Source organism: Haematobia irritans, chromosome 4 (assembly GCF_050003625.1).
Source record: "Haematobia irritans isolate KBUSLIRL chromosome 4, ASM5000362v1, whole genome shotgun sequence".
Lineage (NCBI taxonomy): Eukaryota > Metazoa > Arthropoda > Insecta > Diptera > Muscidae > Haematobia > Haematobia irritans.
In genome coordinates, this window is record NC_134400.1 from 216,326,957 (window position 1) to 216,399,045 (window position 72,089).

Genomic DNA, 72,089 nt, shown 5'->3' on the forward strand with positions numbered 1-72,089 from the left:
TCTTTATAGAAAATTTTGTCAAAATTTTATCACTATAGAAAATTTTTGTCAAAATGTAATCTCTATAGAAAATTTTGTCAAAATTTTATCTTTATAGAAAATTTTGTCAAAATTTTATCTTTATAGAAAATTTTGTCAAAATTTTATCTTTATAGAAAATTTTGTCAAAATTTTATCTCTATAGAAAATTTTGTCCAAATTTTATCTCTATAGAAAATTTTGTCCAAATTTAATCTCTATAGAAAATTTTGTCAAAATTTAATCTCTATAGAAAATTTTGTCAAAATTTTATATCTATAGAAAATTTTGTCAAAATTTTATATCTATAGAAAATTTTGTCAAAATTTTATATCTATAGAAAATTTTGTTAAAATTTTATATCTATAGAAAATTTTGTTAAAATTTAATCTCTATAGAAAATTTCGTAAAAAATTATCTCTATAGAAAATGTTGTCAAAATTTTATTTCTATAGAAAATGTTGTCAGAATTTTATCTCTATAGAAAATGTGGTCAAAATTTTATCTCTATTGAAAATTTTGTGAAATTGTTATCTCTATTAAAAATTTAGATTAAGATTTTATCTCTAAAGAAATTTTTATCAATATTTTATTTTTAGAGGAAATTTGTAAAGTACTTCTTGTTGGGGAGGAATATTTTGCAAAATCTACGAAAACATCAAGAATCCTACTTATCTGCTATCTACCATTGTTGGTAGAAGTCTACCAGTTGTGGCAACCGTGATTGCCATACCATTCTTGGCTGGCGCGTGATGAGTGCAATGATACTGAGACCTTTTAGAATGGTAGCCACCGTGGTGCAATGGTTAGCATGCCCGCCTTGCATACACAAGGTCGTGGGTTCGATTCCTGCTTCGACTGAACATCAAAAAGTTTTTCAGCGGTGGATTATCCCACCCCAGTAATGCTGGTGACAATTCTGAGGGTTTCAAAGCTTCTCTAAGTGGTTTCACTGCAATGTGGAACGCCGTTCGGACTCGGCTATAAAAAGGAGGTCCCTTATCATTGAGCTTAACATGGAATCGAGCAGCACTCAGTGATAAGATAGAAGTTCACCAATGTGGTATCCCAATGGACTGAATAGTCTAAGTGAGCCTGATACATCGGGCTGCCACCTAACCTAACCTAACCTTAGAATGTTCATCGTCTGCGGCCGAAATGTTTGTCGGTCCAGGGCTCCAATACTACCTTCAGGACATTTTGCCGATAATATTCCGTATTTATTTTAACTCCAAGGTCGATGAATATGAGCGGGGAGCGACCATCAGCCGTTACCGTGGCCATCACCCTAAAACGAATGTTTGTGGAACAACATTCAAAGTTGCTGGGTTTGTTACATATATCAAATCAATATCTATCTCTTTCTCTCTTTGTCTCTCATCAAAGGCACTGGTTCACTGCTAAGGGAATATGACCGCTAAACTAGGCTGCAACCTATGACCCTATATATGCAAGACGGGTAAATCGGCATCACGCTGACTCTCAATAAATAGATGGACACTCTGACCACATTTCCTGCATAATAGCTTGGGCTAGTCCTAATTAAGCACTCTATGGAAACTAACTCCCAATGTCACCTATTGCAATAGAACCCAAGTATTTTTTATATGAGACATACTTTGTTTATGACATTTATAAGAAAAATATTTACTTTAGAACTTTAGCATCAGCTTTTAATCTTCCATACATCAAATCATAGAATAATTAATAAGTAACCGAAAAAATGGCACGACAAAGCACATCATCATTACCACAAACGATGAGTGCTTAATAGTGGCGATGAAGACCGAATGTATTCCCACCTGTTGGTGGAGGAATGAGTATAAGAAACATTCTACAATCTCAACGATCTTCAGTTAACTAACAACGTTTGGGGCGTAAAAGACATAAAACGAAAAATTTTTGCACAAGCAAACGTGAAACTGTGTAACCGAATACGATAGTGAAGATCAGCTAAATACAACAACAGCAACTATTACTCGAAAAGAAATTTGAAACTATTTTCATTGTGAACCAAAAAAAGAAGGCAACATTAAAATGTTGAAACTAGTTTATTTTACATTGATCTTGGCCGTGATTTCGGTTATTACTATTGGTAAGTGTCATAGGATTTTCCTAATGATTTCTTCAATTTCGCGTTATATTAAATTTTTTGTCAAAAACAATAGTGTGCATAAGGTGTGAAAATAATAGATGAGACCTTTACACCATCAAAAAAAAATAAGTGAACACATCCAGTTTTAAACTATAAAAATTTGAAAACAATAGAAAAATATTGTTTTTAATAAATTACTTTCAATTCGATTAAAATCAGTAAACTTATTTGTTTCATGTTGCAATTAATAATATATTTTGATACAAAGTTTTGTAAAATAAACCTACACATAAAACAGTGAACCCTCTATTTCACTAAAGACAATTTAACTTTATTTTAGTTCATGGAATTCTTATATTTCGAGAAAGTTTGCTTTACTCTAATAATTTTTTGCGTGCCGTAGTTAAATTAACTAAAAAACTGGGAAAAAAATATACACAAATGAAGCAAAAAAAAAATACTAATTTACTAAATTCGTACATCTCACAAAATAGTTCATTATTTTTTATTATTATTTAAATTTTTAAATTCTACCACAAATGCTCCTATTTTGAACGTCGTATGACACTAAAAACATTCTTGCAAGTATTAACTCCAATTTTTTTTTTGCTTCAAACTACAAAATTTTCTTTAATAAGCGAAAAAAAATTATAATGTCTAATATATTTTCTTTAATTTGTTCAAAAATATTTACTTATTCTTGTGATATTGGCGTTTGTAATACTGTTAAGATAAATTTTTCTAAAAATAATCTAAATTTTCTAAAATTAACCAACATTTTTCTTCCCACCAGGAAAAAATTACTGTTTTTATACCCTCAACCATAGGATGGGGGGTATATTAACTTTGTCATTCCGTTTGTAACACATCGAAATATTGCTCTAAGACCCCATAAAGTATATATATTCTGGGTCGTGGTGAAATTCTGAGTCGATCTGAGCATGTCCGTCCGTCTGTTGAAATCACGCTAACTTCCGAACGAAACAAGCTATCGACTTGAAACTTGGCACAAGTACTTGTTATTGATGTAGGTCGGACGGTATTGCAAATGGGCCATATCGGTCCACTTTTACGTATAGCCCCCATATAAACCGAACCCCCGATTTGGCTTTCGGAGCCTCTAAGAGAAGCAAATTTCATCCGCTCCGGCTGAAATTTGGTACATTGTGTTAGTATATGGTCTTTAACAACCATGCAAAAAATTGGTCCACATCGGTCCATGATTATATATAGCCCCCATATAAACCGATCCCCCGATTTGGCTTGCGGAGCCTCTAAGAGAAGCAAATTTTATCCGATCCGGCTGAAATTTGGAACATGGTGTTAGTATGTGGCCTCAAACACCCATGCAAAAATTGGTTGAAATCGATGCATAATTATATATAGCCCCCATATAAACCGATCCCCAGATTTGACCTCCTGTGCCTTTTGGAGAAGCAAATTCATCCGATCTGATTGAAATTTGGTACGCGGTTTTACTATATGATATTTAACAACCATGCCAAAAGTGGTACATATCAGTCCATAATCATATATAGCCCCCACATAAACCGATCCCGAGATTTGGTTTTGGAACCTCTTGGATGGGCAAATTTCATCCGAGTCAGTTGAAATTTGGTACATTGTGCTAGTATATGGCCGTTAACAACCATGCCTAACGAGGTCCATATCGGTCTATAGTTATATATAGCCCTCAGATAAATCGATCCCCAATCACACAAAAATTGGTCCATATCAAGTTCATAATTGTTTATGGCCCCCATATAAGCGTCACCCATATTTCTATTCTGGCTCCCTACGTACCGTGCAAAAGTCCATATCGATTCGTAATTATTTGTAGACTTACATACATTTTTGTCTAATATATACCACGTGTGGACTAACTCACAATTTAGAAAACGATTTAAGATACCACAACCCAAGTAATTCGATTGTGTATAACAGTCTTTCGTAGAAGTTTCTACGCAATCCATGGTGGAGGGTACATAAGATTCGGCCTGGCCGAACTTACGGCCATTTATACTTGTTTGAGTGTACATTTTTTTTCATGATAGATTCACTTTTTGTCGGTATAAGATTTCTTTTTGTGTTAATTCTGTTTTTTTTTTAACAAATAAAAAAGATTAAAAGCAATCGTTGCATAGTCTATCATAACTTCAAATTTATTTGCTTTACTTTAAATTTCTTTATAACAAATAAGAATTTTGTCTAAAAATTCTCATTTGTTATAAAGAAATTCGTTCCCTAGAAAAGAATTTTTCTTTGTGTGCAGTGCCGTAAATGCAAAATTTGCTATGATTCCCCACTTGCCTTTGATGTTTTCTTAAAATCAATGAACAATTTGTAGTAGCCAGCTAATGTTTGACCCCACTTTAGACAATCATGTCATGAGTTCATTTTTGTAGACCTGAAACTGGTTTTGTTGGCTAAAGCATCTTCATTCATTGTTGGTTCTAGGCAGTAGCTATAACCACAACTCAACACAAATCCAACCAAGTAACTGATGATGACAGCAAAAGTGAAGTTATAACTGATAATGTGATGAGTAAACCTGTTCGAAGTAATTACATGGCACCACCAACATCCGGTCATTAACCCTTTCACTACCGAAATAAAACTAATGTTAAAAACTTTAATTTTTCTTCTGTTTTTACTTGTAAAGGGTGATTCTTTTGAGGTTAGGATTTTCATGCATTAGTATTTGACAGATCACGTGGGATTTCAGACATGGTGTCAAAGAGAAAGATGCTCAGTATGCTTTGACATTTCATCATGAATAGACTTACTAACGAGCCACAACGTCGAATTTTCAGTGAATGGGCCCTAGAAAAGTTGGCAGAAAATCCGCTTTTTTATCGACAAATTTTGTTCAGCGATGAGGCTCATTTCTGGTTGAATGGCTACGTAAATAAGCAAAATTGCCGCATTTGGAGTGAAGAGCAACCAGAAGCCGTTCAAGAACTGCCCATGCATCCCGAAAAATGCACTGTTTGGTGTGGTTTGTACGCTGGTGGAATCATTGGACCGTATTTTTTCAAAGATGCTGTTGGACGCAACGTTACGGTGAATGGCGATCGCTATCGTTCGATGCTAACAAACTTTTTGTTGCCAAAAATGGAAGAACTGACCTTGGTTGACATGTGGTTTCAACAAGATGGCGCTACATGCCACACAGCTCGCGATTCTATGGCCATTTTGAGTGAAAACTTCGGAGAACAATTCATCTCAAGAAATGGACCGGTAAGTTGGCCACCAAGATCATGCGATTTGACGCCTTTAGACTATTTTTTGTGGGGCTACGTCAAGTCTAAAGTCTACAGAAATAAGCCAGCAACTATTCCAGCTTTGGAAGACAACATTTCCGAAGAAATTCGGGCTATTCCGGCCGAAATGCTCGAAAAAGTTGCCCAAAATTGGACTTTCCGAATGGACCACCTAAGACGCAGCCGCGGTCAACATTTAAATGAAATTATCTTCAAAAAGTAAATGTCATGGACCAATCTAACGTTTCAAATAAAGAACCGATGAGATTTTGCAAATTTTATGCGTTTTTTTTAAAAAAAAGTTATCAAGCTCTTAACAAATCACCCTTTACTAACAGCATGTAGAACAAAATTGTCATTTTGAACACCTATCTCAACTACTTCAAGAGCTATATGAGCTTGTTTTGAAAACTTGATTCTTGAATTGTGACCAAATGGCCTTACGAAAATAAGCGCTATTTGGCCTATAATGTCCTTTAAAGTGTGAGCAAAAATACAAAAAAGAACCCGAAAAAATGTCAGCCATAGTTTTCGTATGAATGTCCATTTACTAGAAACATACATTAGAAAAATTGTCTCAAATTTTCGGCCCGAAGAAATTCGGGCTATTCCGGCCGAAATGCTCGAAAAAGTTGCCCAAAATTGGACTTTCCGAATGGACCACCTAAGACGCAGCCGCGGTCAACATTTAAATGAAATTATCTTCAAAAAGTAAATGTCATGGACCAATCTAACGTTTCAAATAAAGAACCGATGAGATTTTGCAAATTTTATGCGTTTTTTTTAAAAAAAAGTTATCAAGCTCTTAACAAATCACCCTTTACTAACAGCATGTAGAACAAAATTGTCATTTTGAACACCTATCTCAACTACTTCAAGAGCTATATGAGCTTGTTTTGAAAACTTGATTCTTGAATTGTGACCAAATGGCCTTACGAAAATAAGCGCTATTTGGCCTATAATGTCCTTTAAAGTGTGAGCAAAAATACAAAAAAGAACCCGAAAAAATGTCAGCCATAGTTTTCGTATGAATGTCCATTTACTAGAAACATACATTAGAAAAATTGTCTCAAATTTTCGTATTTTTCGTTTATTTCTAAAGAAGTTTACAAAAATGTATTTTAGACCTCACCAATATGGAAAATATTTATAGCTTATTTAGATTAAAGTCTCTACTTTAAAATAACATCGAGAAATAAATCGAAACTAAGTGGAAAAATAGAATTTGGGGTCTTTTTCGAATGTCCTTCAAAGTGGACATCGGTAGTGGGTTAAATACCGGGAAGTTTTTTTTTTTATAGCCAACACTATAGAATGGGGGTATACTAAGTTAGTCATTCCATTTGTAACATCTTGAAATGTCTATTGCTGGCAATATATAAAGCATTTACTAAATATTCTTGATCAGAGTGAAATTATAAGATGATCGAACGATGTCGGTCTATCGTGCGGAATTTTTAATTGATTTTTTATTCCAAGCAGGTTATGCCAAAATGGGCATAACTGCATATAAATTCCATATAGGCCGATCTTTCGAATTCTATGAACATGGAAATCGCAATGTTTATCCAATTTGCTTGAAATTTTAAATCTGATATTTTAAATGGGAGTCACCGTGTTGCAATGCTTAGCATACCCGCCTTACATGCAAAAGGTCGTAAGTTCAACCCCAGTTTCGACCGAACTAGTGTTCGATGGATTATCCCATATCAGTAATGCTGGTGACATTTCTGATTGATTCAAAGCTACTTTAAGTGGTTTCACAACAAGGTGATTCGCCGTTCGGACTCGGCTATAAAGAGTAGGTCCCTTGTCATTTATTTAAAAATAAAATCGGGCAGAACTCAGTGATAAAAGAGAAGTTCACCATTGCGGTATCACAATGGAATGTGAATAGTCTAAGTGGGCCTGAAATATCGGACTGCCGCTATACCTAACCTAAATCTTTAAATAGGTATTTTGTTATTTTTTATTTTATTAAAATCTTTATTTTAATTACAAATTATAATAAATGTGTAACAAATGGCACTCTCTGCTAAGGCTATCGGCTATGAGTTATTTTAAATCCATAAAGAGCTCTGGCATATATAGCCCCTATATATATACCGATCTTCCGCTTTGTCTTTTTGGGGGCATGGAAGCCGCAATTTTCATTCAATTCTTTTTATACCCTCCACCATAGTATGGGGGTATATTAACTTTGTCATTCGAAATATTGCTCTAAGACCCCATAAAGTATATATATTCTGGGTCGTGGTGAAATTCTGAGTCGATCTGAGCATGTCCGTCCGTCTATTGAAATCACGCTAACTTCCGAACGAAACAAGCTATCGACCTGAAACTTGGCACAAGTAGTTGTTATTAATGTAGGTCAGATGGTATTGCAAATGGGCCATATCGGTCCACTTTTACATATAGCCCCCCATATAACTCGACCCCCAGATTTGGCTTGCGGAGACTCTTAGAGAAGCAAATTTCATACGATCCGGTTGAAATTTGGTACATGGTGTTGGTATATGGTCTATAACAACCACGCAGGAATTGGTTCACATCGGTCCATAATTATATATAGCCCCCATATAAACCGATCCCCAGATTTGAACTCAGAAGCCCCTTAGAGAAGCAAATTTCATCCGATCTTGCTGAAATTTGGTACATGGTGTTGGTATATGGTCTCTAACAACCATGCAAAAATTGGTCCACATCGGTCCATAATTATATATAGCCCCCATATAAACCGATCCCAGATTTGGCCTGCGGAACCTCAAAAAGAAGCAAATTTCATCCGATCCGGCTGAAATTTGGTATATGATGTTGCTATATGGTCTGTATCAACCATGCAAAAATTGGTCCACAAAGGTCCATAATTATATATAGCCCCCATATAAACCGATCCCCAGATTTGGCCTGCGGAGCCTCAAAGAGAAGCAAATTTCATCCGATCTTGCTGAAATTTGGTACATGGTGTTGGTATATGGTCTCTATCAACCATGCAAAAATTGGTCCACATCGGTCCATAATTATATATAGCCCCCATATAAACCGATCCCCAGATTTGGCTTCCGAAACCTCAAAGAGAAGCAAATTTCATCCGATCTTGCTGAAATTTGGTAAATGGTGTTAGTATATGGTCTCTAACAAGCATGCAAATTTATATATTATATATTATAAACCGTTCTCCAAATTTGACCTCCGGAGCCTCTTGGAGAAGCAAAATTCATCCGATCCGGTTCAAATTTGGAACGTGGTGTTAGTATATGGCCGCTAAAAACCATACCAAAATTGGTCCATATCGGTCTATAGTTATATATAGCCGATCTCCAAGCACACAAAAATTGGCCCATATCGGTTCATAATCATGGTTGCCACCCGATCCAAAAATAATCTCCCAAAATTTTGTTTCTATAGAATATTTTTTCAAAAATTTTATTTCTATAGGAAATTTTGTCAAAATTTTATTTCTATAGAAAATTTTGTTAAAATTTTATTCGGTTCATAATCATGGTTGCCACTCGAGCCAAAAGTAATCTACCAAAACTTTATTTCTATAGAAAATTTTGTCAAAATTTTATTTCTATAGGAAATTTTGTCAAAATTTTGTTTCCATAGAAAATTTTGCTAAAATTTTATTTCTATAGAAAATTGTTGTTAAAATTTTATTTCTGTAGAAAATTTGTCAAAATTTTATTTCTAAAGAAAATTTTTTCAAAATTTTATTTCTATAAAAAATTTTTGAAGATTTTATTTCTATAGAAAATTTTGTTAAAATTTTATTTCTGTAGAAAATTTTGTCAACAAAAAATTTTTGAAGATTTTATGTCTATAGAAAATTTTTGTCAAACTGAATTTGATTTAATATATATGGACTTACATACAATTTAGAAGACGGTGTTAGGAAGTTTTAAGATACCTTGCCATCGACAAGCGTTACCGCAACTTAAGTAATTCGATTGTAATTCGATTATGCTGATTTTGATATTGATCCATGTATCTCTCTCCCAATTTGTCATGTGGAAAGTCTACAACCCGGAATTTCTATACGAATTGGCTGACATTTTAAATTTATATAGACCAAAATGTAGAGCCAAATGTACTTTAAAAAGGTTAATGTTTCCATATAATTTTCATATAGACCAATCTCCCGATTTGGCTTCTTAGACGCACCAATTTTCACCTAGCACAGATTTGATTTTAGACCTACATTGTTAATCTTCGTGTTTATTTTGATATAACCCGCATATAGACCGATTGACCTTCAACAGAAACTAGTTCTTGAACTATGTAAAGCCGATATTTTCAGATAAAATTTAAAGATAAAAACGCTTCAAATATAGGCTATGACTTATTTTGAGGATTTTGCATGTTTGGTTTAAAGTTCTTTTGGAATTAAGAAAACCTTTTTTACTTTGAAGGATTCGCTATAATTTGGATTTTTAAACTGGCATTCGTTTACACGTGAATAGCTTTATTGATTTATCGGAAAAAGGGAATAAAAATTTAATAAATGAGGTATGTATTCTAATTTTAATTTCATTGATCCTAGATTTAATGCCAGCTAGGTCCCTAAAAATATATTTATTATAGAGAATTCGTATCTTTGGCTCGGAATCAATACCAAAATCCCTAAAGGAAGGTCAAAATCTTTGGATCCAAGAAAACTTTTTTTAGGGTATAAGTCTAAAATCGAATGTTTTAAATTTCAAATGTTACATCGGAACCATTTGAAGCGGATTTAATATTTGGTCCGAACGCTTGTTTATCTTAAACTGTCTACTGACAGCCACATATAACAAAAACGAAACTTAAATATAATTAATGAATACCTTTTTGAAGCAAATCAGCTTACCATCGTCTGTGTTTCTTAGCAAATTATGTGAAAATTTAATTAAAAATAGAAATTCCATTAAAATTAATGTTTATAAAAAACGATTAATATATTTTCTAAACAAATACACTTTTACAGAATTTCACCGAATTTGGACATTTTAGTAAAAATTTTGCAGAGCAGTTTATTTCCCATAAAAATCACACATCAGATGCAATATTGGCTGTGGAAGATTGTGTTAGAAGTGAATGTTTACGTTTATAACATCCGTGAGGTACACTGAAAAAAATATTGTCGTGAGACCAAAGATGTCATGTCCTTAAAATACGAATACATTTTTTGCTTAGCATAGAAGACGCATTTCTCTCATATAAAGTTTTTTTTTCCTTGTCCGAAAGACGATGAACTTTTCTATAAAGCCGTTTTTTCCTTATAATTAAGTGATTGAAATTAAAACTGGGTATCTTAAAATGAAAGAAAATCTTATTTGACTAAAGTCAACTTTAATAATTGTGAAAAATTATTCAAAATTAAAGAAATTTAAATTTAAATTTGTTATCTTTTTACATCTTGACAACAAAGCAAAAAAAGCGTTTAAAAATAGGAGACGTTTTTCAACACTTTATTATATCCACCACCATAGAATGGTGACGGGGGTATAATAAGTTTGTCATTCCGTTTGTAACACATCGAAATATCGATTTCCGACTATATAAAGTATATATATTCTTGGAGAAGTTCTAAGACGATATAACGATGTCCGTCTGTCCGTCTGTCTGTCTGTTGTAATCACGCTACAGTCTTCAATAATGAAGCAATCGTGCTGAAATTTTGCACAAACTCGTCTTTTGTCTGCAAGCAGGTCAAGTTTGAATATGGGCTATATCGGTCCAGGTTATGATATAGTCCCCATATATCTAGAGTTTTTTTTGACCATAAAGAGGTGTGCCTAAAATGGTGAGTATCGGTCCATGTTTTGGTATAGCCCCCATATAGACCGATCTCCCGATTTTACTTCTTGGGCTTATAGAAACCGCAGTTTTTATTCAATTTACCTGAAATTGGAAATCTAGAGGTATTGTAGGACCACAAATACGTGTGCCAAAAATTGTGAGTATCGGTTCATGGTGTGCCGAAAATGGTGAGTATCGGTCCATATTTTGGTATAGCCTCCATATAGACCGATTTCCCGATTTTACTTCTTGGGCTTCTAGAATCCGAAGTTTTTATCCTATTTGCCTGAAATTGGAAATCTAAAGGTATTTTCGGGTCATAAAGAGGTGTGCCGAAAACGGTGAGTATCGGTCCATATTTTAGTATAGCCCCCACAAGAACGATCTCCCGATTTAACTCCTTAGATTTCTAGAAACCTTAGTTTTTATCTGATTTGCCCGAAATTGTAAATATTCTGGTATTTTAGGCTCACAAAAACGTGTATTGGATTAAGTTTTTATCGGTCCATTTGGTAATGCCTCCATATAGACCGACTTCACTTCTTAAGGGTGTAGAAGGCGCACTGATCATGAAAATTGCTTAAAGCTCAATATAAAATTTCCAGATTTTACTTCTACAGATTTAAGATTTCAAATCAAGAAGTTATTTTATAATTTTCTTGCACACTTACAAGAGATGTTAATGATTCCTCTACAACTCAAACAAAAATGGTTCTTATAAATCCAGAATCTAATACAGTCCTCATAGGTGAAATCTTTAAATTTATCTTCGGGAAGTGTACTCAAGTCCTCAAGCGCTCCTGAAATTTCAAAGGAAACCCTAATATTTGGTTCATGCACACAAAAAAATAACTGGAAATAAATATTAACAACTTTATTTGTATGTAAAATCTGCTGATGCTCAACAAATTTGTCTATTGAATATCAGGCATTTGTTGTTGAAATGTGTTTGTAGATGCTTGACAGAGGAAATAATAGAAATATTCTGAATTTTCAACAAATTATTTTGTTGCGAAAATAGTTGACTGCTATCGATATGAAAACACAAATACAAGACTGGTTACGCGCACATCGAGAACATGTACGAAAGCTAAAAGAAGTATGCGAAGAATACCGTTAGAACAAAATGAGTATGAGCACATGCACGTGTATGATACACGCAAAGAAAAAAAACGTTTGGAAAACGTGTACCGAAAACGTTTTTCTTTTGTTAGAGTTTTTTGAATTGCTTCGAAAAGTATACACTTTTATCACCAAAAAAATTCGTTTGTTACAAAATGTTAATTTTTTTAATAAAAAAGTTATTTTTGAACCAAAAACACAGTCCATTTCGTTTATATCAAACACTGTTCTTTTCTGACTTTAGGTCTTTAATAAGACACATTTTACAGTTCAAAATTTAATATACTACAATGTAATGTTGAACATTTTTTCGGAATCTTCCTAACATAGAATAGAATATATGTAAAAAAAAAAAAAAAACTTTGGTCGAAGCAGGGATCGAACCCACGACCCTTGGCATGCAAGTCAGACGTAGCAACCACTGCTCCATGGTGCCCAACTAAATGTATTTTTCTGTGAAATAAACTTTGTTTAATCGGCTCGTGGGCGCCGCAAGCTATGCTATATAAATATAACTTATATGGGTAATTGTCTATTGATGACAATAACGGCTACATAGCTCAGTGGGTAGTGTGTTGGCTTACAAATTGCATGGTCCGCGGTTCGATTCTCCGTCCAGGCGAAAGGTAAAAAAAAATTTAAATTTATAAAATCGTATAATTTCTTCTACATTGTTTGTATTACAGAAAAAGGTGCTAAAGAACTAAAAAACTTCGTGGAAGTGAGAAAGAGGTGAGGGAAAATGCAATTAGCCAGAAAAAAATTTTTTCAGTTAGTTTTTATGAAATTGTTTTTACATCCTGGAAAAGAATAAACGTTTATCACAAAAAGTATATACTTTCCTTCCAAATACACTTCCTTTCAACGAAAAGCAAATGAGAAACGAACTTTGTTTGTCTAAAATTTCGTTTGGGAGGAAAGAATTATTTTTTTGCGTGTAGCAAGCAAAGAGCTCATTCATCAGAGAATACAGAAAAGCATTTATAAATGTCTGTGAAAAATTTATATTTTTCAATTTGGTAGTTTCTTAAATGTGTTTGTTGTATGAGATAATTAATAAAACCATATTAATATCGGGATTAGAGTTATTGCAATTCTAATTAACTAGAATATATATATCACTGGGCAAAAAGTTGTCAAAATTCTTGCTATACCCTGGACTACTCAAATTTAAAATCGTCATACATTTACGAAACTGAGTATAGGATTTTCGACACAACAATGTTACATGTTCCCCGTCCAAAAATATAATTTTGGTCATATTCCTTCTCTGTGTGTACTTAACAAAATATCTCCAAAATTGTTCCGGCCATTTTGGCCAATAATTCTGTCAATTTCAATTTAATTTTTTGTTAATACAGTTGTAGACGGCTCAATTTTCTTTAATTTGAGTAGCACTAGGATCAAATAGGTCAAATAAGACGAAAGATATGCTCAAAATTGTAAGTATACCTCCAAAAATTAAAAAAAAAAGTTCAAAAATTTGTATCTCGAAAACCAATCGACAGAAAATTTTTTAAAACTCATTTTCGTGTTTAGTAGGTCAAAATCAATGGGAAAAAGTATGCTAGAAACAAATAACAGAGAAGTATTTGTTATTTGTGACCTAGTGTCATTGATAGACTTCAACAAACCACATACAAATTTTTTCATTCAAATTCAAAAATATTTGTTTAGGATTAAACGTAACGTTCAACAACAAATATTTTGTACTGTTGGATGCTCAACAAATTACTTACAAATTATGTTACTGAGAATACAAATTATTTGTTGCCTTCTGATGGTAACGATTGCTAACAACTTTTTTGTAATAATGGTTATTAAAAGTACAAATTAGTCTGTTGCAGGAAAATTAACAAATTTTGTTATTGGTTTTCCAACAAAAGTTATTGGTTCTCAAACTTATTTTTATCTGTGTGGTGGTGGGTATTTAAGATTCGGCCCGGCCGAACTTAGTACTGTATATACTTGTTTTAAAGATGATTTTTACTTGAGACATAGCATAATTTCTACTTGAAGTCGAGTCTGAATTTTAAAATTTAAGTTGTAGTTAAAAAAGGAATAAATTAAAATTTGCTGCCTAGAATCATGTACGCAAAACTTAATCTTTAACTGCACGCTCACAAAAAATCGCTTCTGTAACATATACTCCCAAACATATTTTGCTTCAAGCATATACATTTTTGGGTATTGCCCAAACATTTATATGTTTGATCTCTTCCAATATATAATATGTTTGGTCTAAACAATATATGTTTGTGTAGTCTAAGTTCCAAACATTTTGTATTTTTGCATCCAAATTCAATAATGTTGTCTTCCAAAAAACAATATGTTATTATGTGACCATATAATATGTTTGGAAGCATTTTGCACCCAAAAATATTATATGCTTAAAAAAATTCTCCCAAAATTGTGCTCAAAATTTTATTTATTTATTTATATACTTACAATCATAATTAATTATGAAAATAAACAGGTAATATAGGTGCTAACAACATAGGTTTTCGACCTGAATGCTCAAAATTTTGTTTCTGCCCAATTGTATATTCCCCGACATCTTTCTCACTTCCACAAGATTTTTTAGTTCTTAGCACCTTTTTCTGTAATACAAACATTGGAGAAGAAATTATTATTTTATGATTTTTTTTTATTCGAACAGCGGACCACACAGTTTGTAAGGATCAAAGAAGTAGCTGATCAATTGCCCAAGGAAAAATAAAATGTTAATTTTGTAATAACAAGCAACAACCACCAACTTAATTCAATATCGCTCCCTGTTAAATAGCGCTCCAAGCTACTAAACGCATATATGTTTATAGGCTATTTCTAAATTAATATATGTTTGCATTCAAGCATATTATATTTACAAACATTTTATGTCCCAAACATAATATGTTCTAACATATTAACATATATGTCCCAAACATGTTATGCTAGTTTATGAACATTATATGCTTGCACTCAAAAATATTGTGTTTAAAAATTTGTGTTCCAAACATATAATGTTTATAGCCAAACATATGAAAAACAGTCTTTTTCAACCGTGTGGGTACGTGGTGGTAAAATTTACCACCTCGAACACTCGTTTACATATATTTTAAAAAAGACGTGTGAAATAAAGTATATGTTAATCATTGAAAGAACATATAATATTTCGAAATATTGTTTTATTTTCGTTAAATACAATGTTTACTAATCAACAAATATAATAATGATACAAAAAAAACATTTTTTTACAGAAAAAATATTAATGTAAAAGAGGGGGTAAAATTTACCACACGTCGCAAATTACGCAAAAAAATTTCACCTCACCGGTTAAAGGTTAAATTTAAAAGACAATTCTGTCTTAAAAGTATCCTTACTTCCATTCTCCGCTTCTTTGGCTCGGAATCAATACCAAAATCATTAGTGTAAAGACAAAATCTGTGGAACCGGGCATGCTTTTTTTCAGTGTAGTGTTTATGTCTTTAAATGTCCTTAAAAAATTCCTACAAAATTTTTATATTCGCAACGCATGCTGACAAACTTTCTTTTATCCCTAAATGAACCGCAATCAATATTGTGATTTTCGAAATGCTCAACTATTTCCTGTGTACAATTATTATCCTTATTGATATGCCTTGAAGGTACTAAAGGGAAATTTAAATGAAATCTTGCATACAGTCAAACCTTCAAGGTTTTTATTGGTTGTTCACAAATATGCGGCCGAATTCCAATAACGAATGATTAAATAGCCTTGATTGTCTGCCAATTTTCTCCCCAATGGCATTGTTATATTTCCAACTCATATGCAATCAAATCGAAAAATGTCAAATAACACAAATGCTCTCCAATTATAGCCAGTAAACTTTCTTCGAAACTTAACTCCATACAAGAGCGGTAATATTGGATAACTTGATATAATAGAAGGGGTAATAGTGTATTGTATGTGAAAGTCAGGATGTATGTTATGAACTTTGTTGTCTGCATGCGAGATTATTTATGAATAACTTTACTTCAATATTACAATAATTTGTTGCAATCGCTGTTGTGGCCCAACTTAATGTTCCTTTATTTCAGCCTTTTAGTCTATAAAAGTACATTGCTTGTGTTTATTCCTAATCTCAATCTGAAAAATAAATTTGTATGCCATAAATCCTTTACGTTTCAATTACGAAATATTTTTATGAATTGTTGAGGGGGTATTCACAGATGAATGAATACACTTACAAATATGTACACTCACCGCCGCTACAATAGGGTAATTAGAAATATTCCTCATAATTCAGTTCGAATTACCCAGTAAAAAAACGTAGCCAAAACAGCATTTGGATCCGGAAGAGGCGCAAAATTAACTTGAAACAATGAATTTTAAATGGACTTATCACGGGGTGGAAAAACTAATTTTGTAGCATCTGTGGCATTGATTTCGCATTGGTTCTTCAGATGTAATTCAATTTCAGTATTTGGGATTTGATTTTAAAACAGTTAAGGAAAAAAATTGTCTTTTCGAAGTTTATCTCTACACAAAGACGTTTTGAATAATACTAGGAAGTATTTTATCGAAAATTCCATATCTGTCGATAAATTGATCGATACACTTTTTAAATAATTTTTGGAAATTTCCATTATTGTATTTCTCCTAACTGTGTTTTATACACAGTAAAATGCAGAAAATTTAAGTTTATTGTGAAAACTGCGTAATGCAAATGATATTTATGTATTACCTCGAAAGAACTTCGGATGTAAATTTTCTGGGTAGCCAATGAGTCCCCAATTAATGGAACCCCAACGTCGAGACATCGCCAAAGACAAATGGCCAATTTTCATCTGAAGACCGGCTTCTACACTCAAAAAAAGTGAACTCTCTATTTTACTAAAGCCAATTTAACTTTCGTTTAGTTCATGGAATTATTATGTTTGGAGAAAGTTTCCTCTACTCTAATTATTTTTTGTGTACGTTAGTTAAATTAACTAAAACCGAGAAAAACCAAGTAAGTAAAGTCTAAAGTCGGTCGGGGCCGACTATATTATACCCTTCACCACTATGTAGACCAACATTTGTGTTACCATCCGAAGTACGTCAAATCTGCTGGGAGCTATATAAAGGTTTGCATTTCCAGATACAAATACCTATTATGGAGACAATTTTTTGTACTTCTCCAAAATCTCTAGAATTAAAATTGAAATCGGCTAACGCCCTGGAATGAAACACAATGCTAGTAAAAAATATGGGAAATATGAAGCGAGAGAAATGTTAATGCAATTGTACAAAAGAGCATTTATGATTTATCACGCGATACTTATGTATTCGAGATATAGGACATTTTGAGTAGCATTTACAATTTTTTGCTACTCAGCAGTGACGATTTTACAAGGATATTGGTTAGATCTTGCCAAGATATGTGGTCAAGTGTGGGTTGTGATATATTATTTGGTCAAGTCGGGCGACTTGGAGCCTTATTTAAAACTAAACCGTTCTGTGGAAAGTCTGGCATTGCAGTGTGTACACTCTTAGAAAAATATGTTTTTCATATGTTCCGATATAAACAAAATGTGTTTCGGGCACAATTTTTAAACACAATATATTTAAGTGCAAACATATAATGTTCCTAAACTAACACTAACTGTTTGGGACACATATGTTAGAATATATTATGTTTGGCGCATGAATGTTTCATAAAAATAATATGTGTGAATGTAAACATATATAAATTTACAAATTTCGAGTAAACATGTATATGTTGTGATATTTTATTCAGAGAGCGACAGAGAGAGAGAGAGAGTATAGAGAAAGAAATAGAGATGGAAACCGGGAATGTTGACGAAAGATATCAACATAACACAGCGAGAGAATCAAAAGAGAGCAATTTCTGTGAAACCACTTGTATGTTGTGTGGACATGTGTTTTGTTTATCATTTTGGCATTATGGGCGCAATTTTTTTCTTGGTTCGTTAAAAGAAATCGGAACGTACGGGGAGTAAGTCAAAATATTCAGACAAAGGAAATTAAAAAAAACAAGTATATACGGCCGTAAGTTCGGCCAGGCCGAATCTTATGTACCCTCCACCATGGATTGCGTAGGAACTTCTACTAAAGGCTGTCATCCACAATCGAATTACTTGGGTTGCGATAAAACTTTCCGATGGCAAGGTATCGTAAAACTTTTTAACACTGTCTTCTAAATTGTAAGTTAGCCCATACGGGGTATATATTAAACAAAAAAAGGCCGATTAAATACGTATATAATCTAGTTTGACAAAATTTTCTATAGAAATAAAATTTTGACAAAATTTTCTATAGAAATAAAAATTTGACAAAATTTTCTATAGAAATAAAAACTTGACAAAATTTTCTATAGAAATAAAATGTTGACAAAATTTTCTATGGAAGTAAAATGTTGACAAAATTTTCTATAGCAATACAATTTTGACAAAAATTTCTATAGAAATAAAATGTTGACAAAATTTTGTATAGAAATAAAATGTTGACAAAATTTTCTACAGAAATAAATTTTTTACAAAATTTTCTATAGAAATAAAATTTTGACAAACATTTCTATAGAAATAAACTTTTGACAAAACTTTCTATAGAAATGAAATTTTAACAAAACTTTCTATAGTAATAAAATTTGACAAAATTTTCTATGGAAATAAAGTTTTGGTAGATTACAAAATTTTCTATCGAAATAAAATTTTGACAAAATTTTCTACGGAAATAAAATTTTGACAAACATTTGTATAGAAATAAACTTTTGACAAAACTTTCTATAGAAATAAAATTTTGACAAAACTTTCTATAGTAATAAAATTTGACAAAATTTTCTCTGGAAATAAAGTTTTGGTAGATTATTTTTGGCGATATGGACCAATTTTTGTGTAATAAGTCATCGGCTATATATAACTAAAGACCGATATGGACCAATTTTTACATGGCTGTTAGAGGCCATATATTGACAAAATGTACCACATTTCAACCGTATCGGATGACTTTTGCTCCTCCAAGAGGTTCCGGACGTCAAATCTGGGGATGGTTTATATGGGAACTATATATAATTATGGACCGATATGGACCAATTTTTGCATGGTTGTTAGAAACCATATACTAACACCATGTACCAAATTTCAACTGGATCGGATGAATTTTGCTCTTCCAAGAGGCTCCGGAGGTCAAATCTGGGGATCGGTTTATATGGGGGCTATATATAATTATGGACCGATATGGACCAATTTTTGCATGGTTGTTAAAAACCGTATACTAAGACCACGTACTAAATTTCAACCGGATCGGATGAATTTTGCTCCTCCAAGAGGCTCCGGAGGTCAAATCTGGGGATCGGTTTATATGGGAGCTATATATAATTATGGACCGATATGGACCAATTTTTGCATGGTTGTTAGAGGCCGTATACTAACATCAGGTACCAAATTTCAACCGGATCAGATGAATTTTGCCCCTCCAAAAGTCTCCGGAGGTCAAATCTGGGGATCGGTTTATATGGGGGCTATATATAATTATGGACCGATATGGACCAATTTTTGCATGGTTGTTAGAGACCATATACTAACATCAGGTACCAAATTTCAATCGGATCGGATGAATTTTGCCCCTCCAAGAGGCTCCGGAGGTCAAATCTGGGGATCGGTTTATATGGGGGCTATATATAATTATGGACCGATATGGACCAATTTTTGCATGGTTGTTAGTGATCGTATACTAAGACCACGTACCAAATTTCAACCGGATCGGATGAAGTTTGCTGCTCCGAGAGGCTCCCCAAGCCAAATTTGGGGATCGGTTTATATGGGGGCTATACGTAAACGTGGTCCGATATAGCCCATTTTCAATACCATCCGACCTACATCAATAGCAACTACTTGTACCAAGTTTCAAGTCGATAGCTTATTTCGTTCGGAAGTTAGCGTGATTTCCACAGACGGACGGACAGCCGGACAGACGGACAGACGGACGGATGGACGGACATGCTTAGATCGACTCAGAATTTCACCACGACCCAGAATATATATACTTTATGGGGTCTTAGAGCAATATTTCGATGTGTTACAAACGGAATGACAAAGTTAATATACCCCCATCCTATGGTGGAGGGTATAAAAACGGGCATTAAGTTCGAGTTTTGCAGCTAAAACAATTATAAAAGTTTAATATATTATAAATATAAATGTGTAAATTAAAAAAAAATTGGTGTTCGGTCGGAACAGGGATTGAACCCACGACCCTTGGCATGCAAGGCAGACATGCTAACCACTGCTCCATGTGGCCAGCAAATGTATGTTTCGGTTAAATAATGTTATGTTTGCATGGACTCGTGGGCGCTGCAAACTATGCTATATAAATGTAACTTATAACGATAATTGTCTACTGGTAACTAAACACATATAACAGCTACGTAGCCCAGTGGATAGTGTGTTGGCTTACAAACTGTATGGTCCTCGGTTCGGTTCTCCGTCCAGGCGAAAGGTAAAATTTATAAAATTGGATAATTTCTTCAACATTATTTGTATTACAGAAAAAGCTGCCAAGAACTAAAAAATATCGTGGAAGTGAAAATTATGTGAGGGAATGAGCGCAATCTTCTTTGGGGAAAATACTTCCAAGCATATAATATTTGTGGGCTCAAAATGCTTCCAAACATATATTATATGTTTCACATAAAACAAACATATTAATGTTTCGGCAGTATTCAATAATATATGTGCTTCCTGCAAAATATGTTTGGAACATATGTTAGAGAAGCGATTTTTTTTACGGTGTAGGATATGACCGAGATATAGGGAAATCATCACAGAATTTTGTGTAAAGTGTTTTGGCCTTATTTGTATAAACCGGAAGAACGAATATATGGAGGCTTTATCTAACACTGAACCAAATTAGAACCAAGTTGACGCACTTAAATACTATATAAATATATTCTCTGTATTAAATATATTCTCTGTGGAAACTATCCAGTCAATTGTAGGAAAATCCCATTGAAAATGGGTCTAAAATGTGTAACAGTCTACCTTATTTCCCCAACTCTGGTGTACGTATATATGGGAGCTATATATAATCTGAACCGATTTTGACTAAATTTGACATGTGTTGTTAGAATAATAATTCTGCTATCTACACCCAGAGAAGGAATATGATCACCTCAACCATGTTTCAAGAGCAAAATGTTATTTTTGAATGGTGACCATGTAACATGTTTGTCGCAACTGTTATTTTCTCGGAGATTATGTGTCTGATTTCGGCAAGCATATTATTTTTGGCGAGAAAAGAACATTTTTGCCATAAACATGTTACATGGTCACCATCCAAAAATAACATTTTGCTCTTGAAACATGGTTGAGGTGATCATATTCCTTCTCTGCGTGTATGCGAAATTTCACGTAAATGGGAGTATAACTTTGGCCCCCCTGGTCATATAAGTGCAAATCGGAGGGAAGATATAAATATATGGGGGCCATATCTAAATCTGAACCGATTTCAACCAAATTTGGCACAATTACCGATACTACTAAACGTACTCCTTGTGCGAAATTTGAAGCAAATCACGGCAAAACCCTGGATTTTGAGGCCATATAAGTTCAAATCGGATGAAAGATATATATGGGAGCTATATCTAAATCTGAATCGATTTTGATCATATTGGGCACATACAATAGTATCGTTAAAAGTACCGCTTCTCCAAATTTGAAGTAAGTCAGGGAAAACTCTGGCTTTTGAGACCATATACGTCCAAATCGGGCGAAAGATATATATGTGAGCTATATCTAAACCTGAACCGATTTTAACAAAATTTGACACACTTAACGATACTATTAAACGTACCCCTTGTGCAAAATTTGAAGCAAATCACGGCAAAACTCTGGCTTTTGTGGCCATATAAGTTCAAATCGGACGAAAGATATATATGGGAGCTATATCTAAATTCCAACCGATTTCAATCAAATTAACTAAGCATTGGTAGAATGTCAATTCTACCCTCTGTGCAAAATTTCACGAAGATCGGTAGTAAACTTTGGCCTCTGTGGTCATATGAGGCTAAATCGGACGAAAGATATATATGGGAGCTATATCTAAATCTTCAAGAAAATACCGTTCAAGAAAATGATAAACGCGCTAACTATGACCAAATCGGGGATAAATATATATGGCAGCTATATATAAATCTGAACCGATTTGTTCCAAAACCAACCAAAACCAGAATTTAATTCTAAGCCGATCGGTATACTAAAAGATGGGTCTATGACCACTATTTCTTGGCGTTACATACAAATGCACAAACTTATTATACCCTGTACCACGGTAGTGGTGAAGGGTATAATTATTAGAGTAAAGAAAACTTTCTCCAAACATAATAATTCCATGAACTAAAATAAAGTTAAATTGGCTTTAGTGAAATAGAGAGTTCACTTTTTTTTTGAGTGTATGGAAATAACATTTCCCGCCCAAATAGCAAAAAATTAAATAATCTCCCGCCCAAAAAGCAAAAAATTAAATAAATAGCACCATAAAAAATTGGCTACACTCAAAAAAAAGTATACTTATTTTAGCGACCTATCTGGCTTTAAATCTAGGATCAATAAAATTAAAATTGAGATATAGATCTCATTTAACTAATTTTCATTCGTCAGTTTTAAAATCCAAATTATAACGGATATTTCAAAGTAAAAACTAATACTTCAAAGTAAAAACTTAATTCCAAAAAAATGTAAACCAAAGGTGCTAAATCCAAAATTTAAACCAAAGGTGCTAAATCAACAAGTATTAGCCTATATTTGTAGTGTTTTTATCTTAAATCTAAAGTTTCAATACTTCAGTTAGTTTTAGGACAATTTCTTTAAATCAAAAATGTGTTTCATTACTTTAAGGAAAATTTGTCTTAGTTCAAAGACATGCGCAAATTTACAAAATGTATGTCCTAAATTTAATGCAGTTTTTTTTAAGATTATAAACTTTATTTTAACTAAAATTTCATTATATTAAAGAAATTATCCTTAATATTCTGTAAATTGCACATCCTAAAATGTAAGTTGCGTAATCTTTAATCTACAGTATTCAATAATAAAGCAATCGTGCTGAAATTTCGCACAAACTCGTCTTTTGTCTGCAGGCAGGTCAAGTTCGAAGATGGGCTATATCGGTCCATGTTTTGATATAGTCCCCATATAAATCGACCTCCCGATTTGGGGTCTTGGGCATATAAAAACCTTAGTTTCTATCCAATTTGCCTGAAATTGGAAATCTAGAGGTATTTTAGCACCATAAAGAGGTGTGCCAAAAATGGTGACTATCGGTTGATGTTTAGGTATAGCCCCCATATAGACCGATTTCCCGATTTTACTTCTGGGGCTTCTAGAATCCGTAGTTATTATCCAATTTGATTGAAATTTGTAATTTAGAGGTATTTTAGGACCATAAAGTGGTGTGCTAAAAATAGTGAGTATCGGTCTAGGTTTTGGTATATCCCCCATACAGACCGATCTAACGATTTGGGGTTTTGGGCTTATAGAATCCTTAGTTTTTATCCAATTTGCCTGAAATTGGAAATCTAGGGGTATTTTAGAACAATAAAGAGGTGCGCTAAAAATGATGAGTATGGGACCATGTTTTTATATAGCCCCCATATAGACCGATTTCCAGATTTTATTCTCGGGCTTATAGAAACCGTAGTTTTTATCCAACTTGCCTCAAATTTTTTGTTTTATTTTAGGACCATAAAAAGGTATGCCGAAAATGGTGAGTATAGGTCTATGTTTTGATGTAGCCATCAGATAGACCGATCTCCCGATATTACTTTTTGGGGTTCTAGAAACCGTAATTGTTGTCCACTTTGCCTGAAATCGAAAATCTGGAGATTTTTAGGAATACAAATAGGTGTGCAAGAAATTATTTTATTTTTTAGGCTTCTAGAATCCGTAGTCGTTATCCACTTTGCCTGAAATGAATCTACAGGTATTTTAGAACCTTAAATATGAGAGCCGAAAATGGCGTTTTACTTCTTGGGCTTTTAGAAACCAAAGTTTTTTATCAAATTTGCATTAAATTTTAAATCTAGAAGTATTTTAGGAACATAAAGAGGTGTGCCGAAAATGGTGAATATCGGTCCATGGGCACTGATAATGAAAATTGCTTGAAACTGAATTATAGTTTCCAGATTTTACTTCTGGTAATCATTTAAAAAATGGGGGGTAAAAATTTACAGATGTTAGATTTTAAATCAAGGCGTTATTTCATTTTCTTGCACACTTGCACACGATGTTTATGATTCCTCTAAAACTCAAACAAATATGGTTCTTATAAATCCACAATCTGATCTAGTCTTCATAGGTAAAATCTTTGAATTTATCTTCGGGAGGTGTACTGGTTGAACTGATCTGCTTGTCACCAAATCCCCCTGAAATTTTCACAGGAAACTATAATATTTGATTCATGGTGGTGGGTATTTAAAATTCGGCCCGGCCGAACTTACTGCTTTATATACTTGTTTCTACCAGTGCAGGACAAATTTCTTTAAAAGCAGAATTTTAATTGAAATAAAGTTTATGTTAATGTTTTTTTTTAATTTAGAACTCGAATATTTGAAATTTGCGTCCCTCTGTTGAACCTCTATAGATCCAATATAAATTTATGTGTACTGTATTCAAGTGACGTACAGTGTTAACTTTATAAAACATGTATGTATGTTGTGTGTTTATATTTGAACTAACATCTACATACATATACATACCTAGGTATATTTATAAATATTTTCTTATTTATTTTGCATGATGTTCATGGCTTTGTTGTTACTTATGTTATGTATGTTTCTCCAGAGTTAGTCACACAAAGAATAAGCAAACCCTAAGGCCATTATTTTATTGTTCCATCTCTTCCTCAATAGGTACTTTTGTACCCTACAAATGAATAGGTATTAATAGAATAAATCCAGCGATGACATTTTCAATTAAATGGTAAAGATAATGAGCTTAATCCGATCCATCCACCACACTGTTAGAAAAATATGTTTTTCATATGTTCCGATATAAACAAAATGTGTTTCGGGCACAATTTTTAAAAATAAAAATAATATGTGTGAATGTAAACATATATAAATTTACAAATTTCGAGTAAACATATATATGTTGTGATACTTTATTCAGAGAGCGACAGAGAGAGATGGACTGCTTAGTATAGAGAAAGAAATAGAGATGGAAACCGGGAGGGTTGATTAAAAAGTATCAACATAACACAGCGAGAGAATGAAATGAGAGCAATTTCTGTGAAACCGATTGTATGTTGTTTCGGAAAACTGTTTCATGATAAGGCCAAACATTTAATATGCTTAAGTCTAAATATTATTTAATTTGAATGTTAGAAGGAGTATTCGGAATAAAGATAATACACATTCGGAACCAAGAGAATAGACATTTGAAAAAAACCGACATATTTGTATTACAGAAAAAGATGCGAAGAACTAAAAAATTTCGTGGAAGTGAAAATTATGTGAGGGAATGAACACAATCTTCTTTGGGGAATTCTTCCAAGCATATGCTATTTTTGGACTCAAAATGCTTCCAAACATATAATATGCTCACAGAAAACAAACATATTAATGTTTCGGCGGTATCCAATAATATATGTGCTTCCTGCAAAATATGTTTGGAACATATGTTAGAGAAGCGATTTTTTTGAGGGTGCAGTGTCAACCCTTATGTGCACCTATAGGGTCATATTTGTCACTTTTCCCAAGGGATAATATGTTTTACTAGAATATCATTGTGCAACTAAATGCCATTTTTTGCAACCGATAAAGATTAGGGATACATAGAAAAAAATATTTTTGGTTTCAATCATAATCTGAATTGATCCAATTAAATGTTAATCGAAACTGCTTCAATCACTGACATAATACTATCGATCACCGACGCCAATTCAAAGAACTATTGCCCCAATTAAAAAATTTATTTATTTTATTTATCAGTTATATTTTGTGATTAGTTTTAATTTTGATCAAAAACTTAATAAAATGAATTAATTGTTTAGTTTAATATTATTGTAAAATAAAACTAATTTAATTGGAAAAAATATATGTAATATTTTTTCTGTATAGGGTCCGTACCATAAAGAATAAATGTTCGCCAGAGCTCTAAATAAAAAATGAAAAAATAAATATGACAGCGATTATATTTTCATCCAATCTTTTCAAACTTTGGAGGAAAAAGGTTTAAACATTGATTGTATACAATTACATCTCTTAAAATTAATTGATTCAAAAAAGTAACCGTAGAAAAAAACTGCTTTTCGTATTAAAAATATGAACAGTTTTCTCCATTGGCATATCGGCCTAAAAGTATGCAACAAATTTCATGGAGCCGGAGTCGGAGTCGGAGTCTTGGAGTCGGAGTCTGGAGATTTTGCTGGAGTCGGAGTCGTAAAAATTTTGCTCGACTCCGACTCCGGCTAAATCAAATTTTTTTAAAACACTTCACATTTTTGTAACTAAGCAAGTTTTTACGCAAATTAGTTTCCAATGCGTTATTCATTCGATCAATGTACAGCATGATTGTAAATGAAAATCAACTTCCAATGGCGGCTATCTCTTTATGCTTCCTAGAATGTTAGACTAGCAGATGGGCTGGATCGATCCATTTTGATGCCCATATCAATTTATTTGAAATATTTCGAACAATCGAAATTATTTTTTTTATATTTTATTTTAAGGAATATTGACAGAAAATTTTTTCAAAGTTGTTTTTTATAGAAAATCTTGTCAAAATGTTATTTCTATAAAAAGTTTTGTCAAAATTTTATTTCTATAGCAAATTTTGTAAAAATTTTATTTCTACAAAATTTATTCAAAATTTTATTACTATAGAAATATTTTTTTTTTCTATAGAAAATTTAGTCAAAATTTTATTTCTATTGAAAATTGAGTCAAAATTTTGTTTCTATAGAATATTTTGCAAAATTTTATTTCTATTGATAATTTTATTTCTATAAAAATTTAAGTCAAAATTGTATTTTTATAGACAATTTTGCCAAAATTTTATAGTAATAGATTTTTTTATTAGAAAATTTGATGAAATTTTTATTTCTATAGAAAATTTTGCTAAAATTTTATAGTAATAGATTTTTTTATTAGAAAATTTGGTAAAAATTTTATTTCTATAGAAAATTTAGTAAAAATTTTGTTTTTGTAGAATATTTTGAAGAATTATATTTACTACACAAAAATTTTTCTAAAATTGTATTTTTATTGATAATTTTTTCAAAATTTTTTATCTCTAAAAACAAAAATTTCAAATTTTATTTCTATAGCAAATTTTCTCAAAATTTTTTTTCTTACTGATACTCACTTCTATAAAAAATGTATTCAAAATTTTACTACTATAGAAATATTTTTTTCTATATAAAATTTAGTCAAAATTTTATTTCTATAGAAAATTTAGTCAAAATTTTGTTTCTATAGAATATTTTGCAAAATTTTATTTCTATAGAAAATTTTTCAAAATTTTGTTTGCCACACAATTTTTTTTTTAATTATATTTCTATTGATAATTTTTTCAAACTTTTATTTCTATAAAAAATTTTGCCAAATTTTATTTCTATAAAAATTTTATTCAAAAATTTATTTCTATATATTTGGTCAAAATTTGATTTCTATAGAAAATTTTGCCAAAATTTTATTTCTATAGAAAATTTAGTCAAAATTATGTTTCTGTAGAAATAAAATTTTGCAAAATTTTATTTACTAGACAAAAATTTTTCCAAAATTGTATGCTCACTGATACTCACTGCTAAGTCGAAAACTTGTAGAAATGACTCAAATTTTAAAATTTTTAATGAATGAAAAATAAATGCATTTTTGCGAAATTGTCTAAACAATTATAAATATTTCCCAAATATTGCCCGAGATTTTGTAGAAGTCTGATTTGCGATTTGATCAAAATGTAGATCTAAATACAAAGTTGTGCAGAGTATTTTATAATCGGCCCGCCCGACTTTAGACTTACCTTGCATTTTTATTTTTTGTTAAAATTGTGTTACGTCCCATAACGTTAGATTTAAATTTTAAGTACATAGGTTTTGTAGAAGTATATACAATTTTGTCTAAATCGATTCAGATTCAAATTCATGCATATGGGAATATAAACCTTTATATGTTATAGCTCGCAACAAATTTAAAGGATTTGAGATAGTATAAATAATTTTGGTCCACAAATACATATACTGTTGGTATCTTCTCATATTATGATGGGTATTTATATCATTATTTTATTTATTAAACATTGCCCTAAATTTTAAATATAGAGTTCAATTGGCATCTAATGTGAAATTAAGACCTTTTTTGCACACATAAATACGATACTTTATATCGATCCACTTACGGTACCCCCACAATAGAACTACAAATTAGTGGTATTAATAGGAGATTTAGTTATATTACCCGGAGTCGACTCCGGAGTCGGAGTCGAGCTGATGAAAAATACTGGAGTCGGAGTCGAGCAATATTGGCTCGACTCCACAGCCCTGGTCGCTAGTATTAAATGCATATTATTTTTATATAGTACCAACCTTCAAATGATTCGTGTCAAAATTTGACGTCTGTAAGTCAATTAGTTTGTGAGATACAGCGTCTTTTGTGACTTTTGTTATTGTGAAAAAATGGGAAAAAGGAATTTCATGTTTTGATAAAATACTGTTTTCTGAAGGGGAAAAATACGGTGGCAGCAAAAACTTGGCTTGATAATGAGTTTCCGGACTCTATCCCAGGGAAATCAACAATAATAGATTGGTATGCAAAATTCAAGGGTGATGAAATCACCACGGAGGACGGTGAACGCAGTGGACGCCCGAAAGAGGTGGTTACCGACGAAAACATAAAAAAATCCACAAAATGATTTTGAATGACCGTAAAATGAAGCTGATCGAGATAGCAGAGGCCTTAAAGATATCAAAGGAACGTGTTGGTCATATAATTTGGTCAATATTTGGATATGCGGAAGCTCTGTGCAAAATGGGTGCCGCGCAAGTTCAAATTTGACCAAAAACAACAACGTGTTGATGATTCTGAGCGGTGTTTGCAGCTGTTAACTCGTAATACACCCGAGTTTTTCCGTCGATATGTGACAATGGATGAAACTTGGCTCCATCACTACACTCCTGAGTCCAATCGACAGTCGGCTGAGTGGATAGCGACCGGCCTCTGTTTTTTGGGATGCGCATGGAATAATTTTTATCGATTATCTTGAGAAGGGAAAAACCATCAACAGTGACTATTATATGGCGTTATTGGAACGTTTTAAGGTCGAAATCGCGGCAAAACGGCCCCATAGGAAGAAGAAAAAAGTGTTGTTCCACCAAGACAACGCACCGTGCCACAAGTCATTGAGAACGATGGCAAATTTCATGAATTGGGCTTCGAATTGCTTCCCCACCCACCGTATTGTTGAGATCTGGCCCCAAGCGACTTTTTCTTGTTCTCAGACCTCAAAAGGATGCTGGCAGGAAAAAAATTTGGCTGCAATGAAAAGGTGATCGACGAAACTGAGGCCTATTTTGAGGCAAAACCGAAGGAGTACTACCAAAATGGTATCAAAAAATTGGAAGGTCGTTATAATCGTTGTATCGCTCTTGAAGAGAACTATGTTGAATAATAAAAACGAATTTTGACAAAAAATGTGTTTTTCTTTGTTAGACCGGGGACTTATCAGCCAACCTTTTAAATATACAAAAAAAAACTTTCCTCCTCTTTATCCCACGACATTTATTTGGTAGCCCAAGAGCTAATTTTCAATTTACTCTGCTTGCCTAAGAAATGTTTCTACTATTGTGAAATTATTTGTAGGACACGAATCAAAGTGATATTCCCTCTTCTGTGTACATCCCTGATTTGGAAATTATATCCCATACATATAGAATAGAATTCATATAGGGCCAACAATGCCTACATAATAATCGATCACCCAATTTTATTTCTTTATTATTTAGAACAAAATTTTGATTCATAAATACACATAGTGACCGAACTCAAGCAGTTAGAAGACGATTTCCATAAGATACAAATTTTATACCCATAACAAATTCTGATGAGGGCTTGTATTGGATGATATTTTGACACCCATCTCCTAATATTGTGCTTTGAACTCTTCATATTATTGTAAGTCGAAACAGGCATAACAAAAATGACATATTTTAAAAATTATTACGGATTTTCTGTAGCAGTGCGTAATCCTTTATTTTATTTTTTTTTTTTAAATACTTATCAAACATTTATGGGGGATTTATGAAGGAAATTTTAATTTAAGTTGGACAATTTTTGGGACAAAATTTGTCATATTTTTAAAAATTATTACGGATTTTCTACAGCAGTGCCTAATGCTTTATTATTTCTTTTTTTTTTTTGTTTTCAAAATAGTTATCAAAAATGTATGTATGGGGGGTTTTTGAGGGAAATTTTAATTTAAGTTGGGGATTTTTGGTGTCTCAAAAGCGTCTCAATTTGGGAACAAGAGCCAGGAAAATACTGGCAACACTGTTTGCAATAGAGAAACAGATCTGTCTCGACGAACGGACATGCAAGTGTTTGTTTTTTCTATAAAGACCCAATTCATAGGGTACAAATAGAGTCATCATAATCCTATCAATTTTTATACCCTCCACCATAGGATGGGGGTATATTAACTTTGTCATTCCGTTTGTAACACATCGAAATATTGCTCTAAGACCCCATGAAGTATATATATTCTGGGTCGTGGTGAAATTCTGAGTCGATCTGAGCATGTCCGTCCGTCTGTTGAAATCACGCTAACTTCCGAACGATACAAGCTATCGACTTGAAACTTGGCACAAGTAGTTGTTATTGATGTAGGTCGGACGGTATTGCAAATGGGCCATATCGGTCCACTTTTACGTATAGCCACCATATAAACGGACCCCCAAATTTGGCTTGCGAGGCCTCTAAGAGAAGCAAATTTCATCCGATCCGGCTGAAATTTCGAACATGGTGTTAGTATATGGTCTCTAACAACCATGCAAAAATTGGTCCATATCGGTCCATAATTATATATAGCCCCCATATAAACCGATCCCCCGATTTGGCTTGCGGAGCCTCTAAGAGAAGCAAATTTCATCTGATCCGGCTGAAATTTGGTACATGGCGTTAGTATATGGTCTCTAACAACCATGCAAAAATTGGTTCACATCGGTCAATAATTATATATAGCCCCCATATAAACCGATCTACCGATTTGGCTTGCGGAGCCTCTAAGAGAAGCAAATTTCATCCGATCCGGCTGAAATTTGGTACATGGTGTTAGTATATGGTTTCTAACAACCATGCAAAAATTGGTTTATATTGGTCCATAATTATATATAGCCCCCATATAAACCGATCCCCCGATTTGGCTTGCGGAGCCTCTAAGAGAAGCAAATTTCATCTGATCCGGCTGAAATTTGGTACATGGCGTTAGTATATGGTCTCTAACAACCATGCAAAAATTGGTTCACATCGGTCAATAATTATATATAGCCCCCATATAAACCGATCTACCGATTTGGCTTGCAAGGCCTCTAAGAGAAGCAAATTTCATCCGATCCGGCTGAAATTTGGTACATGGTGTTAGTATATGGTTTCTAACAACCATGCAAAAATTGGTTTATATTGGTCCATAATTATATATAGCCCCCATATAAACCTGACCTCCGGAGCACCTTGGAAGAGCAAAATTCTTCCCATTCGGTTGAAATTTGGTACGTGATGTTAGTATAGGGTATCCAACAACCATGCAGGAATTGGTTCCTATCAGTCCATAATAATAGCTCCCATATAAACCGATCCCCAGATTTGACCTCCGGTGCCTTTTGAAGGAGCAAAATTCATCCGATCTGGTTGAAATTTGGTACGTGGTGGTGGTATATGATATTTGAGTCTTTAGTCTTTCGTAGAAGTTTCTACGCAATCCATGGTGGAGGGTACATAAGATTCGGCCTGGCCGAACTTACGGCCGTGTATACTTGTTTTTGTTTATATTTTTGTTGATAACAACAACAAAAAGGGGAAAAAAGAACAGTGGATTTATTTGCGTTATTTTGTCCCCCCACCTTATTCCTACTTCGATACGAATCAAAATATCTTAATTATTATTTATTTAACAAATTCGAATGAAATGCCATTGTGACTTCATGTGTATTTTACCAGAATGTTGTACTGGCGTTTGTTTGCTTAAGCTCTTCTATAAATAACCATTCATACTGACGTATTATTTGTCTGTCTTCAGGAAATAACAAAAAGCTGATGCATTAATAGCAACAACCCCAATAGATGTCATTAATAACTGATGAATCAATCAGCGAATTCTAAACGGCAAACGGGGTAAATTGAAATACATCATACCCACAAAAAATACGACAACATGGGTATTATTAAAAATATGTATGAAAGAGCCAAGTGGGATTTTGGGATTACACATCAAGGAATGCATAGATTCACATTAACGGAATACTTTCACTTAATTTTTAATTGAAATTGCTTCAATAACGGAAATTCACATTCATATTCATTTTTTTCAGCTGCTCCATATCAGGAACTTCCACCTAGAGCCGGCCATGTTCCTGTTTATATCAGAGTTGGTGATACTCCTCTATCAGAGGTCAATCCAAAATTGGTAGAAGCTTTTCATGAAGAAGAAACACCAAAATTAGAAGAGGTACAGTAGCCATAATATAAAATAAAAAAATCATATTCTTAACTTCATTAATGATAACAATCACCATAGGATAAAACCCCTGAAGTGTTAGTACCCGATACCAATGAAGAAGAAAGCCAACCAAAAGAAGATGAGAAGACAAACGAAGAACCCATCAAAGATGACATCATGAAAACTGATGAAGTGGCTAAGGTAGACGAAGTCACCGCATCAGATATCGCAGAATTTGATCCCATCAAAATGGAGAATGAAGATGACAGCGACAACGAACAAATTAATGAATAATTAGTAATAGCTACCTAGTTTCTTAAGTGTGTGATTCAATAATATTTATAAATATTTAAAAAGCTCTTTATTTAACCTAAAATTTCTTGGCAAAGAAAAGTAAAAGAATTTTTGCAAATAAAAAACAAAAACAACCGTTTTGTGATTAATTTCTTACAATAGCTAGTAAACAAATTCACCCATAGAGAAAATTAAAACAAAAAAAGAACTTTTAAAAGTAATTAAAAATTATTTTTTCCTTTACTCGAATTTATCACTTTAAGCAGAACCATTAGAAATTCCATTAATTTGTTCAAAGTTATTTTTGGTATTTTTTTTTTTTGTGTTAGCTAGGGATGCCATTACTGACAAATTAAAAATGAGGAATTTTTGAGAATTTCTACAGATAAATTTTAACATACTGCTCAATCGAAGTATTGTCCATCGCTAGTCACTGGTCATATTCCCATTTTTGTGGATAGCGAAAAACGGCTCAATCCGCGAATCAGGCCAATTTTTCACGTCCTCATGAGAACGAAAATGCTGATCAGCCTGATCATTTGCTTTAGCTTGAAACAAGTGGTAATCTGATGGAGCAATGTCTGGGATATACGAAGGGTGGGCTAGGACTTCCCATTTGATTGTTTCCAAATTAGTTTTTATACCCTCCACCATAGGATGGGGTTATATTAACTTTGTCATTCCGTTTGTAACACATCGAAATATTGCTTTAAGACCCCATAAAGTATATATATTCTGGGTCGTGGTGAAATTCTGAGTCGATCTGAGCATGTCCGTCCACCGTGGTGCAATGGTTAGCATGCCCGCCTTGCATACACAAGGTCGTGGGTTCGATTCCTGCTTCGACCGGACACCAAAAAGCTTTTCAGCGGTGGATTATCCCACCTCAGTAATGCTGGTGACATTTCTGAGGGTTTCAAAGCTTCTCTAAGTGGTTTCACTGCAATGTGGAACGCCGTTCGGACTGGGCTACAAAAAGGAGGTCCCTTGTCATTGAGCTTAACATGGAATCGGGCAGCACGCAGTGATAAGAGAGAAGTTCACCAATGTGGTATCACAATGGACTGAATAGTCTAAGTGAGCCTGACACATCGGGCTGCCACCTAACCTTACATAACCTATCCATGTCCGTCCGTCCGTCTGTTGAAATCACGCTAACTTCCGAACGAAACAAGCTATCGACTTGAAACTTGGCACAAGTAGGTATTGATGTAGGTCGGATGGTATTGCAAATGGGGCATATCGGTCCACTTTTACGTATAGCCCCCATATAAACGGACCCCCAAATTTGTCTTGCGATTGTTCTAAGAGAAGCAAATTTCATCCCATCCGTCTGAAATTTGGTACATGGTGTTAGTATTTGGTCTCTAACAACCATGCAAAAATTGGTCCATATCGGTCCATAATTACATAATTTCATCCGATCCAGCTGAAATTTGGTACATGGTGTTGTTATATGTTCTCTAATGACCATGCAAAAATTGGTCCTCATCGGCCCATACTTATATATAGCCCCCATAAAAATCTATCCCCAGATTTGACCTCCGGAGCCTCTTAGAGGAGCAAAAGTCATTCGATCCGACTGAAGTTTGGTACGTGGTGTTAGTATATTGTCTCCAACAACCATGCCAAAATTGGTCCATATCGGTGCATAATTATATATAGCCTCCATATAAGCCGATACCCAGATTTGACCTCCGGAGCCTCTTTGAGGAGCAAAATTTATCCGATCCGGTTGAAATTCGGTACGTGGTGTTAGTATATGGTCTCTAACAACCATGCAAGGATTGCTCCATATCGGTCTATAATTATATATAGCCCCATATAAATCGATCCCCAGATTTGTCCCCCGGAGCCTCTTGGAGGAGCTAAATTCATTCGATCCGGTTGAAATTTGGAACATGGTGTTAGAATGTGGTCTCTGACAAACACGCAAAAATTGGTCCATATCGGTCTATAGTTATATAAAGCCGATTCCCAATCGCACAAAAATTGGTCCATATCGGTTCAAAATTATGGTTGCCACTCGAGCCAAAAATAATCTACCAAAATTTTATTTTTATACCCTGCGCCACAGGGTATTATAAGTTAGTGCATATGTTTGTAACACCCAGAAGGAGACGAGATAGACATATGGTGTCTTTGGCAATAATGCTCAGGGTGGGTCCCTGAGTCGATATAACCATGTCCGTCCGTCCGTCTGTCTGTGAACACAATTTAAGTCCAATCGCCTTCAAATTTGGCACATGTTCCTAATTTGGGTCAGAATAGAACCCTATTGATTTTGGAAGAAATCGGTTCAGATTTAGATATAGCTCCCATATATATCTTTCGCCCGATATGCACTAATATGGCCCCTGAAGCCAGATTTTTGGCCGAATTTGGTTGAAATTTTGCACTAGGAGTACAATTAGTAGTATAGTCAAGTGTGCAAAATTTGATTGAAATCGGTTCAGATTTAGATATAGCTCCCATATATATATATTTCGCCCGATATGGACTAATATAAAACCAGAGTTTTGGCCCAATTTGGTTGAAATTTTGCACAGGGAGTAGATTTAGCATTGTAGCTATGCGTACCAAATTTGGTTGAAATCGATTCAGATTTAGATATAGCTCCCATATATATGTTTTTCTGATTTCGACAAAAATGGTCAAAATACCAACATTTTCCTTGTAAAATCGCCACTGCTTAGTCGAAAAATTGTAAAAATGACTCTAATTTTCCTAAATTTCTAATACATATATATATATATATATATATATATATATATATATATATATATATATATATATATATATATATATATATATATATATATATATATATATATATATATATATATATATATATATATATATATATATATATATATATATATATATATATATATATATATTGTCAAAATTTTATTTCTATAGAAAATTTTTTCCAAATTTTATTTCTATAAAAATTTTTTTCCAAATTTTTCTTCTATAGAAAATGTTGTCAAAATTTTATTTCTATAGAAACTTTGAACTTAAATACGTATTTAATCGGCCTTTTTTAGTTTAATATATACCACGTATGGACTATGTGGTATATATTACGGTGTTAGGAAGTTTTAAGATACCTTACCATCGGCAAGTGTTACCGCAACCCAAGTAATTCGATTGTGGATGACAGTCTTCAGTAGAAGTTTCTACGCAATCCATGGTGGAGGGTACATAAGCTGCGGCCTGGCCGAACTTACGGCCGTATATACTTGTTTTTTATTGAAATGTCTTCAATCACAGAAATGATAGTATCAATTAAAAAATTAATTGATCCAATAAAAAAATCTATTGATCCAATTAAAAAATTTGTTGATCAATTAAATTTTTAATTGAATACTTTTTAAAACTCAATTAAGACTATAATTGGAAAAATTTTAGTGAATTTTTTTTTTTGTGTAGTTGTCAACTTGTCTTATAAAAAGTAGATTTCAAATCTCGAAATTATGGATTTGGAGTGTAATGTGTAACAAGTTCACCAGTCTACATGGCAAGTGATTTAACGATTGTCTCTAATCTATTTGATTTGCTCTAAAAAAAATATTGTTTTTGGGATAAAAGAAAACTTTACTTGTTTTAGACAAGACTTTGAAGTCTCTCTTTTCAGTGTACAATTGTGCGGCGTGAAAACCCCCGTTGTCTTGAATGACATCCCTAATGTGGACACTTTGTTTTTCATTCCATTGGTCGTGGTTCTCTTTATTTTTCTCGGTTGAACGGAAAGCTAATGGGCGAAAAGCGTAAAATTAACACGTAAGACCGGTCATTTGGAAACCCTCTTCAAGGACCAAATATAAAATAACTCCTCCAACAATACCGACAAGGCCACTAGCAACAATGAACTACACCAAAATATGCAAATAAAAATCCATGATTTTGTGTTGTTTTCCATTTTGACCTTAACTAAACCAAGGCAGGAGGAAAATATCACCACCACCACCACCAATACCTTAATTTCTTAGTCTCATGATTGACCCGGCAAACACTGGTGTGAGTGCCACACAGGTGTGGCGAAAACTACAAAAATAACACGGAACTTTTTTTCCGGCGATTCATGATGTTTAATGCGGGATATTACGGGCACGCACTCACGTCCTCACGTAAACATTATCCCAAAGACGAAGGCGAAGAGGAGAATTCTTTGTGCAAAACTTTTTAATTGATTAAATTTTTCTATTCAAAACGTCTGAGGTGAACAAAACAGCAACAGCAGTAGCAGCAACGAAAAAAAAAACAAAGAAAAAAAGATTTTACGACATTGGCATGGAAAATATGGGCCAAGCAATTGAATATTCATTAGTTTTGGTTGACTCATCCATCGGTCAGTGTTGATAATTTTCTCTGAAGGTTATTTGCAACCAAACATGATGAATGATTGTTGTAAAAAAATGTATAAATGCCAACACCATCTGAAATTAATGAAAAGACTTTATTGCCAATTGGGTACTTGTAAAAGCCGTAAGGTGTTTGAAAATATTGTGGTAATTTCACAAAAGCTTACAATAGGACCTGATTTCTGTCTTCGGGAATTGTATTATTAATTATCCATGGATATTGGTTCTTAATGAATTTTGAGGTAGACTTATATACTAATAGAGGCTGTATGAGATCATGAGGAAGGGGAATTGTTTGCCGTTTGAGGCATACTAATATTTTAATGTTCCATAATTACCGATCTGCCTTCGTAAAATTTCTGTTGCCTGGAATTCATTCTACTTCAAGGTAAAATTCAAATAAATATCTCCAACCTATCGCTGCCTATTAAAGCAACAAAGTAAACAATTAAGAGTAAAAAATAAAAATATATATGCATACATTTTGAAATACGAAGAGAGTAGGAAAACAACAAGTATTCATATTCAATTACCTCCGACCCCTTTCTTGTCAACCCTATTCAATGCCAATAGAAATATGCAAAATTCAAGGATTTCTCCACTTGGTTAAGGGAAGCTTTTTATTTTTGGCCGTGGAAAATCTTTGCGGAAGTTTCAATATTTATAAAGAAAATTGAATAAGGATTTTCAATAGAAAGTTGGCCTACATGAAATAACAAAAAAGAGAGGTATTCTACTATGAAAGCAAATTGTTTCATTAAAATGGATGAAAGAAAATCCTTTGCAAAGAAAAGGTATGATCAATACAATTTTTTATTCCAAAAAACATATGCCATATATTAGTCAAATTTTTCGAAATCTAACAAAGCCCACTGCAACTTTCCTCATCACAAGTATATCTCAAAAATTTTTATACCCTGCGCCACACTATGGAAAAAGGTATTATAAGTTGGTACATACACAGAAAAAAATTTCACGACAAATTTTCCAATTAAAATTTTAATTGAGTTTTAAAAAATATTCAATTAAAAATTTAATTGAATCAACAGATTTTTAATTGAAACAAAAATCAATCACGAAAATTAATAGTATCAATTAATTTTTTAATTGAATCAATTAATTTTTTAATTGACCTTCAATTAATTTTTTAATTGATACTATCATTTCTGTGATTGAAGACATTTCAATTAAAAATTAATTGGATTAATTAATTTCGTGATTGAATCAGAAAAAATTTTTTTTGTGTGTATGTTTGTAACACCCACACCCTCAAAAAATCGCTTCTGTAACATATAGCCCAAACACATTTTGCTGCAAGCATATATATAGTTTCAGGATTGGTTCAAACAAAATATTGTTTGTATTGTTCAAACATATTATGTTTCACCTTAGGACATGTAACAGGTTGGCTGATAAGTCCCCGGTCTAACAAAGAAAAACACATTTTTTTTTTGTCAAAATTCGTTTTTGTTATTCAACATAGTTCCCTTCAGGAGCGATACAACGATTTTAACGACCTTCCAATTTGTTGATACCATTTTGGTAGTACTCCTTCTGTTTTGCTCAAAATAGGCCTCAGTTTCGGCGATCACCTCTTCATTGCAGCCAATTTTTTTCCTGCGAGCATCCTTCTGAGGTCTGAGAACAAGAAAAAGTCGCTGGGTGATACGGTGGGTGGGGAAGCAATTCGAAGCCCAATTCATGAATTTTTGCCATCGTTCTCAATGACTTGTGGAACGGTGCGTTGTCTTGGTGGAACAACACTTTTTTCTTCTTCATATGGGGCCGTTTTGCCGCGATTTCGACCTTCAAACGCTCCAATAACGCCATATAATAGTCACTATTGATGGTTTTTCCCTTCTCAAGATAATCGATAAAAATTATTCCATGCGCATCCCAAAAACAGAGGCCATTACTTTGCAAGCGGACTTTTAAGTCTTTCCACGCTTCGGAGACGGTTCACCGGTCCCTGTCCACTCAGGCGACTGTCGATTGGACTCAGGAGTGTAGTGATGGAGCCATGTTTCATACATTGTCACATATCGACGGAAAAGCTCGGGTGTATTACGAGTTAACAGCTGCAAACACCGCTCAGAATCATCAACACGTTGTTGTTTTTGGTCAAATGTGAGCTCGCGCGGCACCCATTTTGCACAGAGTTTCCGCCTATCCAAATATTGATGAATGATATGACCAACACGTTCCTTTGATATCTTTAAGGCCTCTGCTATCTCGATCAACTTCATTTTACGTCATTCAAAATCATTTTGTGGATTTTTGATGTTTTCGTCGGTAACCACCTCTTTCGGGCGTCCACTGGATTCACCGTCCTCCGTGCTCATTTCACCACGCTTGAATTTTGCATACCAATCAATTATTGTTGATTTCCCTGGGGCAGAGTCCGGAAACTCATTATCAAACCAAGTTTTTGCTTCCACCGTATTTTTCCCCTTCAGAAAACAGTATTTTATCAAAACACGAAATTTCTTTTTTCCATTTTTTTCACAATAACAAAAGTTGCTTCACAAAAGACGCTCCATCTCACAAACTAATTGACTTACAGACGTCAAATTTTGACACGAATCATTTGAAGGTTGGTACTATATAAAAATAATATACATTTAATACTAGCGACGCCATCTATGTGTCTGACCGAGGACTTATCAGCCAACCTGTTACTGGTAGAAGAAAAATTTAATTTAATTTTCTATGCACAGAAAAAAATTTCACGAACATTTTTCCAATTAAAATCTTAATTGAGTTTTAAAAAATATTCAATTAAAAATTTAATTGAATCAACAAATTTTTTAATTGAAATAAAAATCAATCACACAAATTAATAGTATCAATTAAATTTTTAATTGAATCAATTAATTTTTTAATTGACTGCCAATTAATTTTTTAATTGATACTATCATTTCTGTGATTGAAGACACTTCAATTAAAAAATTAATTGGATCAATTAATTTCGTGATTGAATCAGAAAAAAATTTTTGTGTGTGTGTGTGGATATATTTTTAAGGCGCCCATTGGTTACTTCCATTATTTTACTTGAACCATTCTCTCTAGGTATCTCTTTCTAAACACATATATGTTTATAGGCTATTTCTAAACTAATATATGTTTCATCTAAGCATATTATATTTACATATATTTTATGTCCCAAATATAATATGTTCTAATATATTAACATATATGTCCCAAATATGTTATGCTAATTTATGAACAATACATGCTGGCACTTACAAATATTGTGTTAAGAAATTTGAGTTCTTATCATATATTTTTTACACCCAAACATATGAAAAACAGTCTTTTTCGTCCGTGCAGAAGGTGACGAGGTAGACATATGTTATGGGGTATTTGGCAATATTGCTCAGGACGGGTCCCTGAGTCGATTAGCCACGTCCGTCTGTCTGTGGACATATTTTTGTCATCAAACACAGAAAAAAATATCACCAAAATATTTCCAATTAAAAAGTTAATTGAAGTTGAAAATTTTTTCAATTAATAAATTAATTGATACAATTAACTTTTTAATCATGATAGAAACATTAAGTTAATTAAGTCAATGATTGAAAATTTTAAAATTTTGTAATTAAAAAATTAATTGATACAATTAACTTTTTAATCTAATTCGGAAGACTAATTAAAATTGTATTTCAAACAATCATTTGTTAATCCAAATAAAAACTCTAAGCCAATTCAGAAAGTAATTAAAAATAGTTACCTTTTTTAATTAATAAATTAATTGAGTTTTGCAATCAACATCAATTAAATTTTTAATTGAATCAATTAAAAAATTAATTGAAATTTGCTGAAAAAATCAATTAATTTTTTAATCAAGAATTTTTTCTATGCCCAATTAAAACTGTGATTGATACTATCATTTTCGTGATTAAAGACATTTCAATTAAAAAATTAATTGGATCAATTAATTTGGTGATTGAATCAGAAAAAAATTTTTTTGTGTGAAGGGAGTCACCGTGGTGCAATGGTTAGCTTGCCCTCCTTGCATATACAGGGTCGTGGGTTCAAACCCAGTTTCGACCAAACACCAAAAAGTTTTTCAGCGGTGGATTATCCCACCTCAGTAATGCTGGTGACATTTCTGAGGGTTTCAAAGCTTCTCTAAGTGGTTTCACTGCAATGTGGAACGCCGTTCGGACTCGGTTATAAAAAGGAGGTCCCTTGTCATTGAGCTTAACATATAATTGGGCAGCACATAGTGATAAGAGAGAAGTTCACCACTGTGGTATCACAATGGACTGAATAGTCTAAGTGAGCCTGACACACAGGGCTGCCACCTTACCTAACCTACCTCAATCAGAGTGGCAAAAGTGTTTCGACAATTGGTTCAATGGCATTGTACAATTAGTTGTCATTGACAACAATTGCAGTGAGCTCCATTTGAAATCCCAAATCAATCTTTTCTCGTTGAATTCCAAATTAATACTAATTACTTTATTAACTAAAAACTTACATCTAGAATAATGAGAATCTTAAACTAATCTAGAACAAGACAAGAATCCGTTATCATTCTTCTAGCTCTCTTATCACCTAACAAACGATCCCAAGTGAACATGCATCACACATGCACGTCCACTAGATCTTTAGTTGTAACCTTTCGAAAATACCCTCACACATAAGTGTTTCTTAGAATGAGTGGTTCATTTTGATCGTTTCTCTTATCTTCACAAGTGGATAAGTAATAAACATAAATGTAAACACTGTGCTAGAGATTATTGATATTTAGTTGCATAGAACGTATTTGTTCCATATGCATTTGTTGTGATTACAATCCCTCAGAGATGCCATGTTCAAAGCATATTTGTTTTGAACAGGCATGGTAAAGTTTATAGATATTATAGGAGAATATTTTGAAAAACAATGATACGATTTTCGATAAATTTGTGTTTGTTCTCTATTACCGAGATATAAAAGCAAACCCCGTGGCAATACTAAAAAGTTAGAGTTCTTATTAAGCTAGAATTGATAGCAGCATGCCTGATAGAATTTCACTTGTTATTAAGGGTCACACTTCATCTGTTTGCTGGATAACACAAGCATAATAGTGCACTAACTTAAAGCTATGGGTTTTCATTTTTAAATCCGAATGTTTTCACCAATTTTTCTCATTTTTCTCAATTTAACTTCCTAGGCCTAATACATGTGTGGTGGCAGGGGTGTCATTGGCAGTTGGCAACACTTGATTTACATTCTCTATCTCTCTTCCTCTCTATCTGTGGGATAAATACAAATTTTCTGGTTTGCCTTGTCATCATTTCCTCCCCTCGATCACAGTAATTCATCAACTACTGGGCTGTATCCATGTAAATAGGCTGTTAAAAGCAATCTATGTTACCGGATGCATGAGCGGGCGCTCTAGTTGCAGGGTGGGTGTTGGTTGCAAAATAATTGCTATGTAATTGTTTAAATGGAACAAAAAGCCCACGACCAAATCACCAAAAACGAAAATGAAATTTGAAACATCCTCACTGTGATGGAGCAACGTGAAGTAAATGTGATGGTCAATTTGTAGTAAATTACTAAAAATTAAAACAAAGTGATAACAGTTTAACTAAATGATGGCAAAGCATCACTTGCCACATGCGAGGGTTTTTTGAAAATTTAAGTTCAATACCAATAGTAGGACAGTTTTCTTTTAGTGCGAAATGTAATATTTGAAGTCATTTTGTCCTTATAGTTAAGTGATTGAACTTAAAATTGGATATCCTAACATGAAAGACAATTTTGGTTTAGGTGGTATTGGTTTTAATACTTCTGAAAAAATTTTCAAAATTAGTGAAATCGTCTTTAAATTTGTTGACCCACCGCTCGAGAGGGTTTCTGATGCCTAAAATACATCCATCGCTTAGTCCATACTTAAAATTTCCAGTAGACCATCCATCAAGCTTACTACACTGAAAAAAAGCATACTCGGTTCCAAAGATTTTGTCTTTACTTTAAAAAATTTGGTATTGATTCCGGGCCAAAAAGCGGAGAATGCAAGTAAGGATACTTTTAAGGCACAATTTTCTTTTAAATTTAGGTTTTGTGTACTTGCTTTTAATTTTTCGCTTTCTCAGCTTTTTTTCTTCATATGCTATCAAAGTCCTTTAAAAACGAGTTAACGGCAACTTTATTTTCCAAATTAGGACTCGACTTCCAGTAGAAATTATGCTATGTTTGATGTAAAAAACTTCTTTAAAATAAAGGATTGAAAAACATGTCCTATATTTGAACGATTTTTTGCTTTGTAGTCAAGATGCAAAAAGACAACAAATTTAAAGACAATTTCATTAAATTTAAAGAATTTTTCTGAATTATTAAAGTCAAATTGACCTTAGCCTATAAATTTTTTCTTTCATGTTAAGATACCCACTTTTAAATCAAATCACTTAATTAAAAGGACAATACGACTTCATTGAAAAGTTTATCGACTTTTGGACAAGGAAAATAACTTTATTTTAGAGAAATGCGTCTTCTAAGCTAAGCAAAATTTGTATTCGTATTTTAAAGACATGAAATCTTTGACCTCACGACAATATTTTTTTCAGTGTACCTTTCATGCCTTAATTTTCGAGCGTATGAGTCTTGCGACCTTCTGAAGTTAGGTATCACACCTACCTTCAATGGAGCGTCTTCTTTCACTTTGTCCCACTCATCAAATATCGAAGTGTGACCACTAGTTTAACCATTTTTCTACCGGTAGTTATCGAAGACGTAAAGTCATCGAACACAGCATGCATACGTTTCTTATTGCGATGCGCGACTTATCTTCAAAAAAGGCGAATCGCCAAACGATTCTGGGGACAATGCCTCTTGGGATACACTCAAAAACAAAGTTTCCTTAGATCCAATGATTTAGACCTCCCCAAAGATGCGGCTTCTTTAAAATGAAGAGATTTTTAGGGACCTAAATAGCTTTAAATCTAGGATAAATAATTCATTCATGATTCGTTCACGTTTTGCGATATATTAATAAAGCTATTCGCAAAAAACTAAACCAAAGATATAAAATCCTCAAAATAAGTCTGTTAATTTAAGGAAGATTTCTTTAAATCAAAAATATTTTTTTACTATAAGAAAAATTTGATTTAAAAAAAATTTGATTTGATTTAAGGGAAAACGCGTGTAAATCGGTGAAATCGTTTATTTAAAAAATCAAATTAAATTTCTTTTTCAAGTTCAATTAGTATAAAATTCAGGAAAAATATTCAGTTAGGCTTTCGCTTTTCCAAATCCGAATTGCCGGGCCTCACGCTTGACACCTGCCATCAGATTTTGTACAGCTACCTTGTCCACCTTCTTCGCCGCAGAAAGCCAGTTTGCCTTGAACTGCTGCTCGTCCTTAGCAGTTTTTTTGGTCTACTTTAGGTTCCGCTTGACAATAGCCCAGTATTTCTCAATTGGGCGGAGCTCTGACGTGTTGGGAGGAATCTTGTCCTTGGGAACCACCTGCACGTTGTTGGCGGCGTACCACTCCATGGCCTTTTTACCGTAATGGCAAGATGCCAAATCCGGCCAAAACAGTACGGAACAACCGTGTTTCTTCAGGAAAGGCAGCAGACGTTTATTCAAACACTCTTCAAACACGTAAATTTCTTGGTTGACAGTCCCGGAAGCTATGAAAATGCTGCTTTTCAAGCCACAGGTACATATGGCTTGCCAAACAACATATTTCTTTGCGAACTTTGACAGTTTTATGTGCTTGAAAATATCTGCTACCTTTCCCCTTCCTTTTGCCGTATAAAACTCCTGTAGTCGGCTTTGACGTAGGTTTCGTCGTCCATTACCACGCAGTCAAACTTCGTCAGCATCGTCGTGTACAGCCTCCGGCATCGCGCTTTGGCCGTCGTATTTTGTATATCATCGCGATTTTGAGTCACTACCTTCTTGTAAGTCGATAGTCCGGCTTGTTTTTTGGCTCGATGCACGGTTGTAGGCGATACACCCAGCTTATTTGCGGCATCTCGGAGAGAGAGGTTAGGGTTTCGCTTGAAACTACCGGTAACTCTCTTTGTCGTCTCAGCGGCTTCCGGTTTTCGATTTCCCCCCGAACCAGATTTCCTGGCTGTCCACATTCGTAATGGTTGATTTGGCAACTTTTAGCGATTTTGCCAGCTATGCGTGCGAGTAGCTCGGATTTTCGCGATGCGCGAGCAAAATTTTGATACGCTGCTCTTCTGGCTTGGACGGCATTTTGACAAGTGAAGAGTGAATTCCAAAATCAAAATAGGAGCAACATTCTACACACACACACTTTCAAAATGAGGGGTGTTCAGGTTTTTCAAATGCAAAATTGAAAGAAATACGTCAAGTTTATATTGACCAAATTTTGACCGTATCACCATTTAGTTAAATTTTATTTTTATCGAAATTTTCCACAGCTTAATGATATCTTATTTTTTGTAAGTATGTCTCAAAAATTTTATGAACTAAACGTGAGTATAAAGTTCAATGACCGTACACATAAGTTCAATATGAACTAAAACAAATGAAATTTTTCGTACGATTCCCAAAAATAGTAAGAATGAACTACTGTATGGTTAAAATGGTCATGATTTGGCGCCAATGATTTTCTGCTTTATTTTTAGTTAATTTTTTCTTCTATGAGATGATGTAATTTCGTGAACTGCAGTTAAAAAATACAACAGAGCATTAAAATTTCCTGGTTTTAACAACGTTTTGTGGAAATCTCAAAATGTGGAGTAAAATTTAGTTCAATTTTCGTGCGTGGTTGTTGTTGTTGTTGTAACAGTTTATTGTGATCTCATCCATTTCATGTTATACGCTTGGTACATCAGCTTGTTGGCAGATCAAGGAACTCTGCGACTAAGATGGGGTGTGTCCAGAGTGATCTGGTGGTAAGTCGGGTTGGTTTGGCTGGGCAAGAGAAAAGATGACGCGTGTCGTGTGGCCCTTGGTTGCAAATTGGACAAACGTCAGCTACGCTGCTATCAATCACCGATAAGTAGGAATTGAGGCGGCACTTGCCTGATCTTAATTGGGCCAAAACTACCCTAGTCTGCCGTGGGAAGTCTCTTTCCTCCGGTGCTATGGGCGGTGGTCGGACTCCAAGAACAGGATTAACCTTGTAGCTTCTCACCGCTTCAGCTACAGTATCCTCATGAATCCTGTTCAAACCTGCCTGGTACGCTGCTTGATCTAGAGGCTCTCTTTTATAGCGCTGGATCTTGCGCTCTAGATTATGAATATACCCCCTTACGTTCCTGGGTGGTGGTTGTGTATCCATAAGATGGTGGTTTGGATGATTACTGCGATAACAACCCAGGAGATAATGCTTTGACAACATGTAGTTGTGTCTTCGCACAGGGATGATCTTTGTCTCCACATAAAGGTGATCCAGGGGTGTGCTGCGGAGACACCCAGTCGCAGTTCTAAGAGCAGCGTTCTGGCAGGTTTGTATGTTATTCCACTGCGTATCACTGGTCTGCGGTGTCCACACTGGCGCTGCATAGTTTACCACTGACCGGCCAATTGCCTTATAAATAGTTAGCAAGGTTTCTTTGTCCGCACCCCAAGTACTGCCGGCTAGTGACTTGAGGACCTTGTTTCTACCACGGAGCTTATTACAAATTGCAGTGGCATGGGCAGATGACCTAAAAAGGCTCTCGAATGTGACCCCAAGAATCTTGGGGTAATTTGTGGTCGGAATTATTACTCCATCGACTCTGATATTCAACTGCCTGCGCACTTCTGCCGTCCATGTAGTAAATAGTGTGGCTGAGGATTTGGTGGGGGATATCCTCAAGTTTCTCGCAGTGAAATAACTGGTAAGATTAGCTATGTAGACGTTCAACCGATCGCAAATGTCATCAACATTGGGCCCAGATGCCAAGATTGTACAGTCATCCGCATATGATACAATCTCGACGCCGTCAGGAGGGGGTGGAATCGAGGACATGTAGAGGTTAAACAGTGCCGGAGATATCACCCCACCTTGGGGAACTCCCTGTTTAACTCTACGCGGTCTTGACTTTCTGTCCCTGAATTCCACACATATAATTCAGCACCCAACGCTTCGCTCCTGCCGGTAGGGACGTATTCTCGATGTCCTCAAATAATGTGGCATGGTTGACCGTATCGAATGCTTTCGATAGGTCAAGCGCCACGAGGACCGTCCTGTGACACGGCCTGGGCTGGTTAAGTCCCTTATTAATATGTGTCGAAATGGCATGTAAGGCTGTTGTCGTACTATGTACCTTACGGAATCCATGTTGATGGTGGGCAGCTGGAAAATTCTCCACAAGGCTGGGGAGGAGTAATGCCTCAAGTGTCTTGGCTACTGGCGAAAGAAGGGATATCGGTCTGTACGATTCACCTTTGCTCGAATCTTTGCCCGGTTTCAGTAGTGGAATCACCCTTCCCATTTTCCAGACATCGGGTATAATGTGTGATTCCAAAGACAAATTGACGAGTCTGGTCAGGTACTCAACTCCCAGTATTCCCAGATGCTTCAGCATTAGCATTGAAATTCCGTCAGGGCCCAGCGCCTTAGATGGTTTCGCGCTGTTGATGACATTGGTAACTTCGGCTGCAGTAAATTGTGGTATGTCATCGGCTCGGAGACCACGTACACGACGGGTGGCTCTCCTTTTCGCTCTATCACTCTCGGGATGCTCGACAAACTGTCGGTTGAAGTATTTGGCGCACCTCTTCGGATCAGTCACAGTCACGTCGCCAAATGTGACTGAAATCCCATCATCCCTTGTGGAGGGGTTCGAGAGGGCTCTAACTGTTGACCACAATTTACCAGTTCCTGTTCCTAAGTTACATTGCTTCAGGTGCTCTAACCAAGTGTTCCGCTTGTGCTCGTCGACTATCTTACTAATCTCTAGATTTAGTTCTCTGATTCTAGGATCAGCAGGGTTAGCACGACGGCGTTCATCACGCTCGTCTGCGAGTCCCGCCGCTTCGGCTGGGAAGTTGGGCCTCACTTGGGCAATTCGACCAGCGGGTATGAAGCGAGCGGCTGCTGCGTTGATGATGTCCCGGAACTCCCTCTGGGCAACATGAACATGTGAGGGGGACGGGAGCTCACTGAAGCGGCGATCGGTGTATTCTCTGAAGCCTTCCCAGTTGGCTTTCTTTTATTAATAAACGTCCGGCGTTCAGAGGTTATGAAATCGGAGGGTCGGTTGATGGTGAGAATTATGCGGAGGTGGTCCGAACCCAATGAAATGACGGGTTGCCAGGAGACGTCATTTATCAGACCAGGCGATGCTAACGATAAATCTGGCGAACTGCTGCAGTCACCCATAATTCTCGTGGGGGCCTCTTCGTTCACCGTGCAAAATGTGGAGTCGTCTATCTGCTCTGCCAAAGCTATGCCCCTCTGGTCATTACCCAGGAGAGAATGCCAAAGTTCATGGTGGGCATTAAAATCTCCTAGAACCAATCGGTTATGCCCGCTCAACAACCACTCAATGTTTGGGCTATAACCAGGAGCACAGCTACCAACCGGCGGTATGTACACATTGTATAGCTCTATCTCGGCAGCCCCACACTTAACTGCTACCCCCATACATTCCATGTACGGGTCATTAGTGTCTAGCACAAGCGTGATAGGTCTATACTGCACGGAACGGTGTAATATGAAAGCCAGGCCACCACCTCCATTTCTTGTGCGATCCTTCCGTAGGACATTGTACCCATCACAATGTCGTAGGCTGCAGGTGGGATTCAGCTTTGTTTCCTGGATCGCCGCGACCCTTTTCCGATTCATAAAGTCTACGATCTCACTAATCTTACCACGGAGCCCGTTGCAATTAAATTGCAAAAATGATGCACTCTCCGGAACTGGTATAACAATATTCGGTGTAAGATGCTGCGGCGGAGAATATTGTTGTGCGGGAGAAGTCGGTGGGGTCACATAATCAGATGACCCACTGCTGCTATCATTGGCACAGCATCCTGCCACGAAGTCAGTTTGACTATACTCCCGCAGCGATGTTAGGCCGGACCAGTTCCGGAAGTGCACCCATTCCATGCACCGGTTACACCTCACCGAAACCGAGCGATGGTGAATTCGATTTCGGCAGACGGCACAGTACCATGGTCCGGGGTTTTCCTCTATCCCGGGTCGGACCAAAAGCAGGCGGAGAAGGCTCCCCGGGATGCACCTTCTCCAACACGAAAAAACGGATGAGACAACACGTACACTGAGGTGGCAGCCGCTGGCCGATGGCTGGTATCCATCGGGTCAATCCGGTGCGTAGAACCCGCCGCGGTGGGATTTCATTCTTCCGTGGTAGTTCATTCTTCCTATAAAACAGTTAACTTTTTTTCTGTATGCTAAGCAAAATTCGCATTCGTATTTTAAGGATATGAAATCTTTTGACTCACGACAATACTTTTTACTGGGTATGCATCGGACAATTCCAGAAACAGGTGTGATATACATCGAATGCCTCTTTAGATTTAAGTAAAAAACAATTCCATAATGGAAACTTACGATCAGAAATAGTTTGTTGCGCAACATTTAACTTTGATGTCATTTGCTTTGGACCCAATGTATCATCTCCATCCAATTCATTATTTCTGAACCGTTGAAACCATCTATTGCATATTGCTTCTGATAGAGCATAATCACCATATGCCTCGACAAGCATTCGATGCGAGTCTGCAGTACTTTTCTTCAAATGAAAACAAAAAATTAATGTTTTCCCCAAATCATCACTTTGTACCAGAAATTTCTGGTACAAAATTCGACCTTAACACGATGAAAAAATTTGATGTTGTCTGTTCAATGATTTGATCTATACTAAATATTTTTCACAGATGTCATAGCAAAAAAACAATAAGGGCTCGTTCACAGCAAATGTTCCCTATCGTGACATTTGTATCTTGACGCTTTCATTTAATTTGAAAATGTTTTCATTTCAAAAAACGTTCATTTGATTTGTGTCAAAGGGATTCATTTAATTTGTGAAAGGTTGCATTAGAAATGGAAAAGGTTTCATTTAATTTAAAAAAAGGTTTCATATGATTTGAAAAGGCATTCATTAGGTTTAAATGCTATATATCGTATTACACTTGTTTGTGGGCTTATTTTGACCGCATTTTTAGAACCCACTACTTAAACAGATACGAAAGTTTTGGCATAGTCATCCATAGTGGCAGATATGAGGAAGGATCTGCTATAATAACAGCAACTATAATTAGGTTAGTGAGCAACAATGTGGGTTTTGTAATACGATGACCATGATGTTTATTTCAACATCTTATGATGCCAACATGGCCCAAACTTAGGAGAAGGACAGCGTTTTAGCCAATGTCTGGATGGATGATGCCCCTTGCAGATGCAAACGCATCATGTCTTATTTATCTGCGAAAAAGGCAAACAGAAAGAACAACATTTTTACATTAATTACTAATTGCTTGGTAAAATCTGCTATGCCGCCATCCATCTCCAAGCATTGGGCCATTCTCTCAACATTCATACAGAGGCTTCTTCTTTTTTTTTGCTACAGTCCTACATCATTATTTATATTAAACCCCCACTCTAGAAGAGCTTCCCTTCCTCTGTCCACTTCTAACAAAGGGCATTCCCAAGGCTGCCGAAATACAAACGGGCTAACAAACTACAACAAATGTAAAAATGATGATGGATTGCTTAAATCTATGTTGCAAATCAACCAAACATTTCTAGATGGACGACTATTATCATTATTTGTTTGTTATTTCGCTTCCAGTGGTTCGTCATTAAATGCTCCTCTTCGCTGGGCCGGCCATTCATTCATTTCATTGTTGGCCATTTCTAGTTAGACCAACAGTCATACCCAACTCTACAATAAACCACATCAAAATGTATGAATCCCAGCAATCATAGACCACGGGTCCTTGTTTTGCCTCCCACCACCAATGGCTTTTCATTATAGTTCACTTGTGTGCGCCCGTGATGATGGTCAAAATGAAAGCAAAAGCCTTAAAATTACATTTTTATGATGAACGATTTAATTTCGAGGGATATTTGTTTAATTGCTTTCGAGGATCCCTTTGGGAAGTTCCCACAATTGTTTCCGAGTGTGCTGTTATGTTTCTTCTTTGTTTTGCTCAACACATGGCTGTAATTGCAATGTTTAGCCTGGAAATTATTTCTATGGCCTAGGATTAAATGGATAAATAGATTCATTTTAGAATTTTGCAAAAAAAAAATCACACAAAAAATATAGGTTGTGAGTGGGTGGTCCCATAAATTGTTAGTTTCACCGCCTGAAGTAAGAGTATCACAAGAGCATTTTTTATAGTGTAAATGACTAAAGTCGAGTAAACAAGCCATTATTTCTAAGCAAGTAAGTCATTATTTCCAATCAAAAGGTATTGCTGGGGGTAATAGCACAAAAGATTTTGGTAACTACTTACCAAGTTTTAGCTGAGAATGTTACTGCCTTATATTGGGTAGAAAACTCAACTCACAAGCGGCAAACACAAAGTGAACCAAATATTTTTGCATCGCATTTTAATGATACTGGTAGCGTTGCCAAACGCTAGTAAGGGTCCTGAAACGTCTCGAATTCAATCAATATTGCAGTGATAATAAAATGAATAAAGATATGAAAATATTCGGTCAATGAATGTAAAAATTGAAAAACGAACTCAGGGTAAAATCTTACACGCTTTAAAAGCTACTCAGTGGCCTTCAAATTCACCAGATGTCAATATGAAGATCTGATTTTCCACTCTGACATCTTTATACGCAGAAAGAATTTATTTTTGTCGTAAATATAAACATTTTTATTTCAAAGCCACTGTCGATTAAAACATCTAGTTACCAGCAAAAGACTGGCTTTTGGACCAGGATCATGGTTGTCACTTAAGGGAAACATAATCTACCAAATTTGAAGAAAATTTTACTAAAAAAACTACCAAATAACAGGTTGGCTGATATGTCCCCGGTCTGACACATAGATGGCGTCGCTAGTATTAAATGCATATTATTTTTATATAGTACCAACCTTCAAATGATTCGTGTAAAAATTTGACGTCTGTAAGTCAATTAGTTTGTGAGATAGAGCGTCTTTTGTGAAGCAACTTTTGTTATTGTGAAAAAAATGGAAAAAAAGGAATTTCGTGTTTTGATAAAATACTGTTTTCAGAAGGGAAAAAATACGGTGGAAGCAAAAACTTGGATTGATAATGAGTTTCCGGACTCTGCCCCAGGGAAATCAACAATAATTGATTGGTATGCAAAATTCAAGCGTGGTGAAATGAGCACGGAGGACGGTGAACGCAGTGGACGCCCGAAAGAGGTGGTTACCGACGAAAACATCAAAAAAATCCACAAAATAATTTTGAATGACCATAAAATTAAGTTGATCGAGATAGCAGAGGCCTTAAAGATATCAAAGGAACGTGTTGGTCATATCATTCATCAATATTTGGATATGCGGAAGCTCTGTGCAAAATGGGTGTCGCGCGAGCTCACATTTGACCAAAAACAACAAAGTGTTGATGATTCTGGGCGGTGTTTGCAGCTGTTAACTCGTAATACACCCGAGTTTTTCCGTCGATATGTGACAATGGATGAAACATGGCTCCATCACTACACTCCTGAGTCCAATCGACAGTCGGCTGAGTGGACAGCGACCGGTGAACCGTCTTTTTAGCGTGGAAAGTCTCAAAAGTCCGCTGGCAAAGTAATTACCTCTGTTTTTTGGGATGCGCATGGAATAATTTTTATCGATTAGCTTGAGAAGGGAAAAACCATCAACAGTGACTATTATATGGTATTATTGGAGCGTTTGAAGGTCGAAATCGCGGCAAAACGGCTCCATATGAAGAAGAAAAAAGTGTTGCTCCACCAAGACAACGCACCGTGCCACAAGTCATTCAGAACGATGGCAAAAATGTATGAATTGGGCTTGGAATTGCTTCCCCACCCATTGTATTCTCCAGATCTGGCCCCCAGCGACTTTTTCTTGTTCTCAGACCTCAAAAGGATGCTCGCAGGGAAAAAATTTGGCTGCAATGAAAAGGTGATCGCCGAAACTGAGGCCCATTTTGAGGCAAAACCGAAGGAGTACTACCAAAATGGTATCAAAAAATTGGAAGGTCGTTATAATCGTTGTATAGCTCTTGAAGGGAACTATGTTGAATAATAAAAACTAATTTTGACGAAAAAAATGTGTTTTTCTTTGTTAGACCGGAGACTTATCAGCCAACCTGTTATATGCAAAAAAAAAAAAATAAATAAAACACTTGCAAATCGAGTGTAGCAAGTGTTGTCCTCTTCTTACAGTTTTTGTATCTCAACGAAAAGTCAAAAAAAATGTTGTTTAGCAAAAATTTTATTTTTGTCGTAAATATAAATATATTTATTTCAAAGCCACAGTCGATTAAAGCATCTAGTTGCCACCAAAAGAGTGGCTTTTTGACCATGATCATGGTTGCCGCCAAATTTGAATAAAATTTTACTAAAAAAACTACCAAATAAAAAATTTTATTTTGCAGCTTTTGATCCAATTTTTATGGTTAATATGAAAACAAAATATTTCTTCGAAAGGAATGATTTATTCTATTATCATTTTATGATCACTAATAGCGAAAATTTATTTGGGTTTATAAATATCCTTTGAATTACAAATGTGTCAAATTATAAATATTTTTAGCGCGCACCAATTAGGAAAAATTGCTACTTCTAGGAGAACTTACCCATAATGGACTTTGAGAGTTAGATCATGCTCAGATCATACGAGAATTAAAAGATTAAAGATATTGACTTTTTACAGAAAATTTTGTCAAAATTTCATTTCTATAGGAAATTTTATCAAAATTGTATTTCTATAACAAATTTTGTCAACATTTTATTTCTAAAGATAATTTTGTCAGAATATTATTCCTAGAGTAAATTTTGTCAAAATGTTAATCCTAAAGACGATTTTGTCAAAATTTTATTCTTAGAGAAACTTTTGTCAAAATTTTTTTCCTAGAGACAATTTTGTCAAAATTGTGTTCCTATAGAAAATTTTGTCCAAATTTTATTTCTATATAAAATTGTGAAGTACGCCTTAGGTGGAGAGGAATATTTTGTAAAATATACAAAAACTCAAGGATTCTATCAATCTACCAAGCTTTAAACAATCTACCATTATTGGTAGAATTATACCAACTGTGGTAACAGTGACCAGGATGCGACATGTTGTGGACCATTTTGAGAACCTCAAATTTGAAATTCTTTGTAATAAATGAGCGAATAACCTGTGTTGAACAAGCGCAAAGCGAGGGTTTTATTTTATATTTCGAGATTATAGAACAAAAACAAATATTAATCATTAAATTATAAAAAAAAAAATATTCCCCAGTGAGGTCTAAACACTTTTGCATGCGTTTAAAGCAATTGCGGTATCTCCAAAATATACATTCCGAACGATTCAACCGTTTCTTCAGGAGTCAAACAGCTAACTGATGTTTACTTTCAGGCTAATACGCGTATAACCACGAGCCATCACCGATGTCATACATGTGGTTCGAAATACAACGATCGAATTTTTGGAGCATTTCTTTCGACCAATCGACACGAGCCTTTTTTTGAGTTATTGATTAATTGTGTGGGGTCCAGCGTGAACAAATTTTTTTCACGATCAAATGTTGATGCAATATTGAATATACACCCAGTGAAGGAATATGATCACCTCCCAAAGCAAAACGTTACTTTTGGACGGTAAACATGTTTGTCGCAACAATGTTATTTTCTCAGACATTATATTGCTCTAGGAGTTGATTATATTCCTTCTCTGCGTTAATGCTGGTCCCCTAAAGCTTAGGGTTGTCCCAATCTCACGTTAGGTCACATGATGATCTGGCAATATCAGTTAGCACACAGCATCAATGCCTTCCGGAACAACAAATGATTTTGGACGACCTTCACGAAATTTGTCTCGGAGTGAACTACAACCTTGGTTGAATTCACCATGCTGTAGATAAACACGGGTCCTTGACAGAACTTCATTGGTAAAAATTGAATTAAGTTCATCGATGCGCTGTTGTTGAGTTAATCCCAGTCGAAAGTTGTAAAAAATAATCGCACGACAATGTTAACGATTTAATTTCATTTTTGAATCTTTTCTGTAAACAAAACAAATAGCACTCGTATGTCAAAACGTTCTGAGTACGTATAACCTCCAAAAATTCAAGCTTATCGGTAGAGCTGGCAGTTGTCAGATTGAAATACTAGGGGTGCCCAATCACGCCAAATAAAAGCCAACCATCGTTCAATTCGAGTCCACTTTCTGGCATTGGAATATTCTTGAGGATCAAACTATTTTCAGAAGATTTCAACAGATTATTGTACTCATATTTAAAGGCTGTTACATTGTCTATAGCTCGTAGATCTACAATATCGGGAGCCACCGTGGTGCAATGATTAGCATGCCCGCCTTGCATACACAAGGTCGTGGGTTCGATTCCTGCTTCGACCGAACACCAAAAAGTTTTTCAGCGGTGGATTATCCCACCTGGTAACATTTCTGAGGGTTTCAAAGCTTCTCTAAGTGGTTTCACTGCAATGTGTTCAGACTCGGCTATAAAAAGGAGGTCCCTTGTCATTGAGCTTAACATGGAATCGGGCAGCACTCAGTGATAAGAGAGAAGTTCACCAATGTGGTATCACAATGGACTAATAGTCTAAGTGAGCCTGATACATCGGGCTGCCACTTAACCTAACCTAACCTATCTACAATATCAATCGTTTGTTGATCTATGCAGTCTAACGGCTGAAGTTGTCTTGGAGAAATGGTTTCAAATCGCCGAATATGCCGCTTGCAATTCACGGCCATATGTGCTATATACATACACATACGATGAGCTTCAGAGAATTTCTTTGAATGAAATCCAAATGACACCCACATATCATCGGTGCACCGCACCCATACCAAAATCTGAGAAGTAGGGCCACCCTCCTTGCAACTAAAGTTCTTTGTTTTCTTTAAACGAAGTTTCTTTAAATGTGCTTTGTGTATGCATTACACACTGGTCTGTAAATAGATGTGTGTGGATGAATGAGAGAGCTACGTGGCTCAATGGATAGTGTGTTGACTTACTAAATGAATGGTCTGCGGTTCAATTCTCCGTCCGGGCAAAAATAATTTAAATCCGATATTGGCATTTACATACTTTGCGTATTACAGACGAGAATGTTGTGACGGCAAGTCAGAGAATTTAGGGAATTACTCCGAAAACAAAATTATAAAAAATTACATTTTGTAAAAAATGCCACAAAATAATATACTATTTCAAAAAAAAAAGAAAACTATATGCCTCGCAAAGACATATCCAAAGCATGTTCGTTGGTCTAAAATTTCATTTGTTTTTGTCTTCAGCAGAACATAAGAACAAACCCAGCAAACACTGATGAAATTGTTTGGACGAACATTTTCTACCATAAAAGATTTTTCGACTAATCTCGGCATTGGGAGATATTTCGAAAACGTGTCCTCGATTTCGTGAGAATCCTTTAGTTAATTTAATTAGTAATTAGTTTTTGTTTAACTTTTCCCATATTTTAGGTGACCCTTTGAATTGTTTCCCAAAATCAGGAAATATCATGATCTGTAATCAAAAACCCTGTTCAATACCAATCGAGTGGTCTTCTAACATTTTTTCACGTTTATACCTGTTACCCCATTGCGATGGGAAATATGACGGACCATGCCATCGGTTATAGCCTTTCAAATTCTCCCCCCTCTACGGAAATATTCAAAAAATGACAACCCAAAATATACAGTACAATAAATGCGTTTCAGTTTCATTTGCTTTAGTTTCCATTTCAATTCACTTCTCATTCACCATGGCCCCATATCACGATTGGTGTAAATTTTCCACTTGAACGCTTGAGGTCGCCCACGTACCATACCAATCTAAAATGCCAAAAGAATCATCCTCAGTATAGAAGCACTTGGACCAATTGTCCTGGCTGTCTTCTTTTTATTTTCAAGCCGGCCCTGTGTCCAGACAGAGGCATGCTAAAATGCTGAAGCATGTAATAATGCCAGAATTGTGAATTGTCCTTTTTAATGTCAACATGGGCAATGGCATTGAAGCAAACATCAAAAACGGAACTATGGGTTTTCATCTTTTACCCCGTGAATTGCCATAATTTTTTTATAAGCAATACCACCATGGAGCGGCAGAAGGGATGGTGCATGGTGGAGACCTGTTTTCCCCATGGTACTGTGCATGATTCGTGACTTATTATGAAAATCGTTCATGTGTTCACTTCTGTTACTGCATACACTTTTGGTGGGTGGCAACCACCACTCGACCATTGCCTTAGAATGAATAATTGCATGCGGTTCAGTGGTTAACATCAAGAAAAGCTGGAACAAGTGGTCAATAAAGTTTTCTTCGGTTTGATGGCTTGAGGTGTGGGAGGATGGCCACATTTCCTGTTGAGACCAGCATTCTGAGAAGCAACAGCGATTGGATGTAATAACAGGAAGAAATTAAGGTAAAATGCTATCCAGTGTCAGGAATATCAATGATTATGCAGAATACGAATTTACTGCCAATGATTAATGTATCCACAAGTTTTGTGAGAGCAATATATCTGGACATGAGTTTTTATTTACGTGGTCCAAATAGACTACCTGTCGAAGAATACAGCAAGAACACGCTGTACTATGCGAAATTATTGGGACGATTTGTAGTTGCTTTGATTTGGACGTTGCCACAGTTTGTAGAATTGTACCAAAAATGGTAGATTTTCTACTGTTTAGTAGATTGGCAGACTTCTTCATGTTTTGGTAGATTTTGCAAAGTATTCCTCACCAACTAAGAGGTACTTCAATTTTTTATGGAAATAAAAATTAGACAAAATTTTCTGTAGAAATAAAATTTTGACAAAATTTTCTATAGTAATCAAATTTTGACAATATTTTATATAAAATTAAAATTTTGACAAAATTTTATATAAAAATAAAATTTTGACAAAATTTTCTATAGAAATAAAATTTTGACAAAATTTTCTATAGAAATAAAATGTTCACAAAATTTTCTATAGGAATAAAATTTTGACAAAATTTTCTATAGAAATAAAATTTTGACAACATTTTCTATAGAAATAAAATTTTGACAATTTTTTTTTGGAAATAAAAAAAATACAAAATTTTCTATAGAAATATAATTTTGACAAAATTTTATATAAAACTAAAATTTTGACAAAATTTTATATAAAAATAAAATTTTGACAACATTTTCTATAGAAATAAAATCTTGACAGAATTTTATAAAAAAAATAAAATTTTGACAAAATTTTCTATAGAAATAAAATTTTGACAAAATTTTCTATAGAAATAAAATTTTGACAAAATTTTCCATAGAAATAACATTTTGACAAAATTTTCTATAGAAATAACATTTTGACAAAATTTTCTATAGAAATAAAATTTTGACAAAATTTTCTACAAAAATAAAATTTTTGACAAAATTTTCTATAGAAATGAAATTTTGACAAAATTTTCTACACAAATAAAATTTTTGACAAAATTTTCTATAGAAATAAAATTTTGACAAAATTTTCTATAGAAATAAAATTTTGACAAAACTTTCTATAGAAATAAAATTTTGACAACATTTTCTATAGAAATAAAATTTTGACAAATTTTTTTTTTGGAAATCAAAAAAATACAAAATTTTCTATAGAAATATAATTTTGACAAAATTTTATATAAAACTAAAATTTTGACAAAATTTTATATAAAAATAAAATTTTGACAAAATTTTCTATAGAAATAAAATCTTGACAAAATTTTATAAAAAATAAGATTTTGACAAAATTTTCTATAAAAATAAAATTTTGAAAAATGTTCTATAGAAATAAAATTTTGACAAAATTTTCTATAGAAATAAAATCTTGACAAAATTTTATAAAAAAATAAAATTTTGACAAAATTTTCTATAAAAAACAAAATTTTTAGAAATGTTCTATAGAAATAAAATTTTGACAAAATTTTCTATAGAAATAGAAATGTTATTTCATTTTGACAAGATTTTCTATAGAAATAAAATTTTGACAAAATTTTCTATAGAAATAAAATTTTGACAAAATTTTCTAGAAATAAAATTTGGACAAAATTTTCTAGAAATAAAATTTTGACAAAATCTTCTATAGAAATAAAATATTTACAAAATTTTATACAAAAATAAAATTTTGACAAAATTTTCTATAAAAATAAAATGTTGACAAATGTTCTATAGAAATAACATTTTGACAAAATTTTCTATAGAAATAAAATTTTGACAAAATTTTCTATAGAAATCAAATTTTGACAAAATTTTCTATAGAAATAAAATTTTGACAAAATTTTCTATAGAAATAAAATTTGGACAAAATTTTCTACAGAAATAAAATTTTTGACAAAATTTTCTATAGAAATACAATTTTGACAAAATTTTCTATAGAAATAAAATTTTGACAAAATTTTCTATAGAAATACAATTTTGACAACATTTTCTATAGAAATAAAATTTTGACAATTTTTTTTTTTTGGAAATCAAAAAAATGCAAAATTTTCTATAGAAATATAATTTTGACAAAATTTTATATAAAACTAAAATTTTTACAAAATTTTATATAAAAATAAAATTTTGACAAAATTTTCTATAGAAATAAAATCTTGACAAAATTTTATAAAAAAAATAAGATTTTGACAAAATTTTCTATAAAAAGAAAATTTTGAGAAATGTTCTATAGAAATAAAATTTTGATAAAATTTTCTATAGAAATAAAATCTTGACAAAATGTTATTTGAAAATTTTGACAAAATTTTCTATAGAAATAGAAATGTTATTTCATTTTGACAAAATTTTCTATAGAAATAAAATTTTGACAAAATTTTCTATAGAAATAAAATTTTGATAAAATTTTCTAGAAATATAATTTTGACAAAATTTTCTAGAAATAAAATTTTGACAAAATTTTCTATAGAAATAAAATTTTGACAAAATTTTCTATAGAAATAAAATATTTACAAAATTTTATACAAAAATAAAATTTTGACAAAATTTTCTATAAAAATAAAATGTTGACAAATGTTCTATAGAAATAAAATTTTGACAAAATTTTCTATAGAAATAAAATTTTGACAAAATTTTCTACAGAAATAAAACTTTGGCAAAATTTTCTATAGAAATAAAACTTTGGCAAAATTTTCTACAGAAATAAAATTTTGACAAAATTTTATATAGCAAAAAATTTTGACAACATTTTCTAATAAAATAAAATATTCACAAAATTTTATATAGAAATAAAATTTTGACAAAATTTTCTATAAAAATACAATTTTAACAAAATGTTCTATAGAATTAAATTTTTGACAAAATTTTCTATAGAAATAAATTTTTTACAAAGTTTTCTATAGAAATAAAATTTTAACAAAATTTTCTATAGAAATAAAATTTTGACAAAAATTTCTATAGAAATAAAATTTTGAAAAAATTTTCTATGGAAATAAAATTTTGGCAAAATTTTCTATAGAAATAAAACTTTGGCAAAGTTTTCTACAGAAATAAAATTTTGACAACATTTTCTATAAAAATAAAATGTTTACAAAATTTTCTATAGAATTAAAATTTTGGCAAAATTTTCTATAAAAATAAAACTTTGGGAAAATTTCCTATAGATATAAAATTTTGACAAACTTTTCAACAGAAATAAAATGTTGACAATATTTTCTATAGAAATAAAATTTTGACAAAATTGTCTATAGAAATAAAATTTTTACAAAATTTTCTATAGATATAAAATTTTATATAAAAATAAAATTTTGGCAAAATTTTCTAAAAATATAAAATTTTGACAAAATTTTCTATAAAAATAAATTTTTGACAAAATTTTTTATAAAAATACAATGTTAACAAAATGCTCTATAGAAATAAAATTTTGACAAAATTTTCTATAGAAATAAAATTTTGACAAAATTTTCTATAGAAATAAAATTTTGACAAAATTTTCTATAGAAATAAAACTGACAAATTTTTTATAGAAATAAAATTTTCTATTGAAATAAAATTTAAAAAAAAAATTCTATAGAAATAGAATGTTGACAAACTTTTCTATAAAATTTCTACAAAATTTTCTGACAAAATTTGCTATAGAAATAAAATTAAAAAATATATAGAAATAAAACTTTCTATAGAAATAAAACTATTAAAAATTAAATAAAATGTTGACAAAATTTTCCATAGATATAAAATATTGACAAAACTGAATAAAACTTAGACAAAAAAATTTTCTATATAAATAAAATTTTGGCAAAATTCTCTATAGAACTAGAATTTGTATAGAAATAAAATTTTCTATAAAAATAAAATTTTGCTTCTAAAATTAAATTTTGCCAAAATATTCTATAATAATAATATTTTTACAAAATTTTCTATAGAAATAAAATGTTGACAAAACTTTCTATAGAAATAAAATTGTTTCAAAAATAAATAAAATTTTGACAAAATTTTCCATAGATATAAAATTTTGACAAAACTAAAATTAAAATTTAGACAAAAAAATTTCTATATAAATAAAATTTTGGTAAATTTCTCTATAGAACTAAAATTTTAGCAAAATTTTCGATTGAAATAAAATTCTTTTTTGACGAGGTTAACCGATAAATTGAAAATAATATTTTTTAATCGACCTATAGCCGAAACTATGAAAAATATAGCTTAAAAATAAAATTTTGACACTATTTTCCAAAGAAATAAAATTTTGACATTTAAAATATATATTTTTTTTTTCTGTGTATCTCCTTAATAATTTCCACTACAGAAAAAGGTGTCTCAAAAGTTTTATTTTTCTCTTTTTTTGTAAAAAAGGCAATTTTTGTAAATATCTTTGTGTGGAATCTATTGTCTGTGAAACTGACAAGGAATCTGAAAAGAAATGAACCCAACCAACAATGACGACTAGCAATTGTTTTCCTAGCCAACTGTAATGAATTGAAAAATAAAAGGCCAGAATAGTGGCAACAAAAAACCAACACAGACAGCCGAAAAAAAAATCTACAACAGCAACAAAACCTAGACACTATCTGTGTGATGTGATGACCTGTTTAAAATTGCCTATATAAACGCAATTATCGATGAGATCGGATAAAAGTTTAATTAAAATTGAAAATAAAACAAAAAAGTAGTACATCAACATGCTGGATAAATATTTAACATCAGTTGTCTTTGGCATTTGCCTTCTGGTGGTAAGATTAATTCACAAAAACAAAAAAAATCCATCGTTTGTTTATTTAATTTGTTTAATATAAATGAATGCTCATTTCAATATTTGTATTTTCAATTTGTCCAGATGTGGATGACTGCTGCTGAAGCAACAAATCCAGTCGTAAGTACTCCAACCCGAACTAATGATGGTGTCAAGAGTTAAATGAAGTTTAATGAATCGTTTAGTAACCAAAGGTAACAAAAACGGATAAAAATTGTAATATGGTCTAGTAAAGCAGTACTTGGGTGAATTAATAGCAAATCGCAATTAGTCGAACTCTAACAAAAAAGTCGAAAAAACGAATTTGAATTCAAAGGATAATTTGAAGTAGTCGACCTTACAATAATCACTAAATTCGATAGTCGACCTTTCTGAATTTTTAAAATCTTGGAAAATCGACTTTTCCAAATATGGAAAAATCCAAAAAAAAGTATATCGATTCTTTTCATAGTGACCAAAATCGATTAATTTGACTTTAACGAAAAAAACGGAAAATCGAATATGAATTTAAAGGACAATGTGATGTACTCAATTTTCAAATAATGGAAATAAAGTCGAAATTGTGAATTACCTTACGGCTTTTTAGACTTAAATCGAATCACTTGCAGCACAATGATATGAATTGGAAAAAACAAGTCACTATTAAAATGTATTTTAATAGTGACCAAAGTCGAGTCTTAATCAATAGCAATTAAAACTCTAACGAAATTTTGTTTGTATTTTGTATCCGTAAAAAACGTTATATCGACTAATATTATAGCGACAAAAATCGACTAATTGAACTTTAGCCTAAAAGTCGGAAAATATTTTTTCAAAAAGTCGACTTTTGTAAATGTCGAAAGTCGACTTTTTAAAAATTTGAAACAAATCAAATCTTTTTGATTCTCATTACAAACTCTGTCCTGAAAAGAATTGAGACATTTCGAGTAATCGAATATTTATAGTAGTGACAAAAATATAATAATAACTTAATGAAAAGGTCGGAAATGTTAATTTGAGTTCAAACGGGAGTGTGATGTAGCCGTGTTTTTTTTTAAAGAAAATTCGCTAAAAACTTTCCAAAAATCGCAAATGAAAATAATATTTTTCAAATTTGTAAAAAGTGGAAAAATCGACTTTTCAAGTTGAGAATATACACAGAAAAAAATTTCACGAAAAATTTTCCAATTAAAATTTTAATTGAGTTTGAAAAGATATTCAATTAAAAATTTAATTGAATCAACAAATTTTTTAATTGAAACAAAAATCAATCACAACAATTAATAGTATCAATTATTTTTTTAATTGGATCAATTAATTTTTTAATTGATACTATCATTTCCGTGATTGAAGACATTTCAATTAAAAAATTAATTGGATCAATTAATTTCGTGATTGAATAAGAAAAAAAATTTTTTGTGTGTACATATAAAAAGTAAAATTTTTTAAAAGTCGAATGTTATGTAGCCATTTTTATGAAGAAAATTCACCAAAACTTTAAAAGGCGCGGTGTTTAATGTTTACGTTAAATTTTACGACTATGAGGTTAAAACTCAAACTTATGAATTTTCCTAATTTCGAATATTCGACTTTTTGATTCTCATTAAAATCCCTCCAATCAAGTCATTACGAGTAATTGACTTTTATAGTGACAAAAATCGATTAGTCGAACTTTAAAACTAAGGAATAGTTAAGTTGGAATACGAAATTTTAATTGAAAGGGGAACATTTTATATATATTTATATTATTATTATTATTTTATTACATTTTTATACCCTCCACCATAGGATGGGGGGTATATTAACTTTGTCATTCCGTTTGTAACACATCGAAAAATTGCTCTAAGACCCCATAAAGTATATATATTCTGGGTCGTGGTGAAATTCTGAGTCGATCTGAGCATGTCCGTCCGTCCGTCCGTCTGTTGAAATCACGCTAACTTCCGAACGAAACAAGCTATCGACTTGAAACTTGGCACAAGTAGTTGTTATTGCAAATGGGCCATATCGGTCCACTTTTACGTATAGCCCCCATATAAACGGACCCCTAAATTTGGCTTGCGAGGCCTCTAAGAGAAGCAAATTTCATCCGATCCGGCTGAAATTTGGTACATGGTATTAGTATATGGTTTCTAACAACCATGCAAAAATTGGTCCACATCGGTCCATAATTATATAGAGCCCCCATATAAACCGATCCCCCGATTTGGCTTGCGAGGCCTCTAAGAGAAGCAAATTTCATCCGATCCGGCTGAAATTTGGTAGACGGTATTAGTATATGGTCTCTAACAACCATGCAAACATTGGTCCACATCGGTCCATAATTATATAGAGCCCTCATATAAACCGATCCCCCGATTTGGCTTGCGAGGCCTCTAAGAGAAGCTAATTTACCCCGATCCGGCTGAAATTTGGTACATGGTGTTAGTATATGGTCTCTAACAACCATGCAAACATTGGTCCACATCGGTCCATAATTATATATAGCCCCCATATAAACCGATCACCAGATTTGACCTCCGGAGCCTCTTGGAAGACCAAAATTCATCTGATTCAGTTGAAATTTTGGTACGTGGTGTTAATATATGGCCTCAAACTCCCATGCAAAAATTGGTCGAAATCAGTCCATAATTATATATAGCCCCCATATAAGCGACCCCCATATTTCAATTCTGGCTCCCTACGTACCGTGCAAAAGTCCATATCGATTCGTAATTATTTGTAGACTTACCTACACATACCTTTTTGTCTAATATATACCACGTATGGACTAACTAACAATTTAGAAAACGATTTAAGATACCAGAACCCTATTAATTCGATTGTGGATGACAGTCTTTCGTAGAAGTTTCTACGCAATCCATGGTGGAGGGTACATAAGATTCGGCCTGGCCGAACTTACGGCCGTTTATACTTGTTTTACTTTTTTTGCCTTCAAACAATAACTTTACCTAACATGATAGCCTTTGGCTTGTATTTAATACATATTTATTGACTTTGGACTTTTTAGGAAAAACCTGGTAGCTTACCAGCTTTATTAGGACAATGTGGAACCCCTTCTGAGCAAATTTTAAGAGTAAGTACATTATTTTCGCCTTCTTGTATAATTATATTAATAAATATTTTATTTTAGTGTCTTAATCAATGGTCTTGCCAACATGCCATTCGATTGGATTTAAGGTAAGTGATGAATAGCATATGGACTTTAAATTTGCCGATATAAATACCACCTTTGAAACACACAGGTGGCACCATAAAGCCACCGTGGTACAATTGTTAGTATACCCGCCTTGCATACGAAAGGTTGTGGGTTGAATCCCAGTTTTGACCAAACACCAAAAAAAAAAACTACGGGGGATTATATCCTCTCCGTGGTGCAATGGTTAGCATGCCCGCCTTGTATACACAAGGTCGTGGGTTCGATTCCTGCTTCGACCGAACACCAAAAAGTTTTTCAGCGGTGGATTATCCCACCTCAGTAATGCTGGCGAGGTGGTTTCACTGCAATGTGGAACGCCGTTCGGATTCGGCTACAAAAAGGAGGTCCCTTGTCATTGAGCTTAACATGGAATCGGGCAGCACTCAGTGATAAGAGAAAAGTTCACCAATGTGGTATCACAATGGACTGAATAGTCTAAGTGAGCCTGATACATCGGGCTGCCACCCAACCTGACCTTATACCCTCTCTGTAATGCCGGTGACATTTCTGACTGATTCAAAGATTCTCTGTGTGATTTCATCGTCATGTGAAACGCCGTCCGGACTCGGCTATAAAAAGAAGGTGCCTTGTCATTGAGCTATGTATAGAATAGGATAGCACTTATTGATAAGAGAGAAGTTCACCACTTGTGGTATTAAAATTGTTCGAATAGTCGTCTAAGTAAGCCTAAAATTACGGGTTGCCATCTAACCTAGTCTAACATAACCTAGACAATATTATATAAAACTCCTACATACTTCACTGAATTCCATTTAATTTTAGATGTCTTCTCAATCTCAATGGTGTACCGTTGCTAGGTGGCCTTCTTGGAGGTCTTGGAGGACCAGCTGGTGCTGCTAATGCCGCTGCTGGAGGTGGCGCTGGAGGTGGTGCTGGCAACATTGTTAGCAGTCTCTTGGGACGTCGATAAATTGAACTAGAATTGCCATATGATTCCATTCCATTATCCTTGAATTGTTGATCTATGTATAACAATGGCAATATGCCTATTTTTTTATCTTATCCCCCTTATAGCCTTCACAATATGGAGGACACCGTTTACATTTAGTATTTCCTATAAACGCACATATGCACGCAACCAATAACCATTAAAAAATCGTTATTACTTTGTATTGTTGATGCTTTAACATTCATTAATTAAAAAAAAAAATTTTGATTTTTATCCACTGAATGTGACACTCTATTTTTATTGATATGTGTTGGATGGGATGATATCGATGCTCGCTTGCTTGGAGAGTATACAATGGAAATAAAGTCGAAATTGTGAATTACCCTACGGCTCTTTGCACTTAAATCGAAGCATTTGCAACACAATGATATGAATTGGAAAGAATCAAAGGGCACAAGCAGACATCTGCTTATGACAAACGAAATGAGCTACACCATTTATTTATTTGTATTTGTTGAGGATAAACTCGCTTGACTTTTTTCTGGAAATGTGGTAAGTCGTGAAAATACGGCACTTGGTTTTGTGGTGGAAATGTGTTATACAATGAGGGGAAAATACCGGGAAGATATAGCTTCCATTTATCTAACTTTTTTGTTTAAATATACTTGGATGCCTTAGATTTTCTATTTTACATAGAAGAACCGAATAGAAACAAGTATATACATCAGTAAGTTCGGCCGGGCCGAATCTTAATTACCCACCACCATGAATCACTTTGAAAACTCTTCGTCGCAGCGGGTTACTTGATAATATATAGCATTTTAGGGGGTTTGATGACAAATCTTCTCCCAAGCAAATCAGTTCAACCAGTACGCTTCCCAAAAAAAATTTAAAGATTCTACCTATGAAGACCATATCAGATTCTGGATTTATGAGAACCAATTTTGTTTGAGTTTTAGAGAAATCACAAACATATCGTGTATGTGATAAAATAACGCCTTGATTTGAAATCTGTAGATTTTTTCGCCATTATTTAAATGAATACGATGAGTAAAATCTAGAAATTTTAATTTCAGTTTCAAGCAATTTTCATGATCAGTGCGCCTGCTATACCCTGAAAGAAGTGTTTTCTTTTCTGACTAAAGAAATTTTAGACAAGCAAAGTTTTCTTTTGACACAAATTTTAGAGACAATCGTTGAATTGCTTATCAAAAATTCGGATTAGTTTGCTCTAAACGAAAATACTTTATACGAAAGAGGAATTTCGTTTGTCTAAAATTTCATTCCTGAGGGAAATATTTTTTCTTTGCGTGTACCCTCAAGAAGTTAAATCGGTCTGTATCGATGCCTTGCCAAATGAACCGGGAAAACTAAATGCGATACAGATTTTGAGGGTATACAATACCAGTATACTTACATTTTCGAGCAAATCGGATAAAAGCTACGGTTTCTAGAAGCCCAAGGCTACACTAAAACATCGGTCGACACACACTATATTCGGCTGACCTATTTGCGGTCAGCCGGATTCCAGAAGTCCTAGAAATAAATACGGGAGTTAGGTCTATATGGGGGCTATACCAAAACATGGACCAATACTCACCACCTCTTAATGTTCCTCAAATACCACTAGAATTCCACTTTCAGACGAATTGGGTGAAAACTACGAATTCTAGAAGCCCAAGAAGTAAAATCGGGAGATCAGTCTATATAGGGGCTATACCAAAACATGGACCGATACGGACCATTTTCGACGCACCTCTTTATGGTCCTAAGATACGTCTAGATTTCTAATTTCCGGCAAATTGGATAAAACTACGGTCCTAGAAGCCAAAGAAATAAAGTCGGGAGATCGGTCTATATGGGGGCTATAACAAAATATGAACCAATAAGCACCATTTGCGACACAACTATTTGTGATCCTAAAATACCTCTAAATTTTCAATTTCAAGCAAATCGGCTAGAAAATATAGTCTCTAGACGCCCAAGAAGAAAAATCGAGAGATCGGTCTATATGGAGGTTATACCAAAAAATGGACCGATTCACCTCAATTTCGGCACACATGTTTGGGGTCCCAAAATACCTCTAGATTTCCAATTTCAGGCAAATCGGGTAATAAATACAGTTTATAGAAACCCAAGAATAAAAATCGGGAAATCGGTCTATATGGCGACTATACCAAAACATGGACCGATACGGACCATTTTCTACACACCTCTTTATGGTCCTAAAATACCTCTATATTTTCAATTTCAGGCAAATCGGATAGAAAATACTGTTTCTAGACGCCCAATAAGCAAAATCGGGAGATCGGTCTATACGGGGATATACCAAACCATGGATCGATACGGACCATTTTCGACACACCTATTTATGGTCCTCAAATACCTCTAGATTTTCAATTTCATGCAAATCTGATAGAAAATACTGTTTCTAGACGCCCAAGAAGCAAAATCAAGAAATCGATCTATATGGGGGCTATACCAAAACATGGACCGATGGGCACCATTTTCGGCACACCTTTTCATGGTCTTCAAGTACCTCTAGGTTTTCAATTTCAGGCAAATTGGATAAAAACTACGGTTTTTATAAGCCCAAGACCCAAAATCGGGAAATCGGTTTATATAGGGACTATATCAAAACTTGGACCGATATAGCCCATCTTCGAACTTGACCTGCCTGCAAACAAAAAACGAATCTGTGCCAAATTTAAGGACGATAGCGACATTATTGAAGGTTGTAGCGTGATTACAACAGGCAGACAGACGGACATGCTTATATCGTCTTAGAATTTCTCCCTGATCAAGAATATATATACTTTATATAGTCGGAAATCGATATGTTACACACGGAATGACAAACTTATTATACCCCCATCAGCATTCTATGGCGGTGGGTATAAAAAGATAAATAGTAAATCAAAAATAATCTACCAAATATTGGAGCAAATTTTACAAAAAAACTACCAAACAAAAAATCTTATTTTGTCAAAATTTTATTTATATAAAAATTGTATTTCTATAGAAAATGTCAAAATCTTATTTCTATAGAAAATTTTTTTCAACATTTAATTTCTATAGAAAATGTCAAAATTTTATTTCTATAGAAAATTTTGTCAGCCTTTTATTTTTATAAAAATATTTTGTTAAAATTTTATTTTTATAAAAAAAATGTCAACATTTTATTTTTATAGTAAATTTTGTCAAAATTTAATTTTATATAGAAAATATTGTCACAGTTTTACATTATAGAAAATTTTGTCAAAATTTTATTTACAGAAGATTTTGTTAAAATTTTATTTATAGAAAATTTTGTCAAAATCTAATTTGAAATTTGGTAAAAAAATTATTTTTATAGAAATATTTGTCAAAAATTAATTTTTACAGAAAATTTTGTCAAAACTTTAATTTCATGAAAAATTTTGTCAAAATTTTCTATAAATAAAATTTTATTTTTATAGAAAATTTTGTCAGAGTTTTACTTTATAGAAAATTTTCTCAAAGTTTTATTTATAGAAAATTTTGTCAAAGTTTTATTTATAGAAAATTTTGTCAAAGTTTTATTTACAGAAATATTTGTCAAAAAGTATTTTTTTCAGAAAATTTTGTCAAAACTTTAATTTCATGAAAATTTTTGTCAAAATTTTCTATAAATAAAATTTTATTTTAATAGAAAATTTTGTCAGTTTTTCTTTATAGAAAATTTTATCAAAATTTTATTTATAGAAAACTTTCTCAAAATTTTATTCATAGAATTTTATTCATAGAAAATGTCACAATTTTATTTGTATAAATTTTGTATAAAATTTTGTCAACATTTTATTTTTATAAAAAAAAAAATTTGTTAAAATTTTATTTTTATAATTTGTCAAAATTTTATTTTATAGAAATTTCTGTCAAAATTTTAGTTTTATAGAAAATTTTGTCAAAATTTAATTTTATATAGACAATTTTGCCACAGTTTTACATTATAGAAAATTTTGTGAAAATTTTATTTATAGAAGATTTTGTTAAAATTCTAATTTTAAGAAATTTATTTTTATAGAAAATTTCATCAAAATTTTAATTTCATGACAAATTTTGTCAAAATTTTATTTATAGAAAATGTTGTCAAAATTTTATTTTAAATTTGGTAAAAACTTTATTTTTATAGATAATTTTGTCAAAATTTGAATTTCATGAAAATTTTTGTCAAAATTTTATTCATAGAAAATTGTAATTCTATAGAAAATGTCACAATTTTATTTCTATAAATTTTTTTTTTCAACATTTTATGTCTATAGAATATTTTGTCAACATTTTATTTTTATAAAAAATTTTTTTTTTTAAATTTTATTTTTATAATTTGTCAAAATTTTATTTTATAGAAATTTCTGTCAAAATTTTGTTTTTACAGCAAATTTTGTCAAAATTTAATTTTATATAGAAAGTTTTGTCACAGTTTTACATTATAGAAAATTTTGTGAAAATTTTATTTATAGAAGATTTTGTTAAAATTCTAATTTTAAAAAATTTATTTTTATAGAAAATTTCATCAAAATTTTATTTATAGAAAATGTTGTCAAAATTTCTTTTTAAATTTGGTAAAAACTTTATTTTTATAGATAATTTTGTCAAAATTTTAATTTCATGAAAAATTTTGTGAAAATTTTATTTATGGAAAATTTTGTGAAAATTTTATTTATGGAAAATTTTGTCAAAATTTTATTCATAGAAAATTGTATTTCTATAGAAAATGTCACAATTTTATTCCTATAATTTTTTTTTTCAACATTTTATTTCTATAGAAAATTTTGTCAACATTTCATTTTTATAAAAAAAAATTTGTGAAAATTTTATTTTTGTAATTTGTCAAAATTTTATTTTATAGAAATTTCTGTCAAAATTTTAGTTTTATAGAAAATTTTGTCAAAATTTTATTTTTACAGCAAATTTTGTCAAAATTTAATTTTATATAGAAAATTTTGTCACAGTTTTACATTATAGAAAATTTTGTGAAAATTTTAGTTATAGAAGATTTTAATTTTAAAAAATTTAATTTTATAGAAAATTTTGTCAAAATTTTAATTTCATGAAAAAAATTTCTATAAATAAAATTTTAATTTTAAAAAATTTATTTTTATAGAAAATTTTGTCAAAATTTTAATTTCATGAAAAAATTTTGTCAAA

At 33.1% G+C, this 72,089-nt stretch overlaps 2 protein-coding genes across 2 annotated transcripts; both read left to right on the forward strand.

The window, feature by feature from the left end:
• The first annotated feature begins 1,866 nt into the window (after positions 1-1,866).
• LOC142236145 (uncharacterized) lies at positions 1,867-33,372 on the forward strand. The gene is made up of 3 exons (XM_075307404.1): positions 1,867-2,113; positions 32,816-32,952; positions 33,022-33,372. Exons 1-3 carry the CDS (start codon positions 2,056-2,058, stop codon positions 33,235-33,237), a joined length of 411 nt encoding a protein of 136 aa, XP_075163519.1. The 5' UTR covers positions 1,867-2,055; the 3' UTR covers positions 33,238-33,372.
• Positions 33,373-62,678: 29,306 nt separating this feature from the next.
• LOC142235081 (uncharacterized) lies at positions 62,679-67,205 on the forward strand. The gene is made up of 5 exons (XM_075306305.1): positions 62,679-62,815; positions 62,920-62,955; positions 65,825-65,890; positions 65,948-65,994; positions 66,797-67,205. Exons 1-5 carry the CDS (start codon positions 62,765-62,767, stop codon positions 66,942-66,944), a joined length of 348 nt encoding a protein of 115 aa, XP_075162420.1. The 5' UTR covers positions 62,679-62,764; the 3' UTR covers positions 66,945-67,205.
• Positions 67,206-72,089: the final 4,884 nt, after the last annotated feature.

Coding starts and splice junctions, on each gene's coding strand:
- LOC142235081 (XM_075306305.1), top strand. CDS start 62,765: ATGCTGGATAAATATTTAACATCAGTTGTCTTTGGCATTTGCCTTCTG. Junction 62,816..62,919: donor TTGGCATTTGCCTTCTGGTG/GTAAGATTAATT, acceptor CAATTTGTCCAG/ATGTGGATGACTGCTGCTGA. Junction 65,995..66,796: donor GCCATTCGATTGGATTTAAG/GTAAGTGATGAA, acceptor ATTTAATTTTAG/ATGTCTTCTCAATCTCAATG.
- LOC142236145 (XM_075307404.1), top strand. CDS start 2,056: ATGTTGAAACTAGTTTATTTTACATTGATCTTGGCCGTGATTTCGGTT. Junction 2,114..32,815: donor GATTTCGGTTATTACTATTG/GTAAGTGTCATA, acceptor CATTTTTTTCAG/CTGCTCCATATCAGGAACTT. Junction 32,953..33,021: donor AAACACCAAAATTAGAAGAG/GTACAGTAGCCA, acceptor CAATCACCATAG/GATAAAACCCCTGAAGTGTT.